Source organism: Nicotiana tabacum, chromosome 17 (genome assembly GCF_000715075.1).
Source record: "Nicotiana tabacum cultivar K326 chromosome 17, ASM71507v2, whole genome shotgun sequence".
In the NCBI taxonomy this organism is placed as follows: Eukaryota; Viridiplantae; Streptophyta; class Magnoliopsida; order Solanales; family Solanaceae; genus Nicotiana; species Nicotiana tabacum.
This window is the reverse complement of record NC_134096.1, coordinates 16,507,408-16,579,496: the sequence shown is the minus strand read 5'-3', so window position 1 is coordinate 16,579,496 and position 72,089 is coordinate 16,507,408. Positions and strand designations below refer to the sequence as shown.

Sequence of the window (72,089 nt, the reverse complement as noted above, 5' to 3'; positions counted from 1 at the left end):
TTATGAGGTATGTATATTGTGTTCTTGTATATTCTTAAGGTTATCTTGACATTGATTAAGTTAAATGGATGGACTAGACATGAACTAGTGAATAAAGTTGCAAATTGAGGATAATTGGAGTTGTGGATTGTTTTCTTTGTTATAAATATACGGTATAATGCTTGAATCATTGATGAATGACTTCATTATCATGTTAATGATACTAGTAAGTTAAAGTAAAAAGTATATAATGGGTGATATGGGGTATACGGATTCCAATTGGGCTTGTAGCTCGTCGTGAAGTAGTTGTGACTTGTTGTTGTTATATAGTGTCTTGTTATTGAATATTATGTATTGCTGGATTTATCTATTCATTGTTATTGGTACATGGTATTGGAGGAGGCTCTTGTTATAGGTGAGATTCTGCCCAAATTTACATAAACGAGCTACTAGTTTAAGTTGCGGACTTAGCCTTTACTCAACACTGATTTTGAATCTCCTTATGCTATGGTAGATTGAATTGAGTTGTTTGAAAAAATTGCTTGGAAGGTATTAAGGACTCAATGGAGTTAATGTATGTTAAGACTATCCATTCTTTCCTTTTGGCATGATCCATATGATACAAACGAAACATGCAAGCGCGGAACCTTCATAAATGACTCTATTCATAGAAGTACTAGGGGTGCCTATGTTCTTAATTCCCCATGTGTCCTATTATTATATCTTCTGTTCATGGGTATCAAAAAAATACGTAAGTTGCTAAAGTTTTTCTGAAGGCATATTGATCTTATGACATTTCGAGAAATCTTACTGACTTACTTCATTATGCATTGCATTCATTTATACATGTACATTAACCCATGAATAGATGGCGTTATATACGAGTATATTATATGTATATGAGATATGGGAAAAGGTTATGGCGTTATATACGCACCACCACCTGATCAACTGGTATACGTTGATGACTTTGCCCACAGTGGCTGAGATCATATGATGGGATGCCCTCAGAGGCTTGATGATGTTATGTACGCATATACCTATGCATGGTATGGAATTTATACGCACATGCATGACATTATAAATGTTTCATGATTCACAGAGCTATTCAGAATTACAGGTTGAGTTCTTTACTCCATGTTTCTTTCATGTCTTTTATATACTACTGTCATGCCTTACATACTCGGTACTTTATTTGTACTGATGTCCCTTTTGCTTGGGGACGCTGTATTTTATGCCCGTAGGTCCCGATAGACTGGTTGAGAGTCCTCTTTATAGGCTATCAGCTCAGCGGATGGTGTTGGTGCACTCCACTTTCTCCGGAGTTGCCTATCTGGTCAGTAGGATTTGGACATGTATTGATTGGTATGTCGAGTATTCTCTTATGTTTAATTCGTTATCCGATGACGGCCTTTTCCGGTACTTTTACCCATAATAGTATGATTAGAAGTATACGTTACGTTGGTACTCGATTGAGTTAGCTACCGGGTGCCCGTTGCGGCCCTACGGTTTGGGTCGTGACAACTATAAGGGCCAAACGGTCGCATGAACTGTGCCCACATAGACTGCTCAAGGCCTGACATAAAGCTTGTATGCATGTGTAATCTTATATATTACGCACATAAATAAAAGGAAGTCTCTACTTTGCGGATAACCATCTTGTCCCTTAAAAATTTTCTTCTCTCTGAATTTTCTACATTCGATCCCCTAAAGGTATCGAGCCCAAGGGCCGCCTTTATCTGGGTTCAAACGATCATTCCCACTCGGGGACTGCCATCCAGAAACAAACTCGGACGGCCAGGGCTATCAGAGCCCGAGGGCACAAGACCTATTAGGCAGCGCCCGAACTTTAAAGTCAAGTCCGGATAACTCGAGGTGACAATCCCACTAGGCAACACCCAAACTAAAAGATGACGGCCATATTAAAACGACTCGGAGACGTCCGAGACCCGTAACAAAAAACAAGGCCTTGAAAATTTTCTTAACCAGTTCTGAAGGCTACCCTCGGAAAACTATAATCTAAAAAATTATAAGTACTTTAGGGAAAGGTTCTGGTCATACCGAACCCCCACAATGCCTTAAACAAAATAATGTCAAAGGCAAGGCCTATTCGAACATCCGAACATGACCTAACTATTTCATGCTAAGGCATTTCGATCTTTGCAAGCATAAAGAATAAAGCAAAGGAAAACAAAACTCAGAAATTGTCGAAGGGAAAATGATGCCTTGTATTATATATACATATAGCCTTTACAAAGGCCAAACGACCTTGACAAAAAAAGTACAAAAGTACAAAAATACAAAAAACAAAGAAAAATATACAAGGCACTTAAACGACCTGGTCTTCACCGGAGCCCGCCACGTCGCTGGGGTCTTCAGAGTCTCCTCCACCCTTGGATTTGCTCGAACCCTCGGAGCCTTCTTCATCCTCGGGATAAGCCAACTTCTTGGTCTCAACTTTGAGCCCCTTAGCACTCTTGATTTCGGCCGACAAGTTGCAACCCCGAGCATGAATCTCCTCGAGGGCCTCCCTTCGGGATTGCTGCTTCGCATGCTCGATGATATCCTTCATTCGATCCTGGTCCGCCTCAGCATCGGCCTTATATTGGGCCATCATCTCGTCGGCATCGGCTTTAACCACCAAGACCACCGACTTGGTCGTTTCAAGCACCTCGTCAAGATTTTCTCGATCAGAGACGATAGTTCTTAGCTGAGACTGGATCTCCTCAACATTTTTGGCCTGTACCTCAGCCTTTTCCTTTGTCGCTCAAAGCTAGGTCTCAGCCGAAGTCAGTTGCACCGGAGCAGTCTCTTTTTTCGAGGCCATACGGTCCATCCTACCTCTCCATTTGTCGGTCTTGGCCCTGACAGTATCCATTTCAGTGCGAAGTTGGTCGATCTGATCGATTTTCTGTTGGACCTGCAAATTCAGACCATTAGTCACCAAGTCTAGCTCATCGTCACTAACCTCAAATATTTTTACTTGCTCGACCAGGTCGGGATGCTTCTTCTGAGTGACCTCCAGATCAGCTCGGAGGCGCTTAGCCTCCCCTTCATGCTGCTCGCTGAGAAGTTAGTAAGTATCTCTCTTCTCAATGATCCCTCGGACCTCGTCTTCAAGTTGGTTCAACTCTTCCTAATATCGAAGAAAGGTTTCATGATGAAGCACAGAGGCCTACAGACACAAAGAAAAATGTTAGGATTATCTATAAATTAGTCTAAATACGAATTAAAGTCATCAAGATATATCTGAAGTTACCATGTTTAGTGCCTGTTGTGCTTCGTTAAACAGGCAGGGCGCATCTACCTCGCTCATCTTGGATTGATCTTCCTCGGTCACCAGACACCGAAGGTAACTGGCCACCCCTACGGGGTCAGAGTGGACCCGGGCATCCTCCGGAATAGAGATGACGATCGATCTCTTCCGGTCAGAATCCACACTCGGAGCTGGGAACCGGTTGATCAATTTTGGGCTGGAGGAATGGCCGTTTGTTCCCGAAGATGGACTCTTCTTTGGCACCTTTAAGTCACCCAATCCAGTGGGGTCCTCTATGGCGGTAGAATCCACGCCATCGAAAAAGCAGAGGAAGGGGTCGTCTGCTCCGTGGGCACCCTCGTAGGGATGTTCTTTCACCGTCTGAGCCTTGTTATACATAGACTCAGTGAATGGAGGTGATTCAGTGATGTCTATCACACCACGTGCTTCCTTTGGGGAATTGCTCACATCCCGGGAAGCTTCGGCCATGGCCTCTTCGTCGGCCTCCCTAACCTGAGGCAAATCAAAGGCTTCATCTTCTTCTTCGAACTCGTCCCTCAACCGATAGAGTGAATCCAAAGATAGTGCTCGAGTGCTGGTGCTTTCTTTGGACTTGCGCATCAGCCTTCTTCTTGTTTTCTTCTTCTCCGAGCTCGGAGAACTCGGAGCCCTCTTTCTTTTCTTCTCTTTGGCCTGTCTTGGAGAAGGGGACTCGGTATGTAATTCCTCGCCACCGGGTGGAGGCCTCAGTTTGACATCCTAGGATAAACCTGCAAAAAGAAATAAAATAAGTGAGAGCTTAATGACACAAGAGCAACCCGAAAATTACTTACTCAAGAAAGGAATCTCACCATGAGAACGGGCCTCCCAACGGCCTTTCGAAAACTCGCGCCATGAGTGCTCGGGATAGGGTATTTGTGATACGATGCCCTCGACCCACTCCTTGAGTGGAGGGACTACGTTCGGGACCCGAGCAGCAGCTGCACCACCAGAAAGCACAGATAAGAAAAAAGCAAAAAAGCATAAGATCAAATTTTGAAAGCAAAATTATACTTACGTGATGTATTCCACTTCTCGGGAAACGGCATACGCTCAGCTGGGATCAAATCCGAAGTCCTCACTCGGACGAAACGGCCTTGCCAGCCTCGATCCTGGTCTTCATCAATACTCGAGAATGGGGCATTGCTGGCCCGGTGCACGAGCTTTATCAGTCCCCCCGGAAGATTCAGGGACTGTACAAGCGTAAGAGATGGTCGACAGTGAACGAGCAGCCATCGATTCTGCTCACGAAAAACCGGAGGAGGATCACGATCCTCCAGAGTGAAGGGTGAATTTAACCGAGGCATACCTCGTATCTTTTGCAGAAGTCGATGAAGACCAGATCTAATGGGCCCAATGCAAAGGGATAAGTGTAGATACTTTGGTATCCCTCGACATGGGTGGTGATGGCTTCATCGGGGTCAGGAACCACCACGTGCTTGCCAACCCAATTGCAATCTTTTTTTACTGCAGAGAGGACTTCTTCAGTGATCGAGCATATGTATCTCGAGACATCCTCACACCGGCCTTGTATGGAGGAAGGTTTTTCAACCTTAAAATCTGCGTTTACCGAGCATCCTCCAGGGACGAACATTTTCAAAGGGGGTTCCGGTACTGGTTCATCGACGGCAGTATGCAAAATAGTTCCTTCAGTCTCAGTAACTGGCCGCCAAGTAGAAGGGTTTTCTTTTTGGGGAACGGTTTTTGAAGTCTTTGTTATTATTTTAGAAATAGAGGAAGAAAGGAAGATGAAGGAGTGCACTTGTTGGCTTGATATGGAAATGAACAAGAGTTCTTGCAAAGGATCTCAAATAACCAAAGTATAACTGCTAGGAGGTACTGAAATTTCAAAGGTACGAGGGTAGAAGATTTGAATGTAAAGTTGGGATGAACAAGGGAAGAGGTATTTATAGTATTTCAGTGGTGGTTCACATCCAGGAATGGCCGGCCGGCAGCTAGCATGCATTTACTGCCATTAAGACTTGACTGACGAGATATTTTTTGTCGTTTCTGTCACGGGGTATCGAAGCAAGAATCGGAAGCTCATTTCATTTCTCGTCATCTACTCTCCGAAAAAAGAGGGAACTATCTGTATAAGATCAAAATCGATCTCACATCTGACATGACAGGTCAGGCCCGAAACGTGGCAATAAAGGACTAAAGATCAACTCCAAGTCCTACCGGGCTAGGGCCCGGGGGTAGAACGTCTGCCTTCGGGAATACCAAAACTGTGATCCCTGAATCGGTCCTAAACTCGAAAGAGATCGAAGGAACATTGTTAGCGTAGCCAACAGAAGACCGAAATATCCGTGACTAGTCGGATATTACGGCGGGAATCTCGACACATTTCAATAAGGAACCGGCAATCAGCAAATCAAGAGATTTTTTTATCTTTTATAAAATTGTACCTAAAGTAGGACTCCTTCACTATATAAAGGGGGTCTGTTAATTCATTTATGACATTGTAACACACATTCCAAAGCAATACATTATTATTTTTCTTTAAGATCTTGTTCTTCTGTATCGTGATTCCAATCAAAGTGTATCTAGTTCGAGGGTGGCTAACCTTCCGAGATTGAAACTGTCTGATTCGTGTGGTCTGAATTTACTTTATCATTATTTATTTTTATTACAACTTAATTCATCACTTTGTATCAAGTTAATCCGCGTATCCCTAACACCACTTACAAATTCAATTGTTATCCGATTTTGAGGGTAAACAATATTCAAACACTTAAATACAAAAAATAAAATGAGGATTTTGGAATTTACACGGTGAACAATTCAAGGAATAAAAATGCATATGGGCGAACGTCCCACCTATTGAAGTGATAACTATCTCCTGCCAGCATAATTATTGGATAATTTTGTCCATCAAAACTTGGTCAGATAAAAAAAGCACTAATACATTTACCTCGGCTAGCATTTTAACATGAAACGTCATGCATCTAGATGTGGTTCTCAACTAAAGGTGTTAATCGGGTCAAGCCGACCCACTAACAACCCGGTTCAGTTCGAGTCAGCCCCGTACGGTAAGGGGTGAGACAAAGTTGGTTAGGGTAGGGGGTTGTTCCGAATGGGGCAGGCTTTTTCTGGTACCGGTGCACTGGAACCCGGCTAGCCCGGTAACCCGTTCACGGGTTTTAACCGGGTTCCAGCCCGGTTACTGTTGTTTTTTTTAAAAAATTTTGACTGTTGCTAACGGTCAAAATAAAAAATGACCCTTGGCAACGACCTTTTTTGCACTTTTAGCCATTTTGGCCTACTCCTTACTACAATAGGCCCCCTCCCCCACCCCTAATAATTGATAAATTATATTTTTAGTATTTTAAAAACTATAAATAGCCTCTCTTCTTCATTTTTTCTCACAACTTTCTCTCTTATCTTCTACACTAATTCTCTCTCAATTCCCTCTTGATTATTGAATTGGTTACTGCTTTCAAATTCTCAATTAATTATTATTTCAAATTTTATCAATTATTTACGGTAGCTACCACAAAATTACAATTATCAATAAAGTGTGATATTTTCAAATATTAACTAAAGTGTGATATCAAATTTAGTGCGGTATCACGACTCCCGGTACACTCGTTCCATCTTTTGTTTTTCAAATCCACTAAGCAAGGTGTCTAGAGCTAGTTTTTATATATATTTAAACCCAAAACAAAGTAATAAGTCTTACAAAGTGTAGGAAAATAAGTCATGAGAAGTACATACGCCCTATTATCACAAATGGATAAGTGATATCCAATTATGGTAGTACAGTTTGAACTAATAAGCAATGTAATGAAAATATATGCATTTTGAATAAAAACTAGACTAAAATGCACGTGAGACCATTGTTTCCAGTAGTTCTTCATCATAATCAAAAATTGAATCATTATCACTGCCCATATATTTGCATACTTGATCCTTTTCATATAATCACCATCTTGTAACGTGATTTTGGACAGTGCACTAGCATCCCACAGTAGTGTGTGTGTTCCTGGGATCATATATTTCCTTTGAGCTAAGAAGAAGTCATGTGCAAGTGCCATGTATGTGAGTATCTGGCGGCGCGAGGCTAGAAGCGAGGTACATCGTGCTGTATGGCTCGCATCGCCCAGGCTAAAGCGAGGTTGAAGCTGAGTATCGCCTCCTGCAGCGCGAGGAGAAGCAGGCTCCGGACTGTTCGTCGCCAGCTCCATAGCGAGAAGGAGCTGGCTTCTGATCTTGCGTCGCCTAGTCTGTAGCGTGCACTATGGGAATTTGGACATTATCATTGCGTGCATGCTTTCCTCTTCGACATGTGACATCCATGTTCCATCTTGTAGTTGTAGTTTGTGCAGTGGTGTAGGTTCGTTAGGCACAGTAGCTTCCAAAATTGCCTTGAAGCATATACATTGCTCTCTACTCCTGTTGATCCCCATAAATGTGCCTACCATTGGCATCCCTTCATGGGAATGAACACATGGTGCTAATATTCCTGCAAAAAAGAACACGTAGTTAGTAAAAAAAACCAAACCACCATGTTCTCCTCCCTAAGGATTTGAACAAGGCGATTATATGTATTGTCTACAACCATATCTTCCATCGTTGTACTCCTCACCCCCTCCCCTCCTAACCCTTTACAACTCTTATTCTCAAGTATGGACATTAGAATTTATCATCATTCACGATCCTCCTACCTTATGTATCCAGATGAGCAAAACTATCACACTCAATAGGACCATAGTCTAATGCAAAATTGGTCAAATGGTCCGCCAACTTGTTCCCTTCCCTAAATATATGTGATACCCAAAACACCACAATCTTCTTTATCTCCTCCACATATTCAACAATCATCCAAGGTGATTTCCAACTCCCCTCAATGACATTCTTAAGCATCATAGAGTCTGTTTGCAATCAAATATGAGAAATGTGATGTTGAGAACAATACCTTAGAGCCTCTAGAATTGCCATTGCCTCAGCCACTGTATTTGTAGTCTCATGTACCTCCTTCCCACGTGCATATACCACATCTCCTAGCTCATTTCTCATACAAAAACCAATAGAACTCCTACCTGGATTCCCCCTAGATGCTCCATCCGTGTTAAATTTTATCCAACCATCCATAGGAAACTCCCATAGTACCTTATGCACCTTCAACTTTAGAGTATAATTCTCCATCATATGCAACTCCGGCTACCTATGAGGTACATGTTGAAACCCAGGTTTTCTGAATGTAACCAATGATTGAATGGTAGAAGACACTTGATAAATAACCCTACTTATAGAGACAACATCCTCATGCTTGTAACTGTTTCTCCTCTTCCACAATCCCAACACAATGATACAAGGTAAGGCTTGAAGGATTGGCTTTAATCTAGGTATTACCTGGATTGTGCAATACTTCACCACTGCTTGATGCAAGCTTAGACCTTCCAGTGATAATCTTGCAAATGAAAAGAAGACCATACCTTTGAAGCTGTATAAGACTTGAAAAATACATGCCCCATTATCTCCTCATCCGGATTTGAACAACACCAACATCTAAAGGGTACAAAGTATCCCCATCTTCCGATTGTATCATCTAGTGGCAGTTTCCCTTCCATACTTTCCGCATGAAGAAAGATATCTTGAATGTAAATCCTTTCACTCACATGTTCCTGTAAGGTATGTTGGAATCCCTTCTACTTCTCAAGTAATTTCGGGCAGATTTAACACTAAAGTCACCCCTAGTCTCTAGCATCCAGTAGGGTATGTCTAAGTCATCATGTAGTATTAGAGGATTGACATTCTCCAGAATGTGTATTGCTAGGTTTTTAGGTAGAATCTCCCTCAATCTATCTTCATCCCACGCTCCATCTTTCACTACATCACTTATATTATGTATTGTTTCATCACAATAAAAATCCGGAGGAGTAACAAAGTATAATAAACCCAAACCTGTCCAGTTATCAAACCAAAACAATGTTGATCCCCTCTTTGGCTGCCACAAAATTTGGTGCTCAACCAAATCTCCACAATCAAGCATTGTTCTCCATACATGTGACCCATCTTTCCAAGTTACCACCATCACATTCAATTTTTTGCAATATTTTTGACTCATAAAAGAATTCCAAAGTGTAGGTTTTGTTCTAAAATTCCACTAAAGCTTGCAAAACAAAGCTTTGGAAATATCATGCAAAGATCTAAAACCTACTTCCCCTTCATCAACTGGAAAACACAAGTTCTTCCATGAAACCTAATGTCTACTCTTTCCTCCCACTGAATTACTACAAAATAATTATGCAAACATCTTGTCTAACTTTTCAATGACATATTTAGGAGGATTCACAGTAGAAACAAGATAAATTGGCATACTTTGCGATACATGAGATTTCAAGACAGAATGTCCTCCAATAGACAACAATTTGCCCTTTCAAGCTTGCAATTTATCAAGGACTTTTAATGAGACCTTGATAATAATCATTCTTCTCCTAGAGTAAAAAATGGGACAACTAAGACAAGTAAAGAGAAAGTCTTTCCTGCCAATACCAGTAACCCTTTGAACTTTGTTTACCACCTCCAAATTAGTAGAGTGGTGAATGTAAATAGCTAACTTTGCCTTGTTGATAATGTCACGCCCCAACCTCGGGGAGTGCGACTGGCGCTCAACCGAGTGAACCCGGTCGAGCAAGCCTAGAAAATCCTGACTCATTCATGATCCAAAAAGGGAATGCGTCACCATTTGTAAAACATGGGAGAGATCAGTTATATAAATATATAAACGTTGCTAGCTCTTTTTTTTCATTATATCCATTATGCCATAGTTAAGTTTTAAAATACAGCTCGGTCCAACGACCATCCCAACATACATACATGACCCACATAAACGTCTATAGAACCTCTAAGGGTAGAAAAGAGCAACATGACAATGCCGGCAAAGGCCCCGGCTATACCTCAAAATATAAAAAATTATACAGAAGAAGGACTACATGACCCCAAGAAGAAATGGGGCTCACCAAGACTATTGTGATGAGTGAGAGGGAGAGCACCACTATCTGCGATCAGTGTTATCTGCGATGGAACCACCTACATCCATTCAAAGATGTAGCGCCCCCGGCAAAAGGGGTGTTAGTACTGTCAAATTGTACTAGTATGTAAGGCAAACACTAATCTTAGTAGAATGAACATTGAAACAAAGAGAAGGTAGTCATAACAATCAATAAGTACTTCACAGAAATACAAAAAATCACCAAATAAGGATCACATAATTTCCAATTCAATATTTCCATCTTCTTAGGTTAATGATATTTAGTGCCAAAGCCACAACTCACAATGCCACCGTGTTTTTACACGGAGTCCAGTCTCGGCCTGACCGGCTAAGCCATCCCAAGTGAGACATATCCATATCCACAATGTAAATCAATAATTCCAGCACAAATGCCACCATGTGTACGGCATGTGGTCCGATTTGGCCCGATCGGTTAAGCCATCTCACTTGAGACCTAACCTCTTTCAAGTATTCACTCAATTCACATTTCTTTCCCATCTTTCATTACATGGCACAACCAGCCTCATTTATTAAGTAGTTCTTAGCAATTGGGAACATTTTACAATTCAAGTCTCTTCCCTTTTTATCCGTTCAAATAACATCATCACATAAGGCATTGCACACATAAGGGAAGGAGCTTGGAAACAACATAATTACGTTCTCAAATAGCATGATGACATGGTAACCATCTAAAATAATTAGGGAACATGAATCTTTCAATTCAACACACTAAGGCAAACAATTCTAGTATGATCAAGTTAGAACTTACACCCATCATTCGGACACCAGGAGTTCGATTCTAAGAAGAAGAGAGTTCGCTATACATACCTCAATTGCGCTTCTTTAGACTCTACAATTATCCGGAACCATTAGCAACCACAATATATTTTAGCAATATACAAGTTGAACCTAGAATTAGGAAAACGTTCATGGTTCTAGCTCACTTTTTTCCCACACTCTTTATCACATGCATACAAGATAAACTACCATCATACCCATGAAGTATCATATTAATACCACATTATAGCTATGTTTGAAATTAAGAGTTGGGGTGATGAAGTCTTACCTTTTTAGATGAAGAATTTGGTACTCTACTTGAATATTTCCAAGCTTTGAGTAATGGTTGAAGATTAATTTGATGAAAACCTAGGCCCTCCCTCTTGAACCCTCTCTTTCTCACTCTAGAAATATCAGAAAATGAGCTCAAAATAGACCTATGGGGTATTTTAACGGAATGGGGATCGGGTTTTAAATTAAAAAAATAGGTGCCCCGACACAGGTCTGCGGTCGCATATGCGACCGCAGAAATGGCCTTCAGGGGCCTGAACTTACAGCCCAAGTATGCGGCTAGTATGCGGTCCGCATATTGGTTATGCGGTCGTATAATTGACCGCAAAACTGACCTCACATTGGCCAAACTTTCTGCTTCACTCTGCGGCCATTATGCGGTCCGCAGAGTGATTATGCGGCCGCATAATGGGCCGCAGAAATGCGTTCTTCTGTGAAACATTTTTCTCTAAGTCCGTGGGGTATTGTTCAATCCAAAAAGTCCGAACCGCGGCTCGCAAGCTTGCCACGAAGAATTTCTACTATAATAACGCAGGAATCTATCCTGGCACCACGAAACCCCGAGTTTTTGGTTCAAATTTTTACGGGTCCTTACATCCTCCTCCACTTAAGATCATTCGTCCTCGAATGAGAATCAAGGTTTGCTTAATACAGTTTCAGTTGTACCACATAACATCAGCCCCAAATTTGCCTAACTTCCTAACTTTCTGAAAATTTTGCAAGAGTTTCCTTTGTATTTAGGGCTATCTACCTGTTAGAGAGCCCCCAAAACACACCTTAGCAACATATATAGAATTGAATGACACAACAAAATGCAAAATAACACCAACCGAAGCCTCATGGGGGACATATAGCTAAAAATGAGTGTCTTTATATTAGCTGAACAAGTGATACAAACTTTAAAGTAAACAACTTCATAGAAATATTACATGGCTATTCAAACAAATGAGGGTACTTCTCTTTCATTTCATTATCGGCTTCCCAAGTAGCTTCTTCGACTTGTTGGTTTCGCCATAACACCTTCACAGATGCAATTTCTTTGTTTCTCAACTTTCAGACCTGCCTATCAAGAATAGCAACCAGAATTTCTTCATATGACAATTCTTCACTAACCTCGGTGGTCTCAACCGGCACAATAGCAGATGGATCTCCAACTACCTTCTTCAACCTGGACACATGGAATACCGAGTGTACTAATGACATCTCAGGTGGTAGTTCAAGCTTGTACGCCACCTGACCTATCCTTTGAATGATTCTATACGGCCCGACATACCTTGGACTTAATTTCCCTTTCTTTCCGAACCACATGATCCCCTTCATGGGAGATACCTTCAAGAACACCCAATCATCTTCCTTGAACTCTAAGTCTCTGCGGCGAATATCTGAATAGGATTTTTGATGACTTTGAGCAGTTTTCAACCGCTCATTTATGATCTTAACCTTTTCCATAGCCTGATGCACAAGGTCTGGCCCTATTAGTTCAACTTCTCCAACCTCGAACCACCCAATCGTAGATCTCCATCTTCTACCATACAAGGCCTCAAACGGCGCCATCTGAATACTGGCATGGAAGCTGTTGTTATAAGCAAATTCTATTAGCAGCAAATGATCATCCTAGCTACCCTTGAAGTCAAGTACACATGTACGCAATATGTCCTAAAGCGTCTGAATAGTCCGCTATGCTTTCCCATCAGTCTGTGGATGGAAAGCCGTGCTAAGATTTACCTGCGTACCCAAACCTTGCTGAAATTTCTTCCAGAAATTAGCTGTAAATTGGGCCCCTCAATCGGAAATGATGGAAACTGGAGTGCCATGAAGCCTGACAATTTCCTTGATATACAATTGAGCATATTGTTCCGCAGTGTCGGTGGATTTAACTGGCAAGAAGTGTGCTGATTTCGTGAGTCGATCCATGATCACCCAAATTGAGTCAAATTTACGCGTAGAGCGTGGTAACCCTACCACAAAATCCATGTTTATCATTTCCCATTTCCACATTGGAATTTCTATAATCTGAGCTAACCCGCCGGGCCTTTGATGATCGGCCTTCACCTGTTGACAGTTTGAACATTTTGCCACAAAGTCTGCCGCACCCCTCTTCATGTTATTCCACCAGTAAACTTCCTTGAGGTCATGATACATTTATGTAGAACCTGGGTGCACAGAATATCTAGAAGTATGAGCTTCTTCCATGATTCTTTCCCGAACACCATCTACGTTTGGAACACATAGTCGCCCTTGGTACCATAATGTACCGCCATCCACGCCAAGAGAAAAGGCCGTAGTCTTGTGTTTATGAACCCCCTCCTTCAGTTACACCAATACTGGATCATCGCATTGCTTCTCCTTGACCTCCGTCACGAGCGATGATTCCGCCCTATTCCGCACAATCACTCCCCCTCATTAGAGTCCGCAAGACGAACTCCCAAACTGGCCAACTGGTGAACCTCCTTGGCCAAGGGCCTTTGACATGCCTCCAAGTGAGCCAAACTACCCATAGACTTCCGACTAAGAGCATCTTCCACCACATTAGCTTTCCCCGGATGATACAAAATGTCGATGTCATAATCTTTGAGCAACTCAAGCCACCTTCTCTACCTTAAGTTCAATTCCCTTTGCTTGAAAATGTATTGAAGGCTCTTGTGGTCCTTTAATACATCTAGATGGACTCCATACAAATAATGACGCCAAATTTTTAATGCAAAAACCACCGCCGCAAGCTCTAAGTCATGATTTGGATAGTTCTTTTCATGATTCTTAAGTTGCCTTGAAGCCTATGCTATAACCTTACCATGTTGCATTAATACACACCCAAGACCGATCCTTGAAGCATCGCAATACACCACGAGCCCCTCGGTACCCTCTGGTAGGGTCAATACTGGCGCCGAAGTCAATCTTGATTTCAATTCCTGGAAACTCCTTTCACAAGCATCGGACCACTGGAACTTAACCGCCTTCTACGTCAATTTAGTCAATGTAGAGGCAAGAGTGGAGAACCCCCTCCACGAACCTCCTAAAATACCCGGCCAAACCCAAGAAACTGTGAATCTCTGTTGGAGTAGTAGGTCTAGGCCAATCCTTCACTGCTGCAATCTTTTAAGGATCAACCTTAATTCCTTCTCCGGAGATGACATGACCCAGGAATGTAACAGATTCAAGCCAAAATTCACATTTCGAGAACTTTGCATACAATTGGTGTTGGTGAAGAGTTTGCAGAACTGCCCTGAGGTGATCGGCGTGATCCTCTCGACTTCGTGAATACACAAGGATGTCGTCAATGAATATTATCACAAAGGAGTCGAGGAACGGCTTGAAGACTCGATTCATAAGATCCATGAAAGCTACCGGGGCATTTGTTAGCCCGAAAGACATTACCAAAAATTCAAAGTGCCCATACCGGGTTCTAAAAGCTATTTTCGGAATATCCTTCTCCCTTACCTTCAATTGATGGTACCCGGACCGCAAATCAATTTTGGAGAACTTAGCACCTAGTAATTGATCAAACAAATCATCTATTCTAGGCAATGGGTATTTGTTTTTTATTGTGACCTTGTTGAGTTGTCGGTAATCAATACACATCCGCATCAATCCATCTTTCTTTCTGACAAAGAGAACTGGTGCGCCCCAAGGTGACATACTCAGTCGGATGAAACCTTTCTCTAGCAAATCCCTTAGTTGTTCCTTTAGCTCTTTTAATTCTGTCGGCGCCATTCTATACAGTGGAATGGATATAGGATGTGTGCCCGGCATCATATCAATACCAAAATCAATCTCCATGTCTAGAGGAATTCCAGGGAGCTCATCCGGAAATACATCGGAGAATTCATTCACAATTGGTACAGATTCAAGGGTAGGCACCTCAGCAGTGGTATCTGTAACTCGGACCAAATGGTAAATATACCCCTTCCTGATCATCTTTGTGGTCTTAAGGTAATAAATAAACCTACCTTTTGGCATAACATTATTCCCCTCCCACTCAACAGTTGGCTCGTTAGGAAACTCAAGCCTCATGATTTTGGCTCGGCAATCGAGTTTGGCAAAACATGAATAAAGCTAATTCATTCCCATTATTACATCAAAATTAATCATTCCCAGTTCAATAAGATCGGCCATGGTATCCCAACCGGCCACCGTGACAACACAATCCCTATAAACTCGTGCGGCCATAATAGACTCGGCAACCGAAGTAGATACAGAGAACGGCTCATTATGCTATTCTCGTTTTATCCTGAAGCTCGTAGCAACATAAGGAGTAACATAGGACAAAGAAGATCCGAGATCAATAAGGGCATATTCAGCATGATATTGAACAGTCAATATACCTGTGACGACATCTAGGGAAGCCTCTGCACTCTGTCGACCACTCATAGCATAGAATCGGCTGGGTCCTCCCGAACTCTGTGCACCACCCCTAGATGCACCACGCCCCGTGGGTGCTGGAGAGCCTCAAGCTGGAGGGGGTGCTGAAGATGTAGCGGCTGTAGGACTGGATGACTGAGTTGTGCCCCTACCTGCACCCTGACGGGATGCACGATACTCCCTCTGAATATGGCCTCTCATTCTGCATCTATAACATACTTGCATGTCCAGGTAGCAGACTCCCGAATGTATCCTCCCACACTTAGGGCATGGGGCCCTCTACTGCTGCTGGAATCTCCCTCCTTATCGGCCCTGATAGTGGGACCCCCTGCTGCCATGACCGGGCCTAAAGTGACTCATCTGCTGCTGACCGTGCCCTGATGGTGGGGTACTAGCTGAAGACTGAGCATAAGATTAGGATGGCCTTGATGATCCTCCCCGAAAAGCTGATCTCCCACCTCCGAATGAATCCCCAAGGTTGTCCGCTGATCGGGCCCTACCACTACTTTCCCGGTCCATCCTGAGCTTTAACTTTCGAGCCTCCGTAGCTTGGGCAAATGTCACCATCCTTCCATAGTTAATGTCAAAATTTAGAGCAGTTGTGGCAGCCTCATTAATAACCAAAGGGCTAAGGCCCTACACAAATCGACGCACTCTTGCCTTCATAGTCGGCATCATATGAACAACATACTTCGACAGGCACACGAACTCCATGTGATACTCTCACACATTCCTACTACAATGTTTAAGGGTCTTAAACTCCACAGCACGGTCTTCCTTAGTCTCAGCAGGCAAGAAATGGTCTATGAAGACATCCGCGAACTTACTCCATCTCGCCGGAGGGCTCCCCTCCTCACGTGAATCTTCCCACATTACAAACCAGGAATATGCCACCCCTTTCAGACGATAGGAGGCCAAATCTACTCCTTTTGTCTCCGTAGCACGCATAACTCGGAGAGTCTTATGTATCTTATCAATGAAATCCTGAGGGTCTTCCCCGGGATCAGTACCTATGAACACTGGAGGGTCTAACTGAAGGAACCTGTTTACCCTAGAACTAGAAGAATCCTCTTGCGAGCTAAATAAGGTGGGTGGAATATTTGACCTCTGGGCTTGAGAAGCTACTAACTGAGTTAGCATCTGAATAGCTCCTCTAAGATCCCCATTGGAAATACCGGGACCAGGAGCTGGGGCTGTAGGTGGAACAGGTATATCGGCGGGAGGGATTGTGGCACCCTCCGCGGGTGTAGGAACTGGGGTAGTCTGTTCTAGAGTAGACGAATCAGGCACTGTGATAGTAGGGGGATTATCCTCACCCGCATTAACAAGTAAGGTATCAACAACCACTCATGGTGTGGCATTGGCTTCTTGGCCAATTCTCGCTCTCTTCTTAGGTGCCATTTACTGAAAGTTAGAACAATGCACGAGTTAGGGGCAAACAACCTCACGTTTCGCTCTATTGCACGATATAGAACAACAATGAAGGGTATCATTCTTAAATGTCCAAATAGCCCCCTAATTATAGATGTGGTCGACAACACACCGATAAGAAGGGCTCTACTAGACATGGCTCCGAGACATCCTAGGACACTTTAAAACCTTAGGTTCTAATACCAAGTTTGTCATGCCCCAAGCTCGGGGAGCGCGACCAGCGCTCAATCGAGTGAATCCGGTCGAGCAAGCCTAGAAAACCTTTCCTACCTGACTCATTCATTATCCAAAAAGGGAATGCGTCACCATTTATAAAACAGGGGAGGGATCAGTTATATAAATATATAAACGTTGCTAGCTCTTTTTTTTTTTAATTATATGCATTATGCCATAGTTAAGTTTCCAAAATACAGCTCGGTCCAACGACCACCCCAACATACATACATGACCCACATAAATGTCTATAGAGTCTCTAAGGGTACAAAAGAGCAACATGACTATGCCGGCAAAGGCCCCCGCTATACCTCAAAATATAAAAACTTATACAGAAGAAGGACTACATGACCCCAGGAAGAAATGGGGCTCACCAAGACTGTTGTGATGAGTGAGAGGGAGAGCACCACTATCTGCGATCAGCGCTATCTGCGATGGAGACACCTACATCCATTCAAAGATATAGCACCCCCGGAAAAAGGGACGTTATTACTGTCGAATAGTACTAGTATGTAAGGCAAACACTAATCTTAGTAGAATGAACAGTGAAACAAAGAGAAGGCAGTCATAACAATCAATAAGTACTTCACAAAAATACAAAGAATCACCAGATAAGGATCACATAATTTCCAATTCAATCTTTCCATCTTCTTAGGTTAATGATATTTACTGCCAAATACATAACTCACAATGCCACCGTGTTTTTACACGGAGTCCGATCTCGGCCCGACCGGCTAAGCCATCCCAAGTGAGACATATCCATATCCACAATGTAAATCAATAATTCCAACACAAATGCCACCATGTGTACGGCATGGCATCCGATCTCGGCCCGATCGACTAAGCCATCTCACTTGAGACATAACCTCTTTCAAGTATTCACTCAGTTCACATTTCTTTCCCATCTTTCATTACATGGCACAACCAGCCTCATTTATTAAGTAATTCTTATCAATTGGGAACATTTTACAATTCAAGTATTTTCCCTTTTTATCCGCTCAAATAACATCATCACATAAGGCATTGCACATATAAGGGAAGGAGCTTGGAAACAACATAATTACGTTCTCAAATAGCATGATGACATGGTAACCATCTAAAACAATTAGGGAACATGAATCTTTCAATACAACACATTAAGACAAACAATTCTAGTATGATAAAGTAAGAACTTACACCCATAATTCAGACACCAGGAGTTCGATTCTAGGAAGAAGAGAGTTAGCCATACATACCTCAATTGCGCTTCTTTAGACTCTACAATTATCCGGAACTATTAGCAACCACAATCTATTTTAGCAATATACAAATTAAACCCAGAATTAGGAAAACGTTCATGGTTCTAGCTCACTTTTTCCTCACACTCTTTATCACATGTATGCAAGATAAACCACCCTCATACCCATGAAGTATCACACTAATACTCCATTATAGCTATGTTTGAAATTAAGAGTTGGGGTGATGAAGTCTTACCTTTTTGGATGAAAAATTTGGTACTCTACTTGAATATTTTCTAGCTTTGAGTGATGGTTGAAGATTAATTTGATGAAAACTTAGGCCCTCTCTCTTGAACCCTCTCTTTCCCACTCTAGAAACATCAGAAAATGAGCTCAAAATAGACCTAAGAGGTATTTTAACGGAATGGGGGTCGAATTTTAAATTAAGAAAATGGGTGCCCCGACACAGGTCTGCGGTCACATATGCAACCGCATAATGGTTATGCGGTCCGCAAAGTGACCGCAAAAATGTCCCTCAGGGGCCTGAACTTACGGCCCAGGTATGCGACAAGTATGTGGTCCGCATACTCGTTCTGCGGTCGCATAATGCACCGCAGAACTCCCTCCGCAAAAGCTCAAGAGGGATTATGCGATTGATATGCAATCCGCATATCGATTATGCGGTCGCATAATCGACCGCAAAACTGACCTCACATTGGCCAAACTTTCTGCTTCACTCTGCGGTCATTATACGATCCGCAGAGTGATTATGCGGCCGCATAATGGGCCGCAGAAATGCGTTCTTCTGAGAAACATTTTCCTCTAAGTCTATGGGGTACTGTTCAATCCAAAAAGTCCGAACCGTGGCACCACGAAACCCCGAATTTTTGGTTTAAATTTTTATGGGTCCTTATAGATAAGCTGCCCAGAAGTAACTTCATAGGAACTTAAAACTTCCATAACAAGTTGCAAAGATGTAGCATCTAAAGAGGAAAAAAAATGATAATATCATCAGCATATGCCAAGTGGTTAATCTTTGGACTCCACTTTGGCAATCCAAAGCCACAAAAGTACAAATTTATGTGTAAATCATTAAGACCCCTAGACAATTCCTCAGTTTCCAGAATAAATAGTGTCGGAGACAATGGATCTCCTTGCTTGAAACCTCTAGTAGATTTGAAGAAATCATAGGGCTACACATTCAAAAGCACCGAGTTCCAATTGTTGGACACAATTCCATATATCAAGTCAATGAATCTCTCACAGAATCCTATCTTCCTCAATATATATACTTTTGTCAAGAACAACCAAGAAAGCATATCATATGCCTTTATCATATCAAGTTTGATCACCATATTCGGCCCACCCTTATGATCTTTTAAGTAAGTATGACATTCTCTACAATGCTCCTTCCTTTTACAAAGCATGCTTGCTCATCATAAATCAAGTTAGGAAAAAGATCAACCAACCTTTCATGAATGACCCTTGAAAAATGTTTATTAATGAAGCTACTTAAGCTTATTGGCCTCATATTCGAAAATGTTGCTACTTCTTTCTTCTTTGGTAGAAAACCAAATTTGTGTGAGTCACAAATTTTAGCAATTACTGGACATTTAAGAATGCTCTAACCATATAAAATATATCCTCGCTAATGATTTCCCAGCATGTTTGATAAAAACACTCATTGAAACCATCTGGACCTCCAACACTATCACCATTTAGCCCAAATACTGCCTTTTTCACCTCCTCTTTTGTTGGCTGCTTTATAAGGTTATCATTCTGCCCCATCTCCACCATGCTAGGTACGTGATCAAGAATACCAAAAGTAGTAGGTACCTTATCTTTATGAAATTGTGCTTGGAAAAAATTAACTCTAGGTACGTGATCAAGAATACCAAAAGTAGTAGGTACCTTATCTTTATGAAATTGTGCTTGGAAAAAATTAACTGCTTCCTCAGCCATATCTTCAGTAGTTTCCAACCATTGGCCTCCACTATTTTGTATTGTTTTAACTTGCAATCTCTTTCTTCTCCCATTCACCTGAGCATTGGAAGAACTTATTATTCCTGTCACCATCTAGGAACCAATTCATACCAGCCTTTCATTTTCATAATTCTTCTTCCAGTTGAAGATATCTAATAAACTCATCATTCACTTTCAAAAGTGTCTCCCTATTGTGCGGTGTAGGTTGCAATTCAAACTTTGTTCATGCACAATCACAAGTTCTTCAAGACTAGCTACTTTTGAAAAATGTTACAATAAGTAACCTTACTCCACTGTGCCATTTCATCTTGTAATTTAAAAAAAATAAAAGGATTACCACTTTAATCTGATGTCCAGTTCTCTTTAAGAACATCTAGGAATGTTTGATGCTTAATCGAGAACATCAGGAATTTAAAAGATTTCTTGATAGGTGCTGCATTTAAGTCACAAGAGATGATCAAAGGACAGTGATCAAAACTTGTTTTGGACAAATGAGTAGCCACCACTCCATGAAGCATATGTTTAAACTTTATCTTAGCCAAGCATCTATCTAATCTCTTGGATATGCGATCGTCATTTGTTCTCCCATTCCACCATGTATAAATACTACCCTTGAAGTCTAAATCAAAAAGGTTACAAGTGTTTATGCAATGCCTAAAATCTTCAACTTCATTCAAAGACACTGGAATCCCCCCAATCTTCTCTTCCTCATAAACAATTACATTGAAGTCACCATCAACAAGCCAAAGAACATTCATGTCTTGAGCTAGAGCATACATAGAATCCCACAGTTCTATCCTCTCAATTGCATCACATTTGGCATACACAAGAGTGACTATAAAATCCTTTTGTGAAAGAGGATTAAATAATATAAGTGTAAGTTGTTGTTCCATGTCAAACAATATATCAACCTCATAATCTTCCTCCACAAAAGCCCAAACCTTGTTTGATATATTAACAAAAGCATGATGAATTCCTAACTTTCTTCTATACTTCTCCACTTTGTTAGCATTTTGCACATGCTCCATCAACCCAATGAACTGAAATTCATATTGTCTATGCATTGTGACAAACCTCTCAAAAGCTTTCTTTGTATTGACGAGCCTTATATTCCAGATAATAGCATTCATTACTAATTACTAGATTTAGTAAGGGCCCTTCTTGTTTGTACTCTAGTGCCAGGGACACTAGAATTTTCCTTATGTTGCGTTTTCCTTCCCTTACCAACTACTTTAACTTTGTCAATTTGTCTTGGAGATAAATCCCCTTGTCTTGCATCATTCATGAAGTTCTGAGCAGTAGATTCTTCGTCAAGGTATTTACCTGCTCTTCCCTATTGATCATCCTCCTCCATTTCTACATTTTGATGCACCACTTGATTCAGCACAGGCTTAGGAATTAACAAATTATTTAAAGTTTCTTTGGCCACGTTTAGGGGTTGATTTTTAGGGGAACTGGACACCACTGGTATCTTTTTCCTAGCTAAAACAGCACCATTAACATTGCCAGCGACATTAGGGTTCACTATAGCTAGGGTTTCTCCTATCGGGCTAGGGTTAGGTATAGTTACTGTTTCATTAGTTTTGGGAAAGTTTTCTCGCTCTTTTGAGCTGATTTCATGCACTATTGATTTCTTCATTGCATCACCTCCTACATTAGATACATTCACCTCCTTATTGACATTAGTATCACAACTAAGGTTATCTTGATCATCTTCCTCATCTGCCATTTCCTTGTCATCATTATCCACCAATTGATCATCGTCCTCCACCTGATCTGATCTTTCTCATCTTGAATTTCCCCTTCTTCTTCTGAAAATTATTCTACTTGATCACTCCATAGCTTTTCCAGTAGTACATTACCAATTTCTTGTGTTTGAGAAGAAACTTCTTGACACGACTGGTTTGTAGTGACAAATCTAGCTAAGTTATCACCTCTTATCTACGTATTTATATCTGTAGCATTGCCTTCATTCGTTGTAGTATTATTAGCACCAAAAGCACGATTTACCCACTGAGTAGTGGACTCATTCACTGTTGCATATCCCTCATCCTTGTCATTACAATTTATACTTGCATTATCTCCTTCTTTGGATGGCCCAATCCCAGGCTAAGTAGGTTTAAAAACAGGCGCAGCTAGACTTAAATTCCCAGTACTCGTAGTGCTAGGTTTAGGGCTATGATGAACAGTATCCTTCTCTACCAAAGCTAACTGGTTGTCACCTTCCTTCTCCCCATGTCAGCTGGGACAATTTCTTTTCCATTAGTATTTTGAACGTCATTACAACTGTTCACAACCTTCACTCGATTGTCTTTGACCTCCTTCCATTGTTCAGCTGGGTTGCCTACTACTTTACCACTGGTAAGGATCCTCACTGGAGGATTATTATTAGCTTTATTCACCACATTATCCTACTCCACCTGTTTTCTTTTGTCATTTTCCTCCATCAACTCCGAATGTAATCTTCTACACTCTTCCTCATTATCCCCTTGTAATCTACACTCTTTACAGCATTTAGGAATGTAATCATAGTGAATTTTAACCCATTCAGTTCTTATTTCACCTGTGGCTTCATTCTTAATGTCCATACGTACTCTTTTAGGTAGTTCTGCTAACAAATCAACTTGAACTTTAACTCTAGCACAACTAGGTCTAGTCTTATTAATTGTAGCCATATCCAAATGTAAAGGATTACCAAAGGTGTACAAGAGGAGATCCATGCCATTGCCAAAGGTGTTTCTTCATTGATTTTGAACTTGGAATCATAAATAATGGGCCTCATATGATATTGATATCCATCTTTTGCCTTCAAGTGCTAAGAACCCTTAGAGGTGAGGTTGATGAAGTCTTCAAACAGTGTTAAACAAATCAAAATATGCATGTCTCTAAAGAAACCAACATTGCATTCTCCTTTGATTCCACATTGTGATGGAATAATTCTACGAACCTCCTAAAGTTCTGGTCATCCGTATGAAAACTTCCTTACAACTGCATATTGTAGACCTTAAATGATGTTCATACGTTACACTTCTGATTCTGTCAAGAGGCTGCCCATGTAGCAAAGTTACATGTTTGATTGGAATTGGTGTGACAGTTTGTAAAGTAGGGTTTACGCGCATGAGGGTGTTCAAAGAAGTAGGCTTTAGGATTTTGGAGTAATCCAGGGTTGGATTAATGGCTGAATTGTTGTTTATTGGTTGAGGATTGGTCGTAGAAGGCAAATCAACCTCCAAAGGAGGATGACCGCCAGCTAAATTTGCCATTAGAGGGCTTTCGTCGGTGAATTGCCTATGAGCCAAATTGGCCATCTCTTTCTCTTTTTTGGTGTTTATTTTTATTTTATTATTTAAAATTATTAATTTTTTTAAATTTAATGTACATAATGGATATATTTAGAGTAGCCAAAAAAGCGTGTTCTAGTAAGGGTGGTACCAGTAAGAGTAAAAATACTAAAAGATCAAGAGGTGGTGCTGGTTCTTCTAGTAATTTTACACATATTTCTGAAAGTTAACCTAAAAATATAAAGGTAGATTATGAGCTATTTCAAGAAGATTATGGTATAGATGATAATTTAGATGGTATTGAGTCACCCGATAATCTTGAAACACCATCACCTACACCTAGTACTGCTAGTCAAAATACTAGGAGTGGCGGTCGTGGTGATGTAGGTAGGCCTCCTCTCCCTATTAAGAAGTAAGTGTTGGTAATTTTTTAAAAGACTAGAAGAAGATAAAAATTATGTAAGATATACTATTTGTCAGGAAGTTTATAAACATGAGACCGGAGGTAAGCAGGGGGGAACGGGTCAACTTCGTAGGCACATGTTAGATAACCACCCTATTATATGGGGTGCTGATGAACAATCTGGCCAACAAAATTTTAACCCGAGTACTGACGGTTTATTGGGTAAATACGATATATTGAAAGATCGGGAAGAATTAGCTGATGTTTTAGGTTGTTTACCTTTAGCTTTGTTACTTTACCATATCTTGTTACTTATATTCAAAAAGTTTATAACCCTTTATTTAAAGTTATTCCTAGAAGTACTTGTAGAGCTGATATTTTTAGGCTTTTTGGACAATATCGGACATATATCTGTTATTTGTTTGCTAATCTTCCTTTTAGAGTTTCTGTTACTTCTGATATTGGTCGTGTTGTTAATAGAAATGATTATTTGACTATTATATGTCATTGGATAGATGATAATTTTTGTATGCAAAAATATATTATAGCTTTTAAATATGATGAAGATCAAAGTCATACTAGTGTATTTATAAGTAATACTACCACGAAGTTGCTATATTTTACAATCTTGAAGAAAAAGTTTTGTGTATATTATTTGATAATGCTTCTAACAACAATGTTGCTATTTCACTATTAAAATTGTATCTATGCCCACCACTTCCTGAAAATTTCATATGAGGTGTGTATGTCATATTTATAATTTAATTGTTAAGAGTGGCCTTGAATTATTTAAAAATAAGATCACTTTAGTTAGAAAAGTTGGTGTAATTCAAAAAAATAATAGAAGTTCTAGATTTAATGCATTTAAGGATAAATGTGAATATAATGGACTAAGACCAAGACTCATGCATGAAAAAATAGTTACTAAGTGGAATTATACTTATTTATTTTTAAAATATTTTTATAAATATAGAATGCCTATAATTGAAGTTGCTAATTCTTATTGTACCGATCCTAACCGTTTGTTAATAGCTAGTACTTGGAATGTTATTGAAGATGTTGTGAAAAATTTACAAAAACTTTATGTAGCTACGCTTGAGTTTTCTGGAGCTTATTATCCTACTATTACAAATGGTTTAGTACATATAACTGAAAATTTTCTTTTACTCCATAATTTCAAGAAGAAAGAAGGATATAATTTTGTTGTTGAATCTATGCTAGATAAATTTAAGAAATATTTCTATCATATTCCCCCTTATTTACCTAATTGGTGCTATTTTAAACCCTTATATCAAAATGGCTACTTGTCGCCAATTACTCACTGTGTTATATGTTTATATGAATATTTGACCAACTGAAACCTGTGATATTGACACTTGCTTTTCTGATCTACATAAATATTTACAAGCTTTATATAATTATTATGCTAGCATTGTTGTTGCTTCTTCTGTTGTAGATGCAAATGCAAATATTCTTTCAAGTCCAGTTTCTACATCTCATCCGGCGCTATGGAGGATAATGATGGTATTGAAGATTATTTAATTTGATCTACACTAGGAGAGTACCAACAACCCAGTAGCAGGAATATTGATAAACTCCAATTCTACTTGCAAAAGGCAACAGAGCCCCGCACAAAAGGAATTTCTACCGCTGGCTTTGTGGAGAATCAACTCAAATCAATTTAATGTTCTTTCCGCCATGGCTCGAGACATGCTAAATGTGTCAATTTCAACAGCTAAATCAGAAAAGCGCATTTAGCCAAGCAAGGCAGCAACTAGGAGATATCCGTCACTCATTGGGTAGCAACGCTTTGGATGTTTTTGTGTGTTTCAGAGATTGGATAAGATCATAACAGCGAAATCAAGGTCGTTAATATGTAGGTAGATGAACCGGAGGACCAAGAAATTGGAGATATGATGGTTTATGGTTCCGATTCAAGCAATGCCAGAAACCAGAAATCTCATGTTGACATGGAAGAACTTACAAAAATGATGTATAGCATGTGATGTACTCATTCTTATTTTTTTTTATAATTATTGTAAACTTTTAATTTGCAAGTTCAAAAATAAAAATAAAAACAGAATAGAACTTGCAAATTAATTTGAAGTATTATTATGCAATGAGAATATGAAATGAAAGCCTTTGAAGTTTGATCCCCGCCCGGTTCGAACTGGACATGCCCACTAGAACCCGGAATTGCCCAGCCCATTAACAGTCTGGTATACCAGCCCACTAACCAGCCCGCCCCACTAACCGAACGGGCTATTTTTTCTCATGACCAACCGGTCAAGCCCATTTGGTAAACACCTCTATTCTCAGCTCAACCACTAATTTTACTATTTCTCAAAAGATAATTAGCTAAAAATGGCCACGAACTAACTTAAGTTGCATGTGGAAGATGGAGTCCTTGATTCCGCGTTGATATTGATTGATATACTAATATCATTGTTTGACGTAGTTATCGACATACACTTCGTAAAATCAAACCAATGATAAGGTTTTATATTAGGACAAGTTTTGCCTTTTTAGGCATTTTGGGTCAATTGCATTTGTGGCTCTCAATTTGTTTTAATATACATATTTAACGAGTGAGAGATTTACAATAGGGTTGCCATCCATGCCACCATTAATCAAAATTATATTCTCGTCGTTGCGAGAAACTTACAGATATTGAAATACGAAAGTTACTTCATTTTCAATTGAATCATTAATTCGTTCCCTTTTACTGAAGTAAATTTACAAAACTTACAACTTACGCGCGGCTTTCATAAATTACGATTAATTTTGACATCAATTCCGTTGTTTTAGAAGTAAAGAGTACAACATATCTTCAACTTACATGAAAATTCTTTAACAATGATTGTAACAGTAGTGCTAATAAAATGAAATTTGGAGCAATATAATGAATAAATACTTCGACTTTTTACTTTATTCTCTTTGTTCCATCTTTATACGATATTGTTTCCTCTTTGGTTATTTAAAAAAGCATGAGATATACGCCTTCCGTCAAAATTTATGTGACATAATTTGATTCGCCACAAAGTTTAAGGAATATTTTTTTGAAACTTGTGATTTTTAAAATTTTAAAGGATAAAAGTTTTGTGGGATCGTATCATTTGTATGTCTACAAAAGAACTTCACATTAAAGTTAAATAAAAAATTTAAAGTTAAAGTATTTTCAAATATATAAATAATTTGATAAAATATATCATTCTTTGTGGAATGGGCTAAGAGGGAAAGCGTGGTAAAATAAATGGAAAGTAGGGGTGTCAATGAATCGGTTCGACCGGTTATTTTATAAAAATTTATACCATATCAATTTTTCGGTTATTCTATTATGTATAATCAAAGTTAGACTTTTCGAAACTACTTCACTCATGCCGGTTTCTCTTCGGTATTTGTACGGTTCGACTAATTTTCGGTATTTTTCCAAATGTCATGTAAAAGTCACTAGTAGAAGTTGAATGCAATAACATACTATACGTACTTTTATATTACTTAGCAAAACTCTCTAAACATGTTTACTGTTTAATGGGTGATGAATAAGAAAATATGAAAGATAGCCAAAGCATAGATCCATCAACTATTCTACAGCAACGTAAATGAAAGTTAGCAAAGACAAAGAAAATATAAATCACATGAGTGAAAATATATTAATTAAGTTGTGACTCAAGAGTAAAATCTATAAAAGATTAGATATTCAAAAGAAAAATCCAAAAATGAAACATATTCAATAAATTGTAGCTTGCTACTCATAATCGCTAGAATACTTTGTGTCTTGCTAGTGAATATGCTGGAAATAATTTAGTTTCACGAAGAGTAATATAATAGGTTTGAGAATTAGGATTTTCAGTTTAATTACTTATTTGCTTGTAACCGTTTTTATACTTTCAAGGCCAAAAAAAAAGTTTAATGCCTTATTATTTTTAAACTTAATGTATGAATATATTTTCACATGTAAATTTATTCGGTACGCTTCATTATTTTTTCGATTTTATTTTCTTAAAATAAAATAAAAAAAGGGCAGCCCGGTACACTAAGCTCCCGCTATGCCCAGGGTGTGAGAATGGTCGGATCACAAGGATCTATTGTACGCAGTCTTACCTTGCATTTCTACAAAAGGTTGTTTTCACGGCTCGAACATGTGACCTCCCGGTCACATGACAACAATTTTACCAGTTACGCTAAGGCTCCCCTTCAAACTTACCCTAATTATCGATACAGTTATAAATTTATATACAAATCTACGTTTTTTTTTTTTAAACCTTAAAAATCGATACGAATTGTTTTTAAATATACGCTCGCAACGAAGGACAACTTTTTTGTATATAAATATGAAAGAAATCACAAGTCACTGTTTGACGAAGCTATGGACCGCGTTCTGTTCCTTCATCTACTCTCGGAGTCTCAGTCAACCTTTCTGTCCCAGTACTCCTATAAATATTGGTTTCACCTCTTCAATCTTCCATTAATCTGTCTTTTCTCTTCCTACCATTTTCACATCTCTCTCCAACTCTCCAAGAAAGCAACAAACTTTCTGGATAAAAAACAACAAACACCTCTTATTTTCTTTCTTTTGTACAACAAGAAAAACAATGAGGACCCCCTTTTTCTCATCATCAAAACCTTCAACCCCTTCACATAATTCATCATCTCCTAACACCTTTTCTGAAACTTTAATGGAAGAAACAATAGAATACTCTGAATTAATTATCAAAAAATGGGATCTTGATTCCTCCTCTGTCTCAACCACCTCTTATAACAGAGTCGCTAATCTCTTCCGTGATAATCCGTTAGAAGCCAAGCAGCTTCTTAACGCCGTTAACGACTTACAACATGCAATGCAGTTTGTTATCAAAGATAGTTCCAGCTCTAAACTTCTAGTTCGAGCTCATAATCTCATGCAAATTGCCATAAGAAGACTTCAGAAAGAGTTCTACACTATCTTATCAGGAAGTCGTTACTTTCTTGATGCAGAAACGGTGTCGTCAAGATCCTCAAGATCATCCACTGCCACCCTATCAAGTCTTTTAGATGAAGATGAAGTTTCTGAAGACAATAATAATAGTGAAATTGAGAAGGTTTCAGAGGTTGTAATGGCGGATTTGAAATCAATAGCTGATTGTATGATTGGAGCTGGTTATGGAAGAGAGTGCGTGAAAATTTACAAACTTAATCGAAAATCAGTCATCGATGAGATTTTGTATTACTTGGGGATTGAGAAATTAAGCTCTTCACAGATTCAGAAAATGGATTGGGAATTACTGGAGATAAAAATCAAGAATTGGTTGAGTGCTGTTAAGATTGCAGTTACTACTCTGTTTCACGGTGAGAGGATTCTCTGTGATTTTGTCTTCTCTGCCTCAGACAACATAAGAGAATCCTGTTTCTCGGAGATTGCTAAAGATGGGGCTTTGACTCTGTTCTTGTTCCCAGAAATGGTGGCCAAATATAAGAAGTTATCACTTGAGAAAATGTTTAGAGTGCTGGACGTCTACGACGCCATTTGTGAGCTTTGGGTTAAAATCGAATTGATTTTCAGCTTTGATTCAATGGAGGTAGTCAAGTCTCAGGCGATGATATTACTGGTCAAGCTCGGCAATACCGCTAGAGCCATGTTGTCGGAGTTTGAATCGGCAGTTCAGAAAGACACATCGAAGGCAGTGCAAGGTGGCGGGGTTCACCCGTTAACTCGATACGTCATGAACTACCTTGTTTATCTCGGCGATTATAGTGACGCAATATCTGAAATAATCGTCGATTTGCCGATTTCGTTACAGACATCGTTGCCGGAATCATACTACTTGAGCCTAACAACAGAAGATGGGGACTCTCCGCCTTCTGCTGTTGCCTTACGACTTGCGTGGCTCGTACTCGTCCTTTTATGTAAACTCGATGGTAAAGCACAACTTTACAAGGACGTGGCACTATCCTATTTGTTCCTGGCGAACAACTTAAACTACATCATTTCAAAGGTACAGGAATCGAACCTAAAGCTCCTACTTGGATCCGATTGGATGTTAAAGCACGAAAAGAAGGTGAAAGAGTACATGTCAAAGTATGAGAGGATGGGTTGGAACAAAGTGCTGATGTCATTACCTGAGAATTTGACGATTGAGATTTCATCGATGGAAGTGAAGGAAAGGTTTAGCAAATTTAATTCAAGTTTCGAGGAGGTATATCGAAAACAAAGTTCATGGGTCATACTCGACCAGAAACTCAGAGACCAAGTCAAAGTATCACTAGCTAACAAGCTTGTTCCGAGATATCAGACTTTTTACGAGAAGCACCGAAGAGAATTGGTGAGGAATGTCACCGGAATGGAGTCAATTATTAGATTTGCCCCTGATGATTTACAAAATTACTTATCGGATTTATTTCATGGTGCTAATGTTTTGATTTCTAGTATGGGATGGAGTGGGACATCTTCGCCGTCTGTATCAACAACGTCAATGTCATCCTCAAGTCGAAGCCGATAAATAAGTGCATATGAATTTTATGAGATAAGAGAGAAGTTTGTGTATACAAAACAAATGTTTTTGATTTGTAATGTATTTGTGTATCGAAATGTTACGTTGCAAATCGGGAATTGTAGAGACCAATTTTAAACTAAATTCATTTGTTGAATGAAATGGCATGAGAACTTGGTTCATATCATTATGTCTATTGAAGATTTGTGGTGTATTCGTTTGTTCTATTAGTACCGATAGTTAGTACCGCCAGAGCCATGTTATACATCAAAGGCAATGTCGGGTGGAGGAATATAATTCACCGTTAACTCGATACGTTATGAACTACTTTATTTATCTCAGCGATTATAGGGACGCAATATCTGAAATAATCATCGCTTCGCCGATTTCATTACAGACATCGCTGCCGAAATCATACTTGAGCCTAACAATAGAAGATGGGGACTCTCTGCGTTCTACCTTTACACTACGGTTTGCATGGTTAGTACTCAACCTTTTATGTAAACTCTATGGTAAAGCACAACTATACAAGGATGTTGCATTAATTAGTCTTATTTGTTCCAAGCGAACTACTTAAACTAGGTTATTTCGAAGGTCTAGGTATCAAACCTAAAGCTCCTACCTGGATCCAATTGGATTTTAAAGCACAAAATGAAGGTGAAAGAGTACATGTCAAAGTATGAGAGGATGGGTTGGAACAAAGTGCTGATGTCACTACATGAGAATTTGACGATTGAGATTTCGTCTAAGTTTAGCAAATTTAATTCGAGTTTCGAGGAGGTATATGGAAAACAAAGTTCATGGGTCATATGGAGCTGAAACCCCAAGATCAAGTCAAGATATCACTGACTAAGGACTAGTTTGGCCATAGATTTTATCAAAATAAATTTGGGTTTTATTTGGCAAACATATATTTGGCTATATATTTTGCTTACATTTTAGCCAAATCCCAAGTCCCAAATCCCAAATCCAGTTCAATAGCTGGTTTTGGGCCAAAATATCACTATTATATTTTTTAAAAATTACCCTAATCTTTTGTATTTTATAAAAGAGCCCACCATTTATTGTTTTGTAACGATGTTGCTTCGTCTTCTCGGTTATCTGATAGTTATCATGTAGTTCATTATAAAAATGATAATTTTGTATCAAATTTATTTATGTTGAGGACTATGGTATGCGATAATATAATGAATATTATTGATAATGGTATTGTTGGGTATTTGTGATAGTTTTTACAACTTGTGGGTATAAGTCATATTTCATATTTTTCCAAACCAAATTTCACCCAAAATATATGTCCAAACATATTTTCATCTTCAAGCCAAACTTCAACCAAATCAGATTTTTCAGAATAAATTTGGGAATTTATGACCAAACGCTAGCTAACAATGTTGTTCCAAAAAATCGAGCTTTTTACGAGAAGCACGGGGGAGAATTGATGAGTAATTGCAATCAAATTTGCCCCTCATGATTTACAAAATGACTTATCGAATTTATTTCGCAGTCGGGTACTAGCATGAGATGGAGTGGGTCATCTTCGCCGTCCGTGTCAAAGTCAACGTCGTCATCCTCGTCACGAGGCCGATAAATTTTATGAGTTTGTGTAGATAAAACAAATAATTTGTTGATTGGTAATGTATTTGTGTAAAGAAACATTACACTGGAAATCCGGAATTGTACGACTAATTAAACTAAATTCATTTGTTTAGTGAAAATGCATTTTGTCTATTATAGATTTGAGTGTTTGGATTGTTCTATTATTATGGTAGTTAGGACCAACAGTTGCGAATGGATGAGTAGTTGACGAATTCCAATAGAAATTGAAGTCACCCATTCCAAACATACAATAAAAGCTTGAACAACTCCTCTCCTATAATAAAACAGAACGTGTTTTCAATGGGCAAAAAATGAAGGTCGTCTAAACTATAAGGACGTCATTATATTCTTCAGAAATATAAACGTCAATATGTTAAGGATTGTATTCACGTGTGTTTGTATTGATAGAAGCAATACAACTTCTATATATTAGTATACACCACTAATAGCACAAATTTTCATCCTTTCACTTGTTAATCCATAGCTCTTAAACCTTCTTGAAAATATAGGGAAATAAGACTTTCAATGCATAGATTTAAAATGATCCCCACTTCCACCAACAATTTTGTAGAGTTATTTGAATAATGATAGACAGTTTCAACTTCAAAGCAATTATTCGAGAACTCATGATAAATATGCTGGAGTTTTTTTTCGTGTTTTAGGTAAAGTATTTTTGTCCAGATTTTAATAGCGATACAAAAGTAACAATTTTTTTGGTTTATTTGATTCTTTATCAATCTAAAAAAATTTCTAATAAAATTGTTTACCCTCAAAATTGGATAACAATTGAATTTATACGCGGTTTGAAGGATACATGATCTAACTTGATACAAAAATGATAAATCAGATTCAAATTGAAATAAATGATAAAAAAGTAAATGCAAACCACGCAAGTTGAACAATGTTGGCCTTGAAGGTTGATCACCCTCGAGTCAAAGATGCTGCAATCGGTGCCGGAACAGAGTGATAAGATAATAATTACTAGAAATAACAGTTTACTGCTTTGGGTTGCGTGTCAAAATGTCATTTACAAATAATCAGACCCTCTTTATATAGTAGAGAAGTCCTATTTTAGGTACAAATCTATATAAGGTAAAGAATCTCATGATTTGCTAATTAATCGATTTCATTGATACGTGTCGAGATTTCCACCGTAATTTCCAACCGGTTACAGATATTTCGGCCTTCCGTTATTTTGGTTCGATAATATGTTCTCGAGCTAATTCGGAGTCGTGGTCAGTTCCGGGGTTTCAGACTCAATAATCTTGAAAACGAATGTTCTAACCTCGTGCCTAGGTTCGATGGAACCCCAGGGTCAATCTTCAATCCATTATATTTCATCCCCGATCTGTCATACAATAGATGAGCTCGGTTTCTACCGTATACAGATAGTCCCTCATTTTTGGAGAGTAAACGACGAGAAACGATATGAGCCCTCGATACTTTGCGCCAGAAATGACAAAATGAGCGAAACGTCTCGTCAGTCACATATAAATGGCATTAAATGTTTGTCAGTTGCTGATCGGCCACTACAGGTTTTGAACCGTCGTTTGCAAACTATAAATACTTCCTTCTTCATTCATTCAAACTTTACGTTCAACCTTTTCTTACTCTTGTTCTTAAAGAACCTTTGCAGTTTCAAGTGTTTTCCTCTAATTTCTTGAGAGCTTTGTAAGGGTTTCTCCTTTGTCTGGACTCTTCAAGCATACCCCTTTAACCCCTTCTTCATTTTCATTAAAAAAATGGCGAAGACTTCTAAGTCTGTTCCCCAAAAGGAAACTCCCCATTCCTCGAAACCGACTGAGAATGTTTTGCATGCTGTTACTTAGGAACCGACACTGGAACACCTTCTAAAGATGTTCGTCCCTACGGAGTGTCCAACTGGAGCCGATTTTAAGGTTGAGAAAACCTTCTCGGTACTGGACCGTTGTGAACCGGTCTCGAGATACATATGTTCGGTCACCGATAGTGTTTTCGACAAAGTCAAGGAGGACTGCAACTGGGTCGATATGTACGTAGTGGTTCCTACGCCTGAGGAGGCGATCACTACCCACGTGGAGGGTTTCTTGAGTGTCTACACTTATCCCTTCACGTTGGGCCCCTTGGACTCGGTCATCATCGCCTTTTGTAAGAGGTACGAGGTGACCCTAGGCCAAATTCATCCCTCCTTCTGGAGGATAGTCATTCTCCACCGCTTCTTTGTAAATAAGATCGAGGGGTGTCCCTTCACCATCGATCACCTCATGCGTCTGTACAGTCCCCGACTCTATCAATGGGGCTAATAAAACTAGCCCGTCGGGCCAGTAAGGCCCCATTCTCGAGCATCGACGAGGATCGAGACTAAGGCTGGTTAGGCTGATTCGTTCGAGTAAGGATCGAGGACTTAATCCCGGCCGAGGACTTAATCCCGGCCGAGGACATGCCATTTTTTGAGAAATGAAACATGAAGCATAAGTATAACCTTGCCTTTAAGATTTTATTTATCATTTTTCTTTTCCCTTCTTCTTATCGATTCTTTGTGATTCAGTTGTTGCTCGTATGTCAGATGCAATTCCTTGACTCAAGGAGTGGGTCAAGGGCATCGTGTCGCAAAAACCCTATTCTGAGTGCACGTGGCGCGAACTATCGAAGGGTCGGTGGGAGGCCCGTGCTCACAGTGATATTTCTCTACTGAGTGAATTAACACTTAGTTTTCTTAGCTGCATTCGTTCTCACTTTTTCTTCTTTTGTAGGCCTTCCCAAAGATTTTGAAATGAGGCCCACGTCCGGTGATGAAGACATCCCCCCGAACCATCTCTTCTGAAGCAAGATAAAGAAAAGAAAAGAAAAAGGGCTCCAAGTTCTCCGAACTCGGAGAAGAAAAAACCAAAAAAGAGACTGGCGCTCAAATCCAAGGAAAGTGGCGCCCAGGAGGTCCCATCGATTTCGCTCAGTCAAATGAGGAACGAGTCCGAAGAAGAAGAAGCCTCCGAGCTGATGACCCGTGTGAGAAGCATTATCGAGTTGCATCAAACCGGGGTAGCCGATGAGGAGGCAGTGACCGAGGCCTCCTAAATTGGGAAGGACGAGGCCATATTGCTCCAAATTGGGGAGGACGATAAGGAGACCACGACCGGTACTCCTCGGGCTAAGGGAAATACCCCGAAAGATGCAATCGGGGTGATAGATCTTTCCGGGTCACCATCATTCATCGACTCCATGATAAACGAGGCCCAAATGCTGAAAGGATGCCCAAATGAGGGGCCTCAAGCGGCGGCAGATTCCTTCAACAACTTCTTCGATGGCTTATATTCTACCGCCTTGGAGGATGTCACTGGGTTAGGAAACTTACCAGTACCAAAGAAGTTGCTGTCTTCGGGAGCCAGCGGCTCTTCTTCGAGTCCGAGATTAGTAGGCTGGTTCCCAGCCCCGAATGCAGATCCTAACCGGAAGTAGTCAATCATCTAATCCATACCTGAGGATACCCGGGTTCTCTCCGCCCCCGTGGGAGTTGCCAGCTATCTTAGATGCCTGGTGACCGAAAATGATCAGGCCGAAATGGATGAGGTGGAGGCCCCCTTTCTTTTCAACGAAGCTCAACAGGCGTTGAATCGGGTAACTTCGAATGCCTTTTTATTATGTACTTAGATTAAATTCCAAATAATCGTAACATCCTTCTTCGTGTTCGCAGGCCTCGGTGCTTCATCACGAAACCTTTCTCTGATATCGCGAATAGTTAAACCAACACGAGGCCGAAACCCGGGGCGCTTATTGAAAAGAGGGATGCTTACAAGCTCCTTAGTGAGAAGTTTTAGTGCGAGATAGAAGAGGCTCGGAAGGAGCATGCAGACCTGGTCGAGCAGGTAAGACGAGTATTTGAAGTTAGTGACGATGATTCAGACACAGTTGCTAGCAACTCGAACCTGCAGGTTCAAAAATAACTTGACTAGATCGAGCAGCTACAGGCGGAGGTGGATACGATGAAGGTTGAGGCCGAAGAATGGAAGAAAAACATGGACCGCTTAGCCTCGGAAAAGGAGACTGCCCATGCACAGTTGGCTTCGGCTGAGGTCCAGCTTCGGGCTGCAAAGGAAAAAACCTCTGTACAGGCCAAAACAATCAAGATGCTTCAGTCCAGCTGAACTCGACTGTCTCCGGTCAAGAAAATCTGGCCACGGATCTTGAGGCGGCCAAATTAGAGGTTCTCGTGGTCAGGGCTGAGGCCGATGATAATGTAGCTCAGCACAAGGCCGACGCCGAGGCTGCTCAGGACCAAGCGAGAAATATGGTGAAGCACGCGAAGTGGAAATCCCCAGGGGAGGCCCTCGAGGGAGTCCATGCTCGGGATTTTGATTTATTGGTTGAAATCTAGAATGCCAAAATATACTAAGCCAAGGCCAGGAAGCTGGATTATCCCAAGGAGGAAGATTCCGAGGGGTCCGAAGATTCGGGTGAGTCCGATGGTGGCGTAGACCCCGTAGGCGATGACGTGGCCCCCAATGAAGACTAGGCCATTTAGGATCTTTTTAGGCATTTTTTCCTTTGGGTTTTTGTATCATCTTTTTGTTGAGGCCGTTTCGGCCTTTGCTAAGAATTTTGTAACGGGGCTATTCAGTGCTTGTTAAAAGAATTTTTGATATATATATTAATATTTGATATATATATATATATAAGGCTTTTTCCCTTTCACAACTTTTGAATTTTTCCTTTGCTTTTTTATTTGTGTTGGCAAAGATCAAAATGCCTTAGCACGAAATAGTTAGGTTATGTTCGAAGGTTCGAGCAAACCTTTCCTTTAACATTATTTTATGTTAAGGCATCGTGGGGATTCGGTGTTACCCAAAACCTTTCCCCAAAGTAGTTTAGGTTTATAATATGCCGAGGGTAGCCTTTAGAACCGGTTAAGAAATTTCAAGGCCTTGTTGTTTTTGCGACGGGCTTCGGATGTCTCTGAGCCGTGTTTATGTGGCCGTATACCTTTATAGTTCGGGTGTTGTCTCGTGTAATTATCATTATCCTTAGTTATCCGGGTTTGCCTAAGATGGAAGTACCCGAGTGGGGGTGACCTTAGCCTATAAAATTCGTGGGTTTCCTAATAGATCGTTATAACCCCGAGGTCTAATAGCTTGGACCGTCCGAGTTTGTTATTCGGACCGCAGTCCCCGAGTGAGAGAGTGATTATTCGAACTTAGGTTAAGGCGGCCCTTGGGCTTGTTTCCTTTAGGGGATCGGAAGCAGGGAATTCCTTGAGAAATGTAAAGGAAAAAGTTTTAAAAAACAAGATGTTTGCAAGGTAGAGACTTCTCTTTATTCTTGCGCATAATAGTAATGTATGTATACATGCTTTGGGTCAGGGTTCGAGCAGTCTATGTGGGAATGGTTCATTTGACCGTTTGGCCCTTACATTGAATCCTATCGATTGAGACTTCTCAATCCTGAAGTCTCTTTCCATGCTAAAGTCGATATCAGAGGGTAATGCCCCCAGTGTTTGGGGCCTGAAAATATTGTTATGATCATCGACACTGGTTCGTTGCTGGCATTCAATTCTAAGTTAGCACGATTTACTTGTTGCCTAGTTAAAAACCTTACCGGAAAGCCCATTTGGGACAAAATCGGCTCAACAGAAAAAGAGTGCAATGCGTTTGCTTTCAGACCTAAAACCTCGTACCATCCCTTGTTGGTTACTTGCAGGGGTTAGTTTAAGATGTAAATAAAGGAATTAATGGGTAAAAAAATTGATCGCAAATGCGAACTAGCTTCCCGCCAGTCCCCATCGCAAATGAGAACTACCTGTTCGCAAATACGAACCCGCCTCTATCGCAAATGCGGAAAATTACTGGCAAATGCAAGAAACTATCCCCCCCCCCAGCCCATGCTCGCAAATTAGTTTCAATAATGATCCTTCCGCAGGTTCACCTACGGAAACCTTGTTACGACTTCTCCTTCCTCTAAATGATAAGGTTCAATGGACTTCTCGCGATGTCGTGGCCGTAAAATGCAAAGAATGAGGAACGATCATGGCGGGACGGTGACTATGGTTCCTTAGGTCATATTTGATGGCCCGGAACAATTTTAGGCGATCGTGGTTCGGGGGTCCCGGGATCACTTGGAAGGTATGGGCTACATAACACACGAAAATATGAGAATCAAGAACCTAGTTCTTGTACCACAGGATAGTAGTCTTGTGTTCTTCTCATGCGTATCTCAAAAGAAACAAAATTAACTGCCACGTCATCCACCTTTTCAGACCTTTATTTATAATGTCCCATATATGATCATTGGTTTAAAATTGACTCATATACAAATATTGTACATGTTCTTTGGATCGTCACATCTCACATAAAAATTGGCTAGCTTTCCTAACTCATGGCACGACGGAGGACATGACGGGACATGGCAGGGCGTGGTCGTACTTGGCCATGTACTGACATCGGACGTGGCAGGACATGGCCATGGCAGGACGCATGACATGGCAGGACGCAGGACATGCCAGGGCGTGGCCATGGCATGGCGTCGGACGTGGCCAATAATTGATTTTGAATTACCTTCACCTTTTCCCTAGCTTGTTGCACCAACTCAGGGCCTGATAACATTGTTTCACCAACCTCTAACTGTCCTATAGGCGATATGCATGTTCAGAGTCGGATTTGAGTAAAACTAGTATGGGTGGACTCGTACTCAAATGGGTTATCAAAATTTATGAGTTTTTTGGGGTTCCGGGGTGCGGGTCTGATAGGTCCGTATCGTGATTTGGGAATTGGGCATATGCCCGGAATTTAATTTAGAGGTTCATAACTAAAATTATGGCCATTTAACGGAAACTAGAAATTTAAAGGGTAAAGATTTTCAATGTTGACCACGGATTTGACTTTTTGATATCGGGGTCGGAATCTGATTCCGAAAATTGGAATAGCTCACTTATGTCATTTATGACTTGTGTGTCAAATTTGATGTCATTCCGGATTCATTTAACATATTTCAACTTTAGTGGTAATATCGCTTTAAGTGCGTTATATTCCAGTTGTTCGGTAGTTGCTAGTCGTTCATTGTTCCTAGCTTGTAGGATCCTTTTTCGGTGATCTCGATAATCTAGCACGCTCCTTCCCAGTTCGGTCCCAATATTTCCTTTGTTCGGGTTTCGGGTGTTTAGCGTGACCTTTCTTAGTACCAAATCCCCGGTGTTGAAGTGTCGAAGGTTTTCCCTTTGATTATAATATATTTCGATCCGCTATTTTTGGGCGGCTAATCGGACAAAACCTTGCCATCCATGGTTTCTAATTCGTAGGCACATTTTCCAGCGATACCTCAAACTTTATAGGGTCCTTCCCAATTTGGATTTAACTTTCCTGCTCCGGTTTTTTTCATTGATTGGAAAACCTTTTTAAGAACGAAGTACCCAATTTTGAAGTACCTGAGGTGAGCCTTTCTGTTGTAGTATCGTTCTATGATTTGCTTTTGTGTTGCAATCCGTATTAAAGCTGCTTCTCTTCTTTGTTCGAGTAAGTCCAAGTTTGTTCTTAATTCCTCATCGTTCGACTCTTCCATTGCCAATGTGAATCTCGTGCTTGGTTCTCCTATTTCAACTGGTATTAAAGCTTCATACACAAGCAAAAATGGAGTTTCTCCCGTGGCTGTTTTTGTTGTGGTTCTATAAGCCCATAACACTCCTAGTAATTCTTCAGGCCAATTCCCTTTTGATTTTTCTAGTCTCTTCTTCAAATTATTGATGATAATCTTATTTGTTGACTCAGCTTGTCCATTTGCCATGGGATGGTAAGGTAAAGAGGTTATTCGTTTGATTTGTCAACTTTGAAAGAACTCCGTGATTTTCGAGCCTATAAATTGTGTGTCATACGATTTCTTTTGGAACTCCAAACCGGCATATAATGTTTCGCCAAATGAAGTCTTTCACCTCATTTTCTCGTACCTGTTTGAAAGATCCTACCTCTACCCATTTTGAAAAGTAATCTGTTAACACTAATAAGAACCGTACCATTCCTTTAGCTTGTGGTAAAGGCCCTACTATATCCATTCCCCATTTCATAAATGGCCATGGGGAAATAACTGTATGTAATAACTCTGCAGGTCGATGCATATTGTTGGCATATCGTTGACACTTATCACATTTGGCTACATACCTTTCCGCATCTTCTTCCATTTTAGGCCAGTAGTATCCTGCCCTGATTAGTGTTTTAACTAAAGATCTTACACCTGCGTGATTTCCGTAATGTCCTTCATGTACTTCCCTCATCACGTACTCCATTTGATTGGGTCCAAGGCACCTTGCTAAAGGACCACCAAATATTTTTCGATATAAATTATCTCGAATTAGGCAGTAACGAGCAGCTTTTCGTCGAAGCACTTGAGATTCTTTCTTGCCTTCAGGTACGATCCCGTACTGCAAAAAATTAACAATCTCGTTTCTCCAATCCCATGTTAAATTATTAAAGCTTACCTCATGTTTATCCTGGTCAAGTGCTGAATGAAATAAATGTATTACAATAGCATTTTCCTCACTCGTTACTTCTGCAACTGAAGCAAGGTTAGCCAACGCGTCTGCTTCTGCATTTTCTTCCCTGGTTATTTGCACGATCTTCCATGATTGGAATTGCCTGACCAGTTCTCGAGCCTTTTCCAAGTATTGTTGCATTCGTGCCTCTCTAGCAGTGTAAGTCCCCTGCATCTGATTGACTACCAGTTGAGAGTCACTTTTAATCATGATTTTCTCTATAGAGAGTTCTCGTGCTAGTTCCAAACCTGCAATTACAGCTTCATACTTTGCTTCATTGTTAGTAATAGGGTAACATTTAATTGCTTGTCTTATACTTTCACCTGAGGGTGGGATTAAGACAATACCTAAACCGGCTCTTTTGACATTTGAAGAGCCATCAGTAAATAAAGTCCACGTACTTGGATTAGCTCCAGTAAAAATTTGTAATTCCTTTTCTATTTCAGGAATTATTTTTGTATTAAAATCTGCGACGAAATCTGCTAAAACTTGAGACTTTATTGTTGTTCTAGGTTGATAAATAATGTCATATTCACTTAGTTCTATTGCCCACTTAGCTAGTCTGCCTGACAATTCCTGTTTATGCAAAATATTTCTTATTGGATATGCAGTTACTACGGAGATAGGATGGCATTGAAAATATGGTCTCAATTTCCTAGCAGCCATGACTAATGCTAAAGCTAGTTTCTCTAGATGAGGATATCTAGTTTCAGCATCTAATAAAGATTTACTAACATAATAAATAGGAGATTATTTACCTTTGTCCTCCCTTATTAAAACTGCACAAACAGCTACTTTTGCAACTACAAGATATACAAATAGTCTTTCTCCATCCCTTGGTTTAGACAGTAGGGGAGGATTTGTTAAGTATGCCTTCAAATCTTTGAGGGCTTGTCGGCATTCCTCAGTCCATTCAAACTGATTTTGCTTCTTCAATACTGTAAAGAACTTAATGCTTTTCTCTGAATATCTTGAAATGAATCTTTCCAAAGCTGCAATCCTACCTTTCAATTTCATATTATATCTGCGGAGGATCTCGAAGGTAGTTGAAAGATGTTGAAAATGATCTCCTACTTGTGTAGATTTAACTAACATATCATCAATGTACACTTCCATCGTCTTCCCCAAGTGTTCTTGGAACATCTTGGTCACCAACCTCTGATACGTGGCTCCAGCATTTTTCAAGCCAAAAGGCATGACTTTGTAACAATAAGTCCCCCTGTTTGTAATAAATAAAGTTTTTTCTTCGTCTAAGGGGTCCATTTTTATGTGATTATAACCAGAATACGCATATAGAAAGCTTAATAATTTGTAGCATGTGGTAGCATCAATCAATTGATCTATATGCGGTAAAGGGAATGAATCCTTCGAGCACGCTTTATTTAAGTCAGTGTAATCCACACAAACTCTCCATTTACCATTCTTTTTTGGAACTACCACAATATTAGGTAACTAATTAGGATATTTTACCTCGCGTATTGAATCGATCTTTAAGAGATTTTGTACCTATTCATCGATCACTTAATTTTTGAATGATCCTTACTTCCTCTTCTTTTGTTTGACAGGTATGAATGATGGATCTTCATTTAATTTATGAGTCATCACCTCGAGAGGTATACCTGTCATATATGAATGAGACCATGTAAAACAATTCGCGTTAGATTTAAATATTCAATTAACTTACCTCTCCTATCTGGGTTTAACCTTGCTCCGATATGAATTCTTCGATCTGGCCATTGTTCGAATAGTGGAACAACTTCAAGCTCCTCAATCGTTGTTTTAATGTTTTTGTTCTCCTCTGGCTCTTGAATTACATCTAGTCTAGAGTCCACGTCTATTTGTTTTTATACAATTTCTATTGAAATTTGATTTACCGCATCTTTCTCACTTGCACCCGCATCTTTTTGACTTGCACTCGTATCTTTTTGACTTGCATTCGTATCTTTTTGTCTTGGCTGTATCACCGAATTGATGCTCCTTGAAGTTTGTTGATCTCCTCGAATCTGTTGAATTCGCCATTTTGAAGGGAATTTGATAACCTGATGTAATGTGGATGGCACATCATCCATATCATGAATCCACGGCCTCCCAAGAATCAAATTATAGGCCATATCCGTGTCTATCACTTGAAATTTTGTTTCTTTGATGAACCCTTCTGCGTATGTGCTTAGTTCAATCTCGACCTTTGTAACAACAGTTGAGTTATCAAACCCAGATAAGGAACGTGCTTTTGGAACTACACGATCGCCCATCAGCATTTCATTCACCACTCGTAATAGAATGATATTCACAGAGCTACGTGGGTTAATCAAAACGCGTTTTACATTAGTATCATGTATAAGTAAAGATATTACCAGTGCATCGTTGTGAGGAATCATTAATCCATCGGCATCTGCATCATCAAAGGTTATGTTGTCGTCTTCCAGAGTTTGGCGAGTTCGCTTCCCGTGAGATATTGTGAACTTTGTTCTTTTTCTCGCGGCTGTATAGGTTACGTCGTTGAATTCTTCTCCGCCGTTTATCACATTAACTGTTCTCTTTGGAGACGAAGGTTTTGGGGGCTCTTGCCTATTTTTCATGTAAGCTTGTTTGCCTTTCTCGCTGAACAATTCCATCAAATAGCTCTGCTTCAATAAATGTTCCACCTCACCTTGTACTAATCTGCAGTCTGATGTTCTATGGCCGTGATCATTATGGAACTCGCACCAAAAGTCTGGGTTTCTTCTATTTGGATTTAATCTCATCTCTTTAGGCCATCGTACCTTATCCCCCATGCTTCTTAAAACAACGACCAACTCAAAGGTACTCACTTTAAAATTGTAGTCCCCAATCCTTGCGTTTGTATTAGCATCTCTGTTACGCTCACCTCGATCTTTTCTGAATCCCGACGATGACGAACCTGAATCTCTATTTATGAACCTGTGATCAGCCCGCACGTTTTCGAATTTGGAACGAGCTTCTCGCCCCAAAGGTCCCATATAAGGCTCGTACTTATTCTTACCGGACCTTTTCTCAGATTCTGACCGCCTCGAACCTGTTTTGTTTTCAACCCTTGACTGAGCTAAAATATCTTCTTCGATCTGTAACTTGGTACTATACCTATTATAGACATCATTCCATGTCGTGGCAGGGAAATTCGCGTAGGCTCTCTTTAAGCCTCCTCGTAGCTTCTGAAATTTTCGCGTTTAAATTGCTTGCAAATGCCATGGCTGCCCAATAGTCAGATACTCTTGGTAGCAACATTCTTTCACGTTGGAATCTGTCTACGAATTCTCGAAGAAATTATGTATCTCCTTACTTTACTTTGAATATATCCTCCTTTCTCTTTTCAACTTTTTGTGCTCCCGAGTGTGCTTTTATAAAAAGATCTGCAAGCTCAGCAAAATAGTCAATAAAATTTTCAGGTAAAAGAGAGTATCATGTTAACGCTCCTTTAGTAAGTGTTTCCCCAAACTTTTTGACCAGCACAGATTCAATCTCCTGATTGGTTAAATCATTGCCTTTTTCTCCCGTGGTGAATGTAGTAACGTGGTCACGTGGATCAGTCGTTCCATCCTATTTCGGGATGTCAGGCATTTTGAAGTTTTTGGGAATTGGTAATGGAGTTGCGCTTGGTTTTCATGGTTGTTGTGAATATTTGTCAAAATCAACTCCTTTGATCACAGGTGGTACACCGGATATTTGCTCAATACGGTCGTTTTGTTCTTTCACCTGTTTCTGCAAGGTTAGTATCAAAGTTTGTAAATCAGAATTATTAGGTGTACCTGGTCTCCCATCACGTGACTCGTTGGGAGTTCCTCCGCTTCCAGAATTAGCCAACCCTGATCGTGGGATTTCCACAGTTGCAGTATTATTTGGTGGAGGTGTGGGTGGCACAATTGGTAGTCCCCTCACGAAAGCCTAAAGAGCATCATTCACGTACTCAGCAATTAACTGCTTCACAGCATCCTGCTCGACAGTTTGTTCATTTCCATGTTGTTCATTGTTATGAGTAGTGGATCTTTCTAGTAATGCTTCTCTTGAATTGCGTGGGGTTCCTTGAGGTGACGGAACTGGAGTTCCTTCCACCTGCTGGTTGTTGTCATTAACATTCGACATGATTCAGTTGAGAGAGAGTGATTTGGAAAGTAAGAGAAGATTATCAGATTTCCGGTAACAGAACCAATTTGTTTAATCAAAGAATTAGATTCTCAGTCAAAGTCTATTTTTAGAAGTACTCGGGTTACTGATAATCAAGAAATTCAATATTTTCTCAGAAATAAGAAAGGAAATTAGAATAAGAAATGACAAAGTAATCAATAGAAAGCACAAGAAAGTAATTATACCTCAATCATAATCAGAACGTGTCCATACAAACATTTCTTTCCCTTATATAGAGGTCTTCAAGTATAATGTCTTTTCCCTTTTAAGACCGAGTCATTATAAGCATTAATGACATTAATGAAACGTTATAATTGGTAATCGTAACTGTTCGTGAAGATTCTGTAACGTTTGTAATCATCCACGCTCATTAATTGAAGATCCATGAATCTGCTCTTTTTACTGTCTTGGTTCATTCCACCGGTGCCTCTTCATATAACTTAAAGAGACTCGAGCAACCATTTCTTTTCACCTCGTGTGTAATTTGTTCGTATCTGCTGCGACTCGTGTCTCTTTTAGTGCTCCTCTCCAGCTGTCGCTTTTCTAGTAATTCACGTGCCTTGCCATGTCAACCGCATAATTAACTCCACGTGTAACATTTATTTTTACCAATACATAAGCGATATACAAATTTAGAAGGATTGGAGGTTATTTGGTTTTTATTTAGTCAAAATTCGTTATTAATGATATATAACATTCAAAAACTCTTGGAATTTTATTTTTCAATGAGTATATATTTTCCTAAACCCAAATAAGTATTTTTATTCATCTTCAACAAATGAGTATTAAAGTTTTGAGGGACTGAAACTATGTCCAGAAATCCCTGTTACTACTTGAAGGAAAGAGGAAGCTATCCTTATACGACTGAGAGATAAAGGAAATGCTATTAGTAATTCTATACACAGGTCATGTAACCAAAGTGTAAACAAGGTTTTGCACTTGTACAAAAATATCATGATCTAAGGTGATCTCTGCTTTCTTCTTGTTGGATGTTCTTATGGATGGCATATTGCATCTATCAACAACTTGGTTGATTCCCTGAACACATGTTCCAAAGTGAAATTAGTTTGCTCCTTATGTTCTGCAGCTCTCCAACTTCTTTCATGATCCTCCGGGGAATAATGTTGCTAGCATTGACCCAATCAACTAGTAGTTTGGAGTCGCTTTCAGCCGGGGCGGAGCTACCGTGTTGGTTGCGGGTTCGGCTGAACCCAGTAGCTTTTGTTCAAACCCTATATTTGTATCAAGAAATTCAATGAATATGTACAAATTATTAATTTAGATTCCAACAACTTAAAAAGATTATAATCTCGAATCCATAAGGTTCAAATCATAACTCCCCTCTGCGATTTCAGTTATAATGGACTGAAAACTAATTTTTAAATACTACCTAATACCAAAAAAAAGAGATGGAGCTGAAGCTTCAGCTCAGTTACTAGTCCCCATGCCTAGAGATAGAGCGTAGGAACAGAATAGGGAGCCACTGCTATCTTTAATAACACCACCTCCTCCAAATTTATCTTCTCTACTGTTTCCATCAGAATTAAGCTTAATATATCCCAAAGGAGGTTTTAACCATTTGAAAGCTATGTTCTTTTTGAATCTCATATTACAGTGGAAAAATTGAATGAACTATGCAATCCCAGGAAAGTTTCAAGTTGCAATAGGGAAACTGATTGTTCACAATCTGACTAGTAGTGAAGGAAATCAGTATGAGGGACCTCTTCAGGTTAATCTTCTTACCATACCTGACTCCACACTTGGATCTCCATATTTCCCATGAAGTAACAATTTGTAGGCACTTGATAATGATGTTAATAACAGGGTTTTGAGCCTTGTATTTCCACCAGTTTATCAATAGCTCTACAACAATTCCTTGAACAAAAACTCTCTACAAACTACAAACTAATTCTCTAGACTTTTTTTTTTTTGGTTTTATGCTTACTTTTATTAGTAAAATTTCTAATGTTGTCATTTTATTATTTTAGTTTTGATTTATAAGATTGTAGTTTTAGTAAAAGTGTTTTTATTGTTTAGCTAAATGTTGCATAGTTTGATTTAAAATTGGTATACTATTCATCCACAAAAAAGTTTATTGATTTGCTTAAAGTTTGAACAACCTTGACGAAATTTGTAGTTATGCCACTGTGCAGAATATATTAACATTAAGAGAGAACTACAAAAACAAGTGACAGATAGACACTACTTACCTATATTTAGCCATTAAGTCATACGACCAAAATTAGCTAAAAACAATAACCAATGATATATAAACTTTCAAAAAACCTAGGCAAAAAAGAAAATAAATTTCGTTAAAAACACATAGATGAAGCAATATACAAATTTGGAAAGATCGGAGGTGATTTGGTTTTTATTTAGTCATAATTCATTATCAATGATAGGGGTGTCAATGGTTCGGTTCGGCCGTTATTTTATAAAATTTGTATCACACCAATTTTTTGGTTATTCTATTATGTATAACTAAAATTAAACTTTACGGAACTGTCACAATCATGTCGGTTTCTCTTCGGTATCGGTATCAGTACGGTTAATTTTCGGTATTTTTTTAAACATACCAACTTTTATAGGATTTCGCAAAACTCTCTAGACATTTTTACTGTTTAAAGGGTGATGAATTAAGAAAGAATGAAAGATGGTCACAGTATAGATCCATCAACTATTCTATAGCAACGTAAAAGAAACTAAGCAAAGACAAAGAAAATATAAATCAAACAAGTGGAAAGATATTAACCAAGTTGGGACAAAAATAAAGTCTATAGAAGATTAAATATTCAAAAAGATAAATCATACGAAAGGAAACATGTTCAATACATTGTATTTTGCTACTTATAATCACTAGAATACTTTGTGTCTTGCTAGTGAATATGTTGGAAATTATTTAGTTTCAATATGAGTAGCATAAAGGTTTGGGAATTAGGATTTTAAGCTTAATTATTTGTTTGTTTGTAACCGTTTTCATAATTCCAAGGCCCAAGAAAAACTTTAATGTTTTATTATTTTTAAATAATATATAAATATATTTTTCACGTGTAAATTTATTCAGTACGGTTTGGTATTGTTTCGATTTATTTTCATAAAATAAAAACCCTACCCTAATTATCGATATGGTTATAGATTTATATAAAATTTCACGATTTTATTAAAAGAAACCTGAAAATCGGATCGATACGATTCGGTCGATTTAGTCGAATTTTAAATATCCATTGATACCCCTAATCAGTGATATATAATATTTAAAAGATCTAGGATTTTTTTTAATGAGTATTTCTTTTCCTAAACCCAGAGTATTTTTATTCATATTCAACAAAAGAGTATAAGGGGTCGTTTGGTAGGGCGTATAAGAATAACGCTGAATAAGGTGTATTAGTAATGCAGGGATTAGTAATACATGAATTAGTTATGGAGAGATTATTTCTTATCCACTATTTGGGTTGGTGTATTAAAAATAAAATGCATTGCATAATTTTTAAGAAAATTAGTTATTTACTAAAATGTCCTCTATATTCTTTAACTTTAAGGGACTTTAAGCACAATTTTATCTTTAACCATGCTAATGTATGCATTAATAGCCTTGGTATTGTCAGTACCATGATTTGATATGTATTAGTTATACATTAATAATACCAAATATGTTGTATAACTAATACTTGTATTAGTAATAAATATATTGAAAAAATATATTAAACAAGTGATTAGTAACACCGAAAGTTAATGCATGCATTGTTTTCTCAAATGCATTTTCCCAAATGACAAAATTTGGAGGGACTGAAACTATGTTCAGAAATCCCTGTTACTACTTGAAGGAAAGAGGAAGCTATCCTTATACGACTGAGAGATAAATGAAATGCTATTGGTAATTATATACACAGGTCATGTAACCAAAATGTACAAGGAAACCAAGCTATACAAAAACTAAAATTCCTCCAAAAAAGGCTTTACACCTATACAAAAATATCAGGATCTAAGTTGGCTAAAAGGTGATCTCTGTTTTCTTCTTGTTGGATGTTCTTATGGATGTCATATTTAGTCTATCCATAGTCATTATATCCTTGACTCAAGATGGAAGTTCATCAAAAGTATGAATTCGTTTTGACTGTTGACAATCATGGCTTAGGCTAGTAAGTCTATCAACAGTTTGGTTGGGTTCCCTGAACACATGTTCCAAAGGGAAATTAGTTTGTTCCTTATATTTCTGTAGCTCTCCAGCTTCTTCCATGAACCTCCGGGGAATAATGTTGCTTCTATTGACTCAATTAACTAGATATACAAACACTACCTTGTCTATTGATGTAAACTTAGGGTCCGCCAAACTGTATACAGAATCTGGTTCTCTATTAATTTTCACAGAACACACACACAGAGTAAGTAAAAGACACAACAAAGTTTTACGTGGAAAACTCCTAGCTCGCGGGATTAAAAACTACGACCTATCCTCATAGGATTTCAACTTCACTAACAGAGCAACTTTCAGATTACAACCTATTGTAATCTAGGAATTAACCTCTTAATCCCTCACCTACTTATAACAACTCTATTACAAGCCTCTTTGTAATAATTCTATTACAAAGCATACACTTTGACTAACTCTAGCCAAAACACAAACGCATGATTTATGATTTTACAAAAGATCTCCTACAGAAAAGCTTCTAAGTAAGCTGAGTAGGAGTTACAAATAGATGACACTAACAAAGACACAACAATACTAAGGACTTATGATAGACTCGATACTGGGATCTAGTCCTTGGTTCTGTTGTTGCCTTGTTCTTCACTGGCTTGAAGTTCGCGGCACACTTGAGAGAGAATTGATGATTTAGGGTTCTGCAAGTGTGTCCATTTTCCTTGCCTCATGTTAGTAATATACATACAAGTGATACCATTAGGATGATGTATGCAATTATCCGGTACAAGGCATGCCCAAGAAGTGACTGCTGCACTGTTGTGTGTGCAGAAAATAGTGCAGCGACTTTACAACTATAGAGAGTTGACTTGTACTATCATCAGAGGAACTAATGGACATATTTCCCTCTCTCATTTTTTTGACTCAAGTTGTTGGGACTTGTGCCAGACTTGAGACTTGTTGTTCTTAAGCACTTAGAGGATGTGTAACAGGTTTCCAATCTGGTTCTTATTAAGTAGTTTGTTAGATCATCAAAATATACAAAGACACGTAACTTAACAATTTCCCACTTTTTGATGATGACAAACTTATAATTGAGGTTCCCCCTGAGAGCCATATTTTTCTACAAGAAGACTTTATCCCCCCTGAGGACCTGAGGACCTATTCCCCCCTTCTCAATTTTCCTCCCCCTTTTGGCATCATAAAAAGATTAGACACAAGTAAACGCAAAAAGAAGTTTAGCAAAGTTAACTCAGGTCATATGTGTGCACAAAACATGGATAAAAATATAGCGCAAGAGTATAGCATGCATAGTAAAAGATGAGATGCTCAATAATTTTAGGAGAAGAAAGCATAGATGGTAGCATCATTGTTACAAAAACATCCACACAAAAAAACTTAAAGTACCAGTCATAGAAACGATTAAAAAAAGGGGCTAAGGTAGGACAAACATCATTCAACTAGACACTGGGAAGAGAACCGTTTAAGGGACACTACAAGGGGGAGGCAAGGGTTCTGAGATGAATGTCTGTTCGAGCATTTGCAGACACTTGTTTAGTAATCAGCCTCTCTTTCAGGTCCTCGACATGTTTCCTGAGATTTGCATTTTCTTTGGTCAGGTGAGAAACCTCTATGCCTTGTGCACTGCTGGAACTAGGTGCCTCCTTGGCCTGACTAAGATGCCCTTCAAGAATGGCATTCAGTGCCGTCAACCTCCTTATCACCTCATTGGCAGCATTCTGAGCATTAATCAACTGCGAGATAGTGGAATTGCTGCCAACACCCCCTTTCTAGTCAATACACTCACATTCCTCCAAGGTTATCTTTGAGAAAGTTTTATTGCGAGTTCCCACTGTTGCTCTTCCCAAAAGAACTTTGAAGAAGTTAAACACTTTAGTGAGCAAGAACCCATAAGGCAATCCATGATTGCCGTCCTTGAAGTCGGCCACTTTCTTCATATGCTCAATCATAAGACCATGCAAATTGATGGTGGTATAGGCATCCAGTGCTTTCATGAGGAAGAAGTTTGCTTTTGAACTAATAGAACGCCGAACAAGTCTTCTTTTGAAGTAATAGAATGCCTTTCTGCGCATGGAAGCAAGACGTTATTCACCATCTCAAACAGAAGTTGATACACTGGAAGGAGGGCCTCCTTATGCACCCGTTCCCCCTGCTGCACAGCATCATCCTTCAGAATGGCACTTCTGAAGTTAGGAGAATAGGTCCCCCAATGGATGAGAACCCTTCAGTAGGCACTCCCAAAGTACTCCCTAGAACAGCTTCGTCCATCACAAAATCTACGCCATTGACCTTCAAGCAAATGTTATCATCTTCCACTGTAAACATATCTGCGTAGAAGCTATGCACCTCTTCCTCATACACCTTGGGGCTCCCATTGGTGAACAAGTGTGTCCACTTTTGAAACTCACAAATGTCAAACAATTGTCTCATCCTTGACATGTCAATAATGTTAGGTGCAAAGATTCTGCCTCATAGCACCCTCTGCTTCCTAAGGTTTTCTCTGCCTCCATCCTTTGACACAATCACTTTGGCCTTCTTGGAGGAACCAGGTTCCTTATTGTCACTAGCCTTCCGCTTCACAGACTTCCTCTCCTTTTTTCAGACTTCTCAGAAGATTTTTCACCAGACTTATTGTTACATTCCACATTTTCGTATGTTAAAATTTTGTCGTAAGCTAATCGACGCAAGCTCGGGAATGACATTATTTGAGATTATAAGTATTACGCTATTTCAAATAAGTGATAAGCAAATTCGTGAATGAGAGGGTAAGCGAATCGAAAAAATGAGTTCCGTCGGAGTTTGACAATTTGGGATAAAATACAGTCCGAGCTATAATACCCAATATTTATGGACTAGTGCCATACAAGGTACCACATGACTATGATAGTAAGGTGTATGGGGAATACTAAAAGTGAGTAGTATTTTAAGTAATTTGAGTTAATTCATAATTATGTGGATAATCAGATTATTATTAATTTTAGTGGGAGATTAACACTTAATTAAGATGATTGGTGGTTAATTATTGAGAATGGAGAATAATCAACGTGGAAGCCTTGCATTAAGGAATGGTGACTCTTAAAGTCACATACAAGGTGGCAAATTTGGAGAGTGGCAACGTTAGCAACAGTCATATGACTACTTCATGACCCTTTAGACTTCTTATTAGCTTGAAGGTTTGTTAGTAATGTGTTCTCTTGCTTTTTATGCTTGTAAAGATAAGAGATGGTCATATATCATTTAAGAAGGAAATATTTAGGCTTGCTGGAACGGATGGAAATCTCCAAGAAATTCTTATAAACCCCTACAAGTGCAACGTGAATGTTTGTGTGTTACAAACGTAAGTCACAAACGTAAGTCACATAAGCAAGACAAGATCTTCAACAATTCTAAACAATGCGAGATTTTGCAATTATAAGAGAGTACGGTGCAATCTTTCTCAAGAATATCATACGAATTTTTTCCTTCTCCGATCTTGCTGTCACGTGTTTTGTTGCAATTAACGTGTGTTAGAGGGATTGTCAAGAGAATCGACTCAGGTATGTTAAGTCTATCCCTTCTTTCTTTTAGGCATGATCCATACGATACAAACAAAACGAGTAAACGCACAATTTTCATAAATGACTTTATTCATAGAAGTATTAGGGGTGTCTATGTTATTGATTCCCCATGTGAATTATTATTATATATTCTATTCATGGGTCTCAGAAAAATAAGTATTTGATAAAATTTATCCGAAAGGCATATTGATTTTATGACAATCCAAGAAATCTTATTAATGTAATTCTTATGCATTTCATGTATTTATACATGTACATTGACCCATGACCAGATGGCGTTATATACGCGTATATTATATGTATATGGGATATGGGAAAAAGTTATGGCGTTACATACGCACCACCACCTGATCAGCTGGTATATGTTGACGATTTGCCCACAGTGGCCGATATGATATGATGGGATGCCCTGAATGAACTCAAAGGAGTCTAAGACTAATAGCATTTAAAAGAGATGGAAGGCTGCCCTGGTAGTAGAATAAGGGTGTAATTGTGATAGATAAAGGATGATGTTTGGGCCTTCGATTGAGTAATGATTTGAAGAAAAAGAGGGATTTCATGAATTGTACAGGATTAAATTACCCGCATAAGGTGAATCACATTGGGATGCTATGAAATACGGTTATGGAATATCTCCAGATGTTCCTCGATGCAACGTAAGCCCTAGTGGCAAGGTATTACGTAAGAAGTTTCAAGTTATCAGTGGTAGGTTGTAGATCAATATTGAGGTGAATCAACAATGGATGGTTAAAAGTTACAAAGTATGAGATGAGATTAGGTCGTCATTCTTAAGATGAACAGTAATGAGGAAGCATTAAAGGACTTAGACTTATACATATAGGATAAGCAACGAGAGTAAGCTGGAATTTGGTACCAGACCTTAGCAACGATAAATCAAAGTAAGAGTTATGGTATAGTATGATCTACCTAGATGAAGTAAAGTCATACGGATGGATAACCGGGTCTATGAAATAAGATATAACAATATTCGTAAGTTCGATAAAGTACCGAGTGAAGAACTTTAGTACACCTAGAGATGCCATAACGACATATTGTCAAGTTCTGTATATATGTTACAAAGTGAGGCCTAAGGATTGGCTAAAACTGGAGGAAAAGGGAGAGAAGAATAACAGGCTGCATGATAGAAGGTAGCAACAGTTACGAGATTAGAAGGATTCTGACCACAAGTCATGGTGTGAGAAAGAGGCCTAAAGGGGAGAATGCCCTGGCCTTTAGAATTCTTCACAGAATAGTTGCCTAGATAGCAAGGAGAGTACTAAAAGTATTTGGAAGACATAAGTTATGAAAATGATAAGTACATCAGTTAACATTCGGGGACGAATGTTCAAAAAGGGGGAATGATGTTACATCCCACATTTTCGTATGTTAAAGTTTCGTCGTAAGATAATCGACGCAAGCTCGGAAATGAAATTATTTGAGATTATAAGTATTACGCTATTTCAAATAAGTGATAAGTAAATTCGTGAATGAGAGGGTAAGCGAATCGAAGAAAATGAGTTCCGTCGGAGTTTGACGATTTTGGATAAAATATGGTCTGAGATATAATACCCGGTATTTATGGACTAGTGTCATACAAGGTACCACATGACTATGATAGTAAGGTGTATGAGGTATGTTAAAAGTGAGTAGTATTTTAAGTAATTTGGGATAATACTTAATTATGTGGATAATCAGATAATTATTAATTTTAGTGGGAGATTAACACTTTATTAAGATGATTGGTGGTTAATTTTTGGGAAGGGATAACAATCAACGTGGCAGTCGTGCATTAAGGAATGGTGACTCTTAAAGTCACATACAAGGTGGCAAATTTGGAGAGTGGTAAGGTTAGCAAGGGTCATATGACTACTTCATGACCCTTTAGACTTCTTATTAGTTTGAAGGTTTGTTAGTAATGTGTTCTCTTGCTTTCTATACTTGTAAAGATAAGAGATTGTCATATATCATTTAAGAAGGAAATACTTAGGCTTACTGGAACGGATGGAATTCTAAAAGGAATTCTTATAAACCTCTACAAGTGCAACGTGAATGTTTGTGTGTTACAAACGTAAGTCAAATAAGTAAGACAAGATCTTCAACAATTCTAAACAATGCGAGATTTTGCAATTTTAAGAGAGTACGGTGCAATTTTTCTCAAGAATATCATACGGATTTTTTCCTACTCCGATCTTGCTGTCACGTGTTTTGTCACAATTAACGTGTGTTAGAGGGATTGTCAAGAGAATCGACTCAGGTATGTTAAGGCTATCCCTTCTTTATTTTTTGCATGATCCATACGATACAAACGAAACGAGTAAACGCACAATTTTCATAAATGACTCTATTCATAGAAGTATTAGGGGTGTCTATGTTATTGATTCCCCATGTGAATTATTATTATATCTTTTGTTCATGGGTCTCAGAAAAATACGTATTTGATAAAGTTTATCCGAAAGGCATATTGATTTTATGACAAACTAAGAAATCTTATTAACGTAATTCTTATGCATTTCATGCATTTATACATGTACATTGTCCTATGACCAGATGGCATTATATATGCGTATATTATATGTATATGGGATATGAGAAAAGGTTATTGTGTTATATACGCACCACCACCTGATCAGCTGGTATACGTTGACGATTTGCCCACAGTGGCCGAGAAGATATGATGGGATGCCCTCAGAGGCTTGATGATGTTATGAACGCATATACCTAAGCATGGTATGATATTTATATGTATATGCATGACATTTTAAATATTAATGATTCACAGAGTTATTCAGACATACATGTCGAGTCTTTTACTCCATGTTTTTCTCATGTCTATTATTTACTGATTTTCATTCCTTACATACTCGGTACATTATTTGTCCTGACGTCCCTTTGCTCATGGACGCTGCGTTTCATGCTCGCAGGTCCCGATAGACAGTTTGAGAGCCCTCCAAGTAGTCTATCAGCTCAGCGGAAGATGTTGGTGCCCTCCATTTGCTCCGGAGTTGCTATTTGGCCGGGTAATTCCCTCATGTTTACTCTGTTTATCTCATGACGCCCCTTATGGCCCACTTACCCATGATGATGTAATAATAAAGATACGTTATTTTGGTACTCGGTTGAGTAAAGTATCGGGTGCCCATCGCGGCCCATCGGTTTGAGTAGTGACAAAAGTGGTATCAGAGCAGTTCTGTCCTAGAGAGTCTACAATCCGTGTCTAGTAGTGTCTTGTTTATGGGTGTGTTGTGCACCACACTTATAAGCAGGATGCTACAAGGCATTTAGGACTGTCACTATTTCTTCTTACTCTAGATCGTGTGGTAGAGCTCAATTTTAAGAACTCAATTTCTTAAACTCTATCTTATTCATAATACGACGATGCCTACACCTAGAAAGACTGTTGGTAAGGGATTGAATGCTGTTGTGGAAGAGTTGAGTCAGAGTAACTCGATTTTGCATCATGCTTATGATGAGTAAATGTAAGGTCTCTAGTAGATCATGTGTGTGCTAAGACGTGTGAGCTTCTGAAAAAAGAGCCCTAAGTCCTGAATATCTATCCACCCATATGGTAAAAAGTAACGAGAGATTCAGAAGGTAGATACAAGCTTCAACAAGTAAAACAAGCAAGGTGATAAGGGTACGAGGTACCCAGTTAATAAAGATTATCAGTATTTACAATTCAGAAAGAAAAATATAAGCATTTTGAGTTACCTTCGACAATAACAGAGGTATGTACAATTGGCCACACCCATCCCATCTATGCCCTATGGAGGCTAAAAGAAGTAGTATAAGAGAAGTATAGATATCAGGATCTGGATGGGTTAGAGTAACCCAAAATGATGGATGGATTGTTTGCGTTAGTTGACCTTTCCGAAGGATGTTGCAAATGTGCTAAAAGATCTCCTTGTGAGATACCCAGATGGTGCACTCTAAAATAGTACAGTTAGATATGAGTACTACAACGATAGGCACTGGAGGCCTTGAAGGGATAAATATTACCTTAGTATGGCTCCCGTCCCTGGTAGAGAAAGAATGTTAGGCAACCCGAAGAGCCAATAGATGGAGCAAGGGGAGCCAAAAGCAAAAGAATGTCTTGTTAAAGTTTTCAGAGTAAAGTGATAGACAGAAATGTTAGCGGGAAATATGAAGAGAGTGAATAAAGCATTATGAGAAAGATGTAATACATGGATGACAACGGTAGATAAAAAAGATGACAGTATTACAGAGTCTATAGTCAATTGAAGGAAAAGACGAGAGGTGACAAGCCTTGAGACACCAAAAGAGTATAGGCCATAAAGTCATATACTCATTTCAAGAAATAAGTTCGTGACTCCAACGCGACTACCGGAAGGAAAAGTTAGACCCCAGAACAATAGAAATTAGTATGGACTAGTGAACAAGATAAACTAAACATGAAGTAGGGACTGAGCGATTGGATAATAGTTGACATTATGAGAATTTCATATTTCATTCCGGCGATAATAGATTGGACAACAGAAGAAGATTCATGAGAAATTCCGAGAATGATCATTGAGGAAGACACTCCCTAAAGCAATCAATCTGAGCAAAGATAAGTTTAAGGAACTATATGTGCCAGTTACACTAAGTGTCACCCCCGCGAGTAAGTAAATGTGTTATCCTTGGTACAAAAGGATTACCCCAAGGGGAGTAAGGGTCATCGATGATGTGAAAAGACGCCAAAGATGAAGAGGTAAAACATCTATACTTAGATCATCGTAGCACTAAATCTTAGTACTCCCCTAAAGGGGGGAATATAGAGTGATGTGACATTAAGTCAGAATTAAGTGGTTTTAGTAATTATGGAATGGTAAAGGAAGAATGCGACAAAAAATGAAAAAGGGATGAGATTGCACTTATTCAAATCCTACAGATATGCTACGATTCCAGAATATTATGCGAACACGATGTCAATGAGGGAAAATAAGGGTTACTGTCTGAGATGTTATTGATAAATAAGGAGCTAGTGCGAGACGTAAGTTAAGACAAAGAAAATAACCCAAGAAAGATTACGTGGAATATTTATATGAGAATTGGCCAACGAGTAGTTAGTAGTTTATTCAGGAAGAGCCTATTTATGGCTAGACAAGAGGATACGGATGAATCAACAAGTCCTACAAGATAAACATAGTGAACCCCAATATGGGGATTTTTTTCTCGCAGATATGACATTGTAATACTTAGGATATATTCATATAGGAGTTGGAGTGGTTAAGGGTACCATATGAATGTTACGGAAATAAAAGAGAGTCTCACTGGGAAGACAGTCAAACTTCAGTTACGAAGCAACCGTACGAGCACATGAGTGTGGAGGTAAGTAACTACAGACAATTGTAGGTGAGTACGAACATCAAAATTTTTAATGGGTATACGATGTAATAAGCTCACAACTTTACAAGAGACAGAGAGTCATCCCTAAGTACTACAACGAAAGACTTGCTGAGGAAATAAGGATGAAAGCTTCAACCTAAGCACAATGACCTAAAGAGGAAATGGTCTTGTAACAACAATCTCACAACAACATTGTATGCACTCCATAAGAAAGTGGCACCTATCGTGGCTAATGAGCCAGACCATATGAATTGCACAAAATTCCGGCATATGTGGGAACTAAGATGAGCTAAGTATGCACGCAACAAGGGGCAGAAAGACCCGGAAAAGTAATTGCTTACGTTTAAAGAACATTGAGAAGAAACGAAAGGAATTATTCGATCAATGATCCAGAGTTGGTTGACAATCATACAGTTGTAGAAGACTCTGGTATAAGTTAAAATAAAGAATTGAGTCCAGGTCATAGACAAGGGATTGAATTGTTAGATGATGGTATCACGGATATTCTATAGCGTATATTAAAGGCTAAAGTAATAACTCATACCATGAGCCACAAATCGCAATGTAGCTTAAGCCTACATAAAGGTTGATTAGAAGGAAGAGGAAACTAAAGAATTACACCAACTAAGTAAATCAGGAGTCTGATTATTGGACCCAGAGAATTATAGACCTCGCGATTGAGAACATTTGCAGGATCACTCTTAAATATCATAGGTACAAGAAAGATAGTACAATAGCCATATTCTATAACGGCTCTACAATAAAGCCAGTCAGAAGAGTACCAGCCTCATAAGAAGTCAGTATGAAGCTCTCACCGGATTGTGTATGCACCAAAGGTGCAAGTGTTATAATAGAGCTTCAAGTTATGGATGTGAATTATACTTATATGGAAGGAATATTATTAAAGAGATAAAATATGTGATGCGGGATTTTAAGACAAGTAAGGTAAAAGAAGGTTGTGAATAGTCCATACTTCAGATAGAAGGCTAGAAGCGTTGGGATTCAGTATCCAGGAATGATAGCAGCGTCGTCAGTGGCATACCTTCTAGCCTATGGTTTCTAGGTACCGAGAGGCCTATTTAAGAGAGTAAAGAAGAGTTTGAGACGATGTGATGTCTCGCTTGATATTTCAGAATAAAATAAGAAAATCTATGGTACAAGCAAGTTGATGGAAGGCTGCGAGCAGTATTAATAAATATGTGTAGGTCGCAAGCTAAAGTATGATAGAGTGACAAAGTTTTAGCAAGACTCCAGTAAAGATGAGAAAAGGCGAGTGAGAAGGTGACCAGAATAGATAAATCCTCGGGATTAAGCTCATGAAAATAAGAGAGCTGATGGTTTCTCTAAGTTATAGAAAGTTCAGTATAGCCTGAATGAACTCAAAGAAGTCTAAGACTAATAGCATTTAGAAGAGATGGAATGCTACCCTGGTAGTAGAATAAGGGTGTAATTGTGATAGATAAAGGATGACGTTTGGGCCTTCGATTGAGTAATGATTTGAAAAAAAATGGGGGATTTCATGAATTGTACAGGATTAAATTACCCGCATAATGTGAATCACATTGGGATGCTATGAAATACGGTTATGGAATATCTCCAGATGTTCCTCGATGCAACCTAAGCCCTAGTGGCAAGGTATTACGTAAGAAGTTTCAAGTTATCAGTGGTAGGTTGTAGATCAATATTGAGCTGAATCAACAATGGATGGTTAAAAGTTACAAAGTATGAGATGAGATTAGGCCGTCATTTTTAAGATGAACAGTAATGAGGAAGCATTAAAGGACTTAGACTTATACATATAGGATAAGCAACGAGAGTAAGATGGAATTTGATACCAGACATCAGCATCGATAAATCAAAGTAAGAGTTATGGTATAGTATGATCTACCTAGATGCAGTAAAGTCATACGGATGGATAACCGGGTCTATGAAATAAGATATAGCAATATTCGTAAGTTTGAAAAAGTATCAAGCGAATAACTTTAGTACACCTATAGATGCCATAATGACATCTTGTCAAGTTTTGTATATGTTACAAAGTGAGGCCTAAGGATTGGCTAAAACTGGAGCAGAAGGGAGAGAAGAATAACATGCTGCATGATAGAAGGTAGCAACAGTTACTAGATTAGAAGGATTTTGACCACAAGTCATGGTGTGAGAAAGAGGCCTAAAGGGGAGAATGCCCTGGCCTTTAGAATTATTCACAGAATAGTTGCCTAGATAGCAAGGAGAGTACTAAAAGTATTTGGAAGACATAAGTTATGAAAATGATAAGTACATCAGTTAACATTCGGGGACGAATGTTCAAAAAGGGGGAATGATGTTACATCCCACATTTTCGTATGTTAAAGTTTCGTCGTAAGATAATCGACGCAAGCTCGGAAATGAAATTATTTGAGATTATAAGTATTACGCTATTTCAAATAAGTGATAAGTAAATTCGTGAATGAGAGGGTAAGCGAATCGAAGAAAATGAGTTCCGTCGGAGTTTGACGATTTTGGATAAAATATGGTCTGAGATATAATACCCGATATTTATGGACTAGTGTCATACAAGGTACCACATGACTATGATAGTAAGGTGTATGAGGTATGTTAAAAGTGAGTAGTATTTTAAGTAATTTGGGATAATTCTTAATTATGTGGATAATCAGATTATTATTAATTTTAGTGGGAGATTAACACTTAATTAAGATGATTGGTGGTAAATTTTTGGGAATGAATAACAATCAATGTGGCAGCCATGCATTAAGGAATGGTGACTCTTAAAGTCACATACAAGGTGGCATGGAGAGTGGTAATGTTAGCAAGGGTCATATGACTACTTCATGACCCTTTAGACTTCTTATTAGTTTGAAGGTTTGTTAGTAATGTGTTCTCTTTCTTTCTATGCTTGTAAAGATAAGAGATGGTCATATATCATTTAAGAAGGAAATACTTAGGCTTGCTGGAATGGATGGAATGCTCAAGGGAATTCTTATAAACCCCTACAAGTGCAACGTGAATGTTTGTGTGTTCCAAACGTAAGTCAAATAAGCAAGACAATATCTTCAACAATTCTAAACAATGCGAGATTTTGCAATTATAAGAGAGTACGGTGCAATCTTTCTCAAGAATATCATACGGATTTTTTCTTACTCCGATCTTGTCATCACATGTTTTGTCGCAATTAACGTGTGTTAGAGGGATTGTCAAGAGAATCGACTCAGGTATGTTAAGGCTATCCCTTCTTTATTTTTTGCATGATCCATACGATACAAACGAAACGAGTAAACGCACAATTTTCATAAATGACTCTATTCATAGAAGTATTAGGGGTGTCTATGTTATTGATTCCCCATGTGAATTATTATTATATCTTTTGTTCATGGGTCTCAGAAAAATACGTATTTGATAAAGTTTATCCGAAAGGCATATTGATTTTATGACAATCCAAGAAATCTTATTAACGTAATTATTATGCATTCCATGCATTTATACATGTACATTGACCCATGACCAGATGGCGTTATTTATGCGTATATTATATGTATATGGAATACGAGAAAATGTTATTGTGTTATATACGCACCACCACCTGATCAGCTGGTATACGTTGACGATTTGCCCACAGTGGCCGAGATGATATGATGGTATGCCCTCAGAGGCTTGATGATGTTATGAACGCATATACCTAAGCATGGTATGATATTTATATGCATATGCATGACATTTTAAATATTAATGATTCACAGAGTTATTCAGACATACATGTCGAGTCTTTTACTCCATGTTTTTCTCATGTCTATTGTTTACTGATTTTCATTCCTTACATACTCGGTACATTATTTGTACTGACGTCCCTTTGCCCGGGGATGCTGCGTTTCATGCTCGCAGGTCTCGATAGACAGGTTGAGAGCCCTCCAAGTAGTCTATCAGCTCAGCGGAAGATGTTGGTGCCCTCCATTTGCTCCGGAGTTGCTATTTGGTTAGTATCATTAGGACATGTATTAATGGGTATGGCGGGACTTTATCCAGACTTTTATGATAATTATGTATTCTTAGAGGCTTGTAAACATATGTCATATGTACGGATATTTGTATGGCCTTTTCAGCCTATGGTTTGAGTTTATAAATGATCATGTTGGCCTTATAGGCCCGTATGTCACGTGTATGAGTTTTTATATCAGGTTGGGTCGTTCTATGTCGGGTAATTCCCTCATGTTTACTCTGTTTATCTCATGACGCCCCTTCTGGCCCACTTTCCCATGATGATGTAATAAGAAAGATACGTTATATTGGTACTCGGTTGAGTAAATTATCGGGTGCCCATCGCGGTCCATTGGTGTGAGTCGTGACACTTCTCTCCCTCAACACTTTTCACCTCTACAACTTTCACTGATGACCCTCTCCTGGTCTTTGGAATCACATGTTTCTTAGAGGATTTACGAATTAAGGAAGCAAGCTCCTCATTCAACTCTTCATCATCAACATGAACAACTGATGAGCGCAAAACACAACACAATTATTTCTCACTAGTCAAAGATAGTATATATTTATTATCGTCTCCACAAGGATTGGATTTAAACAGTGTTCGAATAACCTCCAGTTGATTACTATCCAGGAAAATTAACACTTGATTTGATAACTGTTACTAAGGTGAACTACTAGAAATTAAGAAAATAACAATTGATCACAAAAGACAGCAAATGAGCAACAAAGAAATATCAATGAGAGAGATAAGGGTATTTGACTAGATATGTGAAGGATAACTTACTCGGGATCCAATTCTTGAGTTAATTCACTCTATAATACGGTTGATTCCCACGAATTCAACTGATAATCAGATTGCACTTGAAGTTAATGTTCCTCTTTTGATTAAACGTTAATTTAGTAATTAATCCAATTGAAGCACGGTAAATAAATGCGACAATCAAATGATGGTTATGATCTAAAGGGTAACTTCTCATGAATATTTCCCTATTTTCTAGTTTGATTAACAATTCAAAAGGCTCTTTCGATTACCTATTTGAATCACGAATTTAAACTAGAGCGTAAGATGTGAAGAAATTCAAATTTAAACTCCTCTTTCGATTAAGCAAAATAATAAATAACTCACAATACAAATTAAAGCTCCATCAATTAATTCTAACAATTATCAAGAATCGAATCCCTAATCAAGTTATCGGAAAACCAAATCTCTCAACAACCTAATGGAAATTACTCCATAACAATGGAGTAATACATCTCAAATAAGTTTAAGAACAAAGAAAACATCAATTCTATTGATTCGATACAAACTCCCGTATTGCACCGATTGCAGGTTGTAGTATTGATGAATTCTTGAATCTTCTTGCCTTGGTTGGTTCTCCAATATCCCGTAGGTCAAAAGTGTCTTCAAAATCGTATTTTTGGTGTATTTATACTGTGTAGAAATAAGCCCAGATGAAACTACCCTTTCCCAGCCAAACTTGGAAATCACTCTGACGATTTTGCACAGTCGCGTCGCACGCCGCGCTGCCCCATGCGGCGCGCTAGTGAGGAAATCCAGAGAGCTTGAACTTTTTTTGTCAGGCCACTTTTGCACTGCCGCGCCGCGCCCCATGCGGCGCTGTTGTGGATTTTTCTCAGAGTAAATTCATGTGTTCACTTTTTGCTATTCGGACTTGGTCCTCGACCCCCGAACGTGATCCCGACTAAATTTCTTGGGCTTCTTCTCAGACTTCAAAGCTCCAACTTGTTCGATTTTGCTCCAAAATACCTAAATAGCTCAAAATCATTTCTTATAAGGTATAAAACACCTCATAAGTATAATTCACTATCATTTAATCTCAAACACACATAAAATGTTGTAATTAGAGTGCAATACTACGGCTAAAACATAGGTTTCTAGCCTACCATCAATACCCCACACTTAGACTATTGCTCGTCTTCGAGCAATCAAACTGCACTTCACCAAGGGACGACCTTCTCATTAAACAACATCCCTAACACATCATGCCAAGAATATTTAAAATCGACTAAGCACCCTATCATAACATCCAAACCTCAAGACTCGACTCAAAAGCACCACGCATTTTTCACAACTTGTTCACTTAGTCTAACACAGAGGTCAAAGACTTTACCTTACCTATACAAGTCATGTGCCCTCACACAAACAATAGAGAGTAGTTTCATATACAATAAAGTTCAAGAACAATTAGGAATTCAAAATAGAAATAATTCACTCACTCTCAGAAATTAAATTCATGCGCCACAGAAAATGTACCATATGCTTGCCCGTGGTGTAATACTCTACTAATTGAGCTTATTCAGTCCAGGATCAAGTAGGACTTTATTTGGTTATAATGTAGGCTGCGGGACGGGTAGGATATATTTGGATAATAGTGACTATACCTCCTTGAGCACTTTAATACATATAATCCACCAATTCAAACCCCACACTTATGTAGAACCAAACTCCAACCTTCACATCAGATTAACATCAAGCTCCCATAATAATTTAAGCACAAACAAAGCAAGATTTACCACTAGCAAGGAATAATTTTCTTTATAATATATACACACCAACTTTTTTCTTTCTCTTTTTTTTTCTAAGTATTGAATGTATTTTCTCTTGTTTATTTTTCAATTCCCTACAAGTGGCTCTCACAAGCTTTTCAAACAATGCACCTTTCTCCTTTTCTATAGATCCACTCCAAATCCCAACCATAGCTCCGCTTAGATTTTAATAGGTTCATAAATATTTTAAGTGCTCAAAGAGGTAAACGGTTCAAATAGATAGTCAGTTCAAACAAAGAGGTCAGGCTTGCAGTGTAGTTGCCAAAGAAATAGGATTTCAGGCTCAAAGAGGTTAGCTAGGATACAAAATAATTAGGCAGGTCACAAACATATAATTGGCTCAACAAAGAAATACCTATATCACTTCCTAGACTGAACAAGACTTCTATTTTGCGTTGCAAACACACGGAGCAAGTTCTAGACATCACTGACATGCACAGAACATCACAACAACCTCACACACATATTGGCACTTAACTCACCCAGGATCGGTTCTTTCCTGACTCTCTAGTCAAAGTAGTTAAGCAGAGCTACGATCAAGCAATTTAAGGCACTTATCTAAGAGTCAAGAACTGAGCCTAGGCATTACGACTAAGGCACTCACCACTCTCAAGGCATATGCAGTCAAGGGAAATTGCTTCAAATTAGCACTATGACTCAAGATTCCTAATAAACAAAAAAACTAACTACACTCGGTTCAAGTAAAACCCTTGTAAAAGAACCGCGGCACAAATAAAAACCAAGGTAGAATTACTACACTACCTAAGAAAGTAAAATAAAATAGAATAAAATAAAACAAAAGACATATTTTTGGATTTTCAATATTTTAATTTTTTTGTATTTTTCTCGTTCGACTTCAAATCCCTCAAGAAACCAGTCGACAAAATCCATCGTCGGGAAAAGTCGAAACTAAACAATTAATTACTAACTATTACAGACAGATAGAATTCAGAGTTATGATTACAAATCATATTGTCTAATAAAGAAAGAAACAAATCAAACAAAACCAACTGGAAAATAGAAAACAAATACAAATACAATCAAATAGAAGCACCCCACACTTAAAAAATTGCATTGTCCCCAATTCAAAACAATAAAACAAGAGTGAAAAGGTAACTCCCTAAGGCCCATGGCCTACTCCTCATCAACACCCTCAAAGGTGCGCAGGTACTCTTCATCATCAGAGGGAACAGAGTTTGCGTCCTCATCAGGTGGCATCTGTACTCCATCGGCTAAACCCAACCACTGTTGCGAGCCCGTGGAGAGGGGATGGTCCTCCTACAACTCTACCAAGGCAACCTCTCCCCGAGCAGCGCGAAGGCGCATATCAGCATATAGCATTTGTAGTGTCTCCTCAACACGAACAAATCTTTAATCTACAGGAACAACAGCAGTGGGGGATGGGGGGTTCACAACTGTGACATCAAAAGGCTTAAGAGGCCGCAAAACCGGAATCTCCCGATCATAATGGAACTCCTCCTCCACAAGGTGGGTCCTCAGAAGCCACGTGATCATACTCGGGAAATAGAGGCGGTGGGTCCCAAGTGGTCGTACTCGAGACCTGTGCTCAAGCATAATCTTACCCAGATCAAACTTCATCAGAGTCAAAATAGCATAAATGAGACACACCTTCAACTGAGAGACATCAGTGTCGTTCTAGGTAGGTATGATCTTTGCATTAATCAAACGGAGAACGACTCTGGTGGGACGCTGGAAATGGCACTTCTTCATGTCCTTGTGGAACTCAATAGCATCTCGCATCCATGTGGCAAGAGACCTCGTGCCACACAGCTAGCGTCTAATATCAGGATAGGGGGGACGATGCAGCAACCTCAAGAACAACTTATGCAAATGCTCCGTGAATCCCATGATCTGACTTATTACCGGGGAAGAAAATGGAATCATCTTGCCTCGCACCTCCACTACATACACTGCATCTAAACTGGCCTCAAGTTACCAATTAGCATAAAATTCCTTAACCATGTTCACGTTCACCGACTCACCGGGATGGAACAAGCTTTCAAAACCCAAGTATCTGATGTTGTTCTAAATCCCCGAATATTTAGTCGAATTCACTACTAACAAAATTAAGATACAATACAACACTACACAAGCACATAGCATGAATCGTACACCCCATTTAGCAGCTAGCAACACATTAGCACGGTGTGGTCAATCAATTAGCACTCGTGGCTAACAAGTTAAAGTTCCACAACATACGAACATGACCTCCCACCCCACAATTATCATCTAGCATCACATCACACAAAGCACTTCCCTTCAAAATACACAATTTTATGTCACTGGGTCATTTCAACAAACATATTGTGGGAATACCATTCACCTTCTTATTTCAATTATAAGTGGGTTAGAATCACTATACAACCACATCAAAAACACTACTCACCACAACCACAACATCACCATATCTTCACAATAGCACCAAGTGCACAAACTTCACTAATCCTCGGCCACTTGGGCACCCCCACCAAGCTTCAACACAAATTAATTCCAACACCATCAAAACACACTAAAAATCACCCACAATCATAAGAACAACGAAAATCTCATAAGTTTATGCAAGAATTTTTGCCAAAAGTGAATATTAACCAAAAAAAAATGAAAAACTACCTAGGGTTAGAGATATGAACTAAGCTACCTTAAATTACTACTAACAGAGAAGAGAATTTGAGGTAAAAGACTTTGAAGAAGAAGAAGAAGAATGGGGGATTTGGGGGTGAGTTAGAGAGGAGATACTTGAGAGAGAGAGTGAGAGATATGGGAGAAGGTGGAGGGAAAACGGGTCTGTATGTTTTAGCTTTACAGAATTTATTTAATTTTATTTTTATAACTTTTTTTTATAAAAAAATCGGCCGTGATTTTTACACTGCCGTGTCGCTGGGCGTGGCGCTCCATACGACGTGGTAGTAGGATTTTCCAGAGAGTTGTTTTCTGACATATTTTGCCTGTTTGGCCTAACAATGCACCCCAAGAGGTGCCTCATGCGGTGCGGTTGGCCACTTTTCTCAGAGTCTCAAATTTTTCACTTTTTAGCCTACGGGTCGCACCCCGACTCTATTTTATACTTATTTTGCGTTCGATTCATGCTCATACCTTTTCAAAAAATTATCAAAACTCCTAAACTCTAATAATCCTAAACTAACATTATCTAACTAGTCTACAAAAGAAATAAAGAGGGTTAGAAGTAGTTCTGAGTTAGAGCCGTCAGATTGACTCCGTCATTTTGGCTCATTTGATCACGATGCTAGAGGTTTGCTTGTCAAATCCTCGAACAAGGTATTGTTTCAACATGTGCCCATTCACCTTTAAAGATTTCATTCCCTTCTCCATCCTGTATTTCAATGGCGCCACACGGTGAGACGTATTTCACCACATACGGACATGTCCATCTTGATTTAAATTTTCCGGGGAACAACCTAAGTATACTATTGTATAGTAAGACTTTGTTCCCTTCATGAAACTATTTTGGCTTAATCAGACGATCATGCCACCTCTTTATCTTTTCCTTATAGATTCGCGCATTTTCATATGCGTCCAGTCTAAACTCCTCCAATTCGTTCATCTACGCCAACCTGTGTTTACCTGCAAGAATAAGATCAAGATTAAGCATATTAATTGCCCAATAAGCTTTATTTTCTATCTCAACAGATAGATGATACGATTTTCCATACATTAATTCAAATGGTGAAGTCCCTATGGTTGTTTTGAATGCAGTTCTATACACCCATAGAGCTTCATCCAACTTTACATACCAATCCTTACGAGAAGCACTAACCGTCTTTTCAAGAATTCGTTTAAGTTCACGATTAGTCACTTCAACTTGCCCACTAGTTTGGGCATGGTACGGGGTTTCTATTTTGTGTGTGACCCCATATTTGGATAGCAGTGCAACAAACTGCTTATTCACAAAGTGTGACCCATTGTCATTGATAATCACTCGAGGTATCCCAAGTCGGGTAAAGTTGTTCTTCCGTAAAAACTCACATACCACCTGAGCATCATTGGTCCTAGTAGGGATTTCTTCAACCCATTTAAAGACGTAGTCAATGGCCATAAGAATATACTCATATGAATAAAACGATGGGAATGGACTCATGAAGTCAATGCCCCAAATGTCAAAACTTTCACATACTAGAATGGAGTTTAGTGACATCTCATCCCTCTTGCTAATGTTACCTGCCCTTTGACACTTATTACATGCAGCTACGTACGCCCGTGCGTCTTTGTACAAAGTAGGCCAATAGAAACCGGCTTCCATGACCTTTGTTGCAATGCGATTTCCACCATAGTGTCCTCCAGCTACTCCATCATGGAAATGAGAAAGAATGCTTGCCATCTCTCCTTCAGGCACACACCTTCAAATCACACCATCTGCACACAGTTTAAACAAGAAAGGGTCATTCCAAAAATAACTTTTTACCTCACCCTAAAGCTTATTTATTTGATCACGAGAGAGGTCACTAGGCCACTATCCACTATCCAAAACATTGTCTACATCAGCATACCAAGGTGTTCTTTCAGAGACCGCAGCAATAGAGAAAATCTACTCATCAGGGAACTCTTCTCTTACGTCAACTATTTCAATCGGAGGTCTCTCAAGTCGAGATAGATGATTGCGACTTGATTTTCTATGCATTTACTACCTTGGATCTCCAAGTCAAACTCTTGCAGCAACAACACCCACCGCATCAGACGCGGCTTCGACTCCTTTTTACTGAACAAATATTTCAAGGCTGAGTGATTTGTATGTACAATCACTTTGCTCCCCACCAGGTATGATCGAAACTTGTCAAAATCAAAGACCACAGCAAAGAACACTTTCTCAGTTGTGGCATAGTTTACTTGAGCATCATTCAATGCCCTGGTGGTATAGTAAATTGGCCTTAACATTTTAGCTTTTCTTTGCCCCAGAACTGCCCCTACAGCAACATCACTGGCATCACATATTATCTCAAATGGCTGGTTACAATCAGGTGTCACCATAATAGGAGCACTTACAAGCTTTTCCTTTATCAATTTTAATGCTCTTAATCACTCCACATTGAAAACAAACTTGACATCTTTCGCTAGCAATACAGTCAACGATTTGGTAATGCTGGAGAAGTTTTTGATGAACCTCCTATAAAACCCAACATGTCCCAAGAAACTCCTTATGCTCTTCACAGAAGTCGGTGGAGAGAGCCTAGCAATTACATCGACCTTAGCTCTATCAACTTCAATTCTATGTGTAGTCACTTTGTGGCCCAAGACAATTCCCTCTTTAACCATGAAGTGACACTTCTCCTAGTTAAGAACCAAGTGTGTGGCTTCACAACATTCAAGCAAGAGCTCCAAATTCTTCAACCAGTCCTCATAGTATTCACCAAAGAGTGTGAAATCATCCATGAATACTTTTAGACACTTCCCACTTAAATTAGAGAATATAGACATCATGCACCTATGAAAATTGGAAGGTGCATTACACAAACCAAACGACATCCTCTTGTAAGAAAACAAATACCTGATGGGCAAGTGAATGTGGTCTTCTCAACATCTTCTGGGGCAATGGGTATCTGATTGTAGCCTGAGTACCCATCCAAGAAACAATAACATCTATGTCCATCCACTTTCTCGAGCATTTGATCAATAAACGTTAGTGGGAAGTGGTCCTTTCTTGTTGCATCATTCATCATTCTACAATCAATGCACATTCTCCACCCAGTGACTCTTCTTGTGGGGATCAATTCATTATCTTCATTTTTCACCACTGTCATGCCCCCTTCTTAGGTAAAACTTGTACTGGATTAATCCACTGGCTATCAGAGATGGGAAAAATCACTCCTGCATCTAACAATTTGATGATCTCCTTGTACACTACCTCCTCCAAATTTTTGTTCAGCATGCGTTGGGGCTGCACCACTGGCTTGCTATTTTCTTCCAACAGAATTTTGTGCATGCAAATGGCCGAACTGATTCCTTAAATATCAGTTGTACTCCAACTAATGGCCTTCTTGTGCTTCTTCAGCAGCACCACCAGTTTTTGCTCATGTGTACCTGCCAAGTCAGCAGAAATAATCACAGAAAAATTGTTAGTTTCAAGAAAAACATATTTAAGTGAGTGGGGAGGACTTTCAATTCCACATTACGCTTAGGAGCCTCCTCTTCTAGTTCCTCCTCATCAACCACTTGATCCTCAGTTTTAAGATCTCCAGCCTCTTTCTTTATTTCAGGATCTTTATCCTCCACTGTGCTAGAATGAGTAATACACCTCTCTAGAGTATCCCCACAAGCTTGTCAAACTTGTATTTTTCAGCAAATTCTCCAACAACATCCAACTTGAAGCACGAGTAGGCAGACGCCTCATCATTGGGGTATTTCATTATCCTCTTCATCTGGAACACCACTTTTTCGTTGCCCACTCTGAGCATAAGCTGCCCTTCATAGATAACAAGGATAGCTATGCATGTACATAAAAATGGCCTCCCTAGAATTGGAGGCACCTCTTTGTTCACCTCCATATCCACCACAATAAAGTCTACGGGGAATGGTGGTTTGGTCAGCCAGTTGTAGGGACACTATTATTGATTTGATCACTCCAAGCTCACCTTTTAGTTTCCTGAGTACAAACAGAGGCATTAGATTTATCGATGCACCAGAATCACAGAGGACATTGTCGAATTTTTTACTCCCCAACGAACATGGTATGGTGAAGCTTCTTGGGTCCCCACACTTTTGGGGAATTGTATTTTGCAATATGGCACTGGAGTGGGCACTTAGCTTAACCATTGTTGTTTCCCCTAATTTTCTCTTGCTAGATAGGATTTTCTTAAAGAACTTTGCATAAGCAAGCATCTAAGTGAGTACCTCTGTGAAGGGAATGTTCACATAAAGTTGCTTGAGCATCTCCAAGAATCGTCCAAAACATTTGTCAAGTTTCTCCCGCTTCATCTTTTGAGGGAATGGTAGAGCTGGCATATGTCTACTTTCTTCAATATCCTTTTGTCCACTACTATGGCCTTTTTGCTCCACTCTTTTTCTATGTAGGTGTCTCAGTATACTTGTTCACCACCTCGGGTCTAGTTTTCACCACTGGGCCAGCCAATGTTTTGCCACTTCTCAAAGATACAACTTTGATTGTTTCCTTTGGGTTCTTTTCAGTGTGAGAGGGAAGAGTCTCAAGAGCTCCCTCAGCTAACAGATTTGCAATTTGTCCTATTTGTCTTTCTAAATTTCGGATAGACGTGCCCTGAGTCTCAAATTTTTCATTTGTTTTGTTGATGAATGCCTTCATGAGATCTTTCATACTAGACTGATTTGGTTGTTGTGGCTAGTATTGCCGCCTCTGCTGGTTCTGAAAACCTGGTGGTCCTTGACCCTGGGGTCTAGGATTATTTTGCTGCCATGAGTTCCTTTATTAAAGTTCCCCACTGCGTTAACTTCCTCAGTTGATGCTTGACACTTATGTGTTGGGTGTCCCAATCCACAAAAGTCACATGCTTCTTGCGGCTCACTCTGTACCTTGGTCAATGTCAGCTTTCTTATCTCCTTGGCCATGTTGTCTAGCTGG

At 39.0% G+C, this 72,089-nt stretch overlaps 3 protein-coding genes across 3 annotated transcripts; 1 reads left to right on the top strand and 2 right to left on the bottom strand.

Annotated features, from left to right (window-relative positions):
• Positions 1-20,883: 20,883 nt before the first annotated feature.
• LOC142171714 (uncharacterized) lies at positions 20,884-21,672 on the bottom strand. The gene has a single exon (XM_075235406.1). The coding sequence runs from the start codon at positions 21,670-21,672 to the stop codon at positions 20,884-20,886; it is 789 nt and encodes a 262-aa protein (XP_075091507.1).
• Positions 21,673-28,691: 7,019 nt separating this feature from the next.
• Positions 28,692-30,883, top strand: LOC107808493 (exocyst complex component EXO70H1-like). Its single transcript, XM_016633024.2, has one exon. It carries the CDS (start codon positions 28,822-28,824, stop codon positions 30,703-30,705), a length of 1,884 nt encoding a protein of 627 aa, XP_016488510.2. The 5' UTR covers positions 28,692-28,821; the 3' UTR covers positions 30,706-30,883.
• An 8,693-nt stretch (positions 30,884-39,576) lies between these two features.
• LOC142171713 (uncharacterized) lies at positions 39,577-40,038 on the bottom strand. The gene has a single exon (XM_075235405.1). The coding sequence runs from the start codon at positions 40,036-40,038 to the stop codon at positions 39,577-39,579; it is 462 nt and encodes a 153-aa protein (XP_075091506.1).
• Between the last annotated feature and the right edge of the window lie 32,051 nt (positions 40,039-72,089).

Bases quoted from the DNA above. Each gene is read 5' to 3' on its own strand.
- LOC142171714 (XM_075235406.1), bottom strand. From the start codon at position 21,672: ATGAATGCTATTATCTGGAATATAAGGCTCGTCAATACAAAGAAAGCT.
- LOC142171713 (XM_075235405.1), bottom strand. From the start codon at position 40,038: ATGGCAAATGGACAAGCTGAGTCAACAAATAAGATTATCATCAATAAT.
- LOC107808493 (XM_016633024.2), top strand. From the start codon at position 28,822: ATGAGGACCCCCTTTTTCTCATCATCAAAACCTTCAACCCCTTCACAT.